This window comes from Pimephales promelas, chromosome 6, assembly GCF_988280905.1.
Source record: "Pimephales promelas chromosome 6, fPimPro1.hap1.1, whole genome shotgun sequence".
Lineage (NCBI taxonomy): Eukaryota > Metazoa > Chordata > Actinopteri > Cypriniformes > Leuciscidae > Pimephales > Pimephales promelas.
In genome coordinates, this window is record NC_142774.1 from 5,290,902 (window position 1) to 5,358,848 (window position 67,947).

Below are 67,947 nucleotides of genomic sequence, written 5' to 3' on the forward strand. Positions count from 1 at the left end.
TATGGAGATTTTTACGAATGCCGAATTTTTCCTCAAGCTAGAAGACAATCACTTTTTATTTATAAAATTGGTGCAACACTCTCAGAAAGAAAAAAAAAGGTACAAAAGCTGTCACTGGGGCGGTACCTTTTCAAAAGCACCCTTTAGGTACAAAAGTGTACCTTTTGAAAAGGTACCGCCCCAGTGACAGCTTTTGTACCTTTTTTTTCTGAGAGTGAAGCCTCTGTCAATGCCTTTGTGATTTATAATTATAATTCAGATCATCATGAGCAATAACTTAATTACAACTGTGTGCCAGTTTTCTTAAACTGAGGAAATTGTTTTAAGAATGCTGGGTTGGGTAAAACATGGACAAACCCAAACGTGTGGTTAAAATGTAATTTCAAAAAAATTAACCCAAAGGCTTGGATTGTCCATATTTGACCCAAATTTGAGTTAAAACAACCAAGCATTTTTTAGAGTGTAAATTTAAAAAAAAAATACTATTAATAATACACTAGATTTAAAATGATTTAAAAACATTACTTGTTGCAATATAAACCTCTTAAATAAGACATTGAAATTACAACATGACTGATGTGTAAGCATTTAATGATTTATTTTTGCGAGAGATAGATGAAAACTGCCTCCTCTCTTCTTTTAATCTGGCTCTCTAAGTGCCGTTTTGAATTACAAAACATTCTCTCTCTTTTTTCCCCCCCGCCACTTTTTCTTTTCTTGGTATTCTGTAACGGTCTTCTGCTGTTCATTTTAAGGAGAAATGGAAGCCGGAGAGAGAGAAAAAAAAAACAACAAGAAAAACACAGTTACTCCCAAGCAACAAAGTGGTAAGAATGCGAGTCTTGGCTTCGACTGCTGCTCTTAACATTTTCTCATCTAAAAGAGGACAGTTTTCAGAAAGTGTGAATGGATTTAAGACACACATTGGATCATAATTCACTGCAGGACATATCCTGTAATAGGAGGTATTACGGGAAATGGAATTGACATCATTTTAAATTATGAACTCGATTCTGAGAGCGAAAGGAAAAAGAGCTTTCCCCACAGCTCAGGTGACCGACAGCAGTGTGTGTGGTGTTTTAGTGAGGGGTGTGTCGAGCAGTTCATTTATCTGTAGTTCACCACCACAGGCCTCGTGGTCTGATAGCTGTAGATTTGCCTGGCAGACCACAGCGAGGGCGCTTCGGTGCGGATAACCATATCTATGCAGAATTCTGGCCTACAACAATCTGAGTTGTTTCGGCGTACGTGACCTGAGCCTCAACAGGCGCGCATGACAAGGCCAATGTTGTTTGGTCAAACGTCAGCGTAGACCACAAAAAAGGGAAGTTTCTTCCAGTGTTATATGTCAAAGAAGGATTATAGTAATAAAATGTTCACTGCTGTGACTTAAACCTACACTCTAAAAAATGTTGGGTTGTTGTAGCCCTCAATCGGGTCATGGGGTCTATATGACCCCAATTGACTTTTACGTAGCCCTCAAACCGTATTCACTTTATAGCCCTTAATCCTGTAATTGTGGAATTTTTATTTATTATAAATGTTATATCACTGTCTTCGATAAAGTTTTGTCTATCCATTTATGGTATTCTTTGTTAATTTTGGGGGTATTTTTGAATTTATTTACTTCAAAAAGTATCATATTTTCTATGTAAATTATTTCTATGTAAATTAATTACTATGTAGTTTTATTTATTTATTTATTTATTTAAAGTTCTTAGAGCTAAAACCTAAAGATGAAGTGACTTTTCTGTCACCTGGTGTCTAATTTCGGCTTATTTTCGAATGCTCTAAATTATTATTTTTTTCTATTCATTTCTATGGGTGCCCATTTTTGACCCAAATACAAGATTAAGGATTTTTTTTCACCCACTTAACATTGTAGAATTGAGTAAAAATAAATTGTGTGTGTTCAGGAGGCAAACTTAGGAAAAGTAGCCAAGTCTTGTACCGCTCAGATCAAGGGAAGTATTTTTTAAAAATAAATCAAAACTATTTTTCCTACATTTGTCCAGAATACGGCTTTAGGGTTAATATAAAAAAAGGATTCCCTTCATCTCAGTGGAATAAGATTTTGTGACTTTTCATAAATTATCTATCTATACACACACACACACACAAACTGGGCTTGATTCAGTTGTTCTGAAGGTATGTAAAAAAATATTTACACTTCTGGTTTTCAGGGTCAATATGACCCCACATTGAAATGAATGGGAAATGTGAAAAAAACGAAATATATTTTCTTAATGTTTCAAAAAAAAAAAAAATTCGGCATAAATCTGAATTTTTACACACAGAAATGAAGGCCTAGTTCTTGAGCATAAATGCAATGTATCATAAAAATAATATTTCATATGCAAGCTAATGGTGTAGTTGAGGAATTGCGTGGTATATGGATACAAAAGTACTTTATATCTCCAAAAACACGGCATTAATGAATAGATGAGAAGTAAACAAACAAAAAAAATGATATGTTATTTGTATGATTAAAAATGTATATTTTTTGTACAATTACTCAATCAATTGTTGGGGTCGTATAGACCCTGAAGCCCAGAAGTGTAAACAGGAAACTAAGACCATTTGAAGGTTAACCCAATTTTGGGTCAAATACGGCCAATGGGTTACATTTTTAACCCAATGTTTGACTTTGTCCATATTTGACCCAAAATAACCCAGCATTTTTTAGAGTTGGCTTAATTTCATCCTCTAAACTTCTATGTACAAAGAATCCCAAAATATATGAATGCTCTTGTTGGTCCAATGACCGAAATTTGTATCCAAATCTCTTCCTCTTTCTTACTTAGCAAAGCCACAAAGACATGTAACTTTTTTTCCACTCACATCCCTTCATTTAATAATCTCTGCTTTAACACGTCTGTTTCCCACACAGCCTGCATTAACCACAAGGCAAATTTTCCGAGGGGGAAAACCGCCTCTACACGGGCCTCAGAAGAACCCTCCGAAATTAATGTTTCAATTTGTGTCATTTTGAAATTTCAAGTCATACTTTCCATTGCAGTGTTCATGTTCCTGTGCAATAACGTAAGCAAATAGTGTAATAATCCTCCCGCGAACAAGGAGGACATTGTTATTGTTGCACAGTTTTCACTACTAAATGTTCAAATATAACACGGTCACTGTAGTACACTCAGCTTTTGCATTCATTTAACTTTTAATAACTGAGCATCTGGTGTCAAAAAGTTGCCATGTAAAGCTAGAGTTAAAGCTGCATCTGAAATCTCACACTTCCCTACTGTATAATAGGCGATGTGACAAAAGTAGTTTGTCAGAATTCACAATACTCATAAAAAGAGTAGGCTAACATTACCTGGATGACCGACTTCAATGGGAACCAAACGGTTCAAGGTCCAAAAGAACAAATTAACAAAACAAAATGAACAAATCTTTTTTCGTGTCATTTGGTTCATTCAATGAATGAAATGAACGAGTTGACTCAGGAAAAGATTTGTTCATTTTGATGAACGAGTTTGAACAGGAGAGTCACGAACGTGCATCACAGAACAGAGCAAGGCGAGCATTTGTTATTTATTTATTAAATGAGCGATCGTTTCGCTTGATAAGACCCTTATTTATCGTCTGGAATGATTTAAAGCCCTTTGAACAGTTTGCACTGAAACTCTTTTGGACCTTGAACCATTTTGGACCTTGGTTTTGGACCTTGGTTCCCATTGAAGTCCATTATATGGAGAAAAATCCTGGAATGTTTTCATCAAAAACCTTAATTTCTTTTCGACTGAAGAAAGAAAGACATGGATATCTTGGATGACATGGGGGTGAGTAAATTATCAGCAAAAGTTTTTCTGAAAGTGAACTACTCCTTTAAGTACCAACTGGAGAGAGTATGTGATTCGGGACGCAGATGTATTTTTGTAGCATTTTAGCACTTCTGGTTCCAACATCCTGAAGTCAATGGGTTTTTGGTTAAATGCCTGAAATAAGGTCTGTGGTGAAAAACAAGCTCAAGAATTTTTCATGTTTTGTTTAACGGCATAACATACTTCAATAATACTCGTGGTATTATTAAATCTTTTACTTGTCTTGAGAAAGGCAGTCGATTAAAAAGTTAGTTTGGCGAGTACATTAAACCGGTAAACTCACCATGTCCGCTTTCACTATTCTATTCTAACTCACACTTTCAGGGAAAATGTGTTTAAATAAAGTCAGAAAAGCCTACGTTCAGCTTTGTATTTAGGCTTCAAAATCCATAAAAAATCATCTCAAAATGTTTAAGAATCAAACTTTTGTTGGTCACTGAGCTTATGCAGTAATCCAAAAGCCAATGGAAAAAAAGTCCTACTTGATTTTTGTCGAGGGAACCAGGGTGACGTAAACTTCTGCGTTGGCCTAATAATACCCCACTGCAATGATGGACTCTTCAACCAGCTGAAGACCAGGTGCATCTCACACAACTCTGACTGCAATCAGGGTAAAGTTCAATCTTAACCCGAGGCCTGTCTGTGATGAGCTAAGCCTGGACCACCAGCAACTCCACACAAACGATGTTCCTTAAAAGCCAAATCATGTTCTGTTGTACTGGATCACCGCAAAGTGACCTTATCAGCTGAGCACACTGCCCGTGGCGTTTAGCCTGGGATCCGCCTAGGGTCACTGGCTGCTCTTCAACTCGTGTCCTTCACTTACAGCTAAAGCCCACCAGACAAACACTCAAATATGCCACTTTGGACTATTTCGTTCATTTAGTTTGAGATTTTTCTAAAAAGTTGTCCCATTGCCTATGAATTTTCCTGCCTTTTACTAGTCAAATGCATGAGGTTGACCAAGAAACCAATGGTTTGATGACAACATGGTCTCCGTTGGCCCTTGTTACCTCATTTCTGGAAGCCCCTGCGGTGCAAGAGGTCAGACTCCTGGGTGGACGCCACCAATCCAGCCGCTGTTGAAGAGTCGAGGGCGTTGACTTTGGCTCTTTGGGGTCTTTCAGAGCCGAGGGCTTTCGGGCAGATGCTATAGGGGGTCATTGGCGTGTGAAACAGGATTGCTGGATGCATTGCGTTTCTGTATTCTGAGCTCAGATTTATGTAGATTGCAAGGACTGTAGAAAGACTCAGTTATAATATAAATAACAATGTCCAATTACAAACAAGTTTGGTTTTGTGTACAAAAAACTTTTGCTGATGATTTACTCATGTCCACGTCTTTCTTTCTTCAGTCGAAAAGAAATTAAGGTTTTTGACGAAAACATTCCAGGATTTTCTCCATATAATGGACTTCATTGGGAACCAAACGGTTCAAAGTCCAAATGAGAGTTTCAGTGCAGCTTCAAAGGGCTTTAAACGACACCAGACGATGAATCTAGGACTCAAAAAAAGATTTGTTCATTTTGATGAACAAGTTCGAACAGGAGATTAATGAACGCGCGTCACAGAACAGAGCAAGGTGAGCATTTGTGCTTATAAAACTTAAACGTTTATTTTTTTAAATGAGCGATCGTTTCGCTAGATAAGACCCTTATTCATCGTCTGGTGTCGTTTAAAGCTGCATTGAAACTGTTTTTTGGACCTTAAACCGTTTGGTTCCCATTGAAGTCCATTATATGGAGAAAATTATGGAATGTTTTTATACTCCTTAAACACCAGAGCTACTTTTAAATGGCAAAAACCAGGTAAAAATGGCACATGATGTGAAAAGATTAAAACCTTTCTGATTTTGTTGGAAAGTCTCAGGCGAATAAAACAATTTCAAACCAACAAAAAGACGTTGACATGAAGATGTGGTGGTTGTTGTTTTTTTACAATGTGTCCTTCTGTTTTACCTTTTCAACATTATTCATGAAGCATTATTGAGATTTGACTCAAGGGCATACAGTGTTAACACGGCTGTTTTACTCTTGGCTGGCTGTAGCTTTGAAGCACACTTGGTGTGCAACAAGGCAAGAATTAGTTTAATAAAGCCATTTTATAGCTAAAGTTTTGTTGAGTTTGCGACTCCTGACTGGGAGGCTTTTGTTCTTAACGCTTTTCTTTCTTCAGTTTTTGGATGATGTCCTGTTTAACTCAAGCCTGATGAATTCTGCTTATGTTTTTATTTTTCACTCTTATTCTACCCGTCTCTCTTCCCTTACAATACCTGGCCTTTACATCTTTCATTTTGTTTTCTGTCTTTTAAAGTTTACATTTCTCATCTCTGTATTGTGAGCTTCAGCCGTTTTCTTTCCAGTTCTCCATCTGGCCCTGATTACAAGTGACTGATTCGCATCAATCAGAATTTATGAAGGAGTCATACCTGTATAGATCTGCTGTTGTTATTTCAGTTCTCATGAATTCCTGACAGCAAGAGTCAGAGGAAAATAAATCTTCCAAGAGGCCAGAACGATCAAAAACGTTGAGAAATTACAACTTCTTCTGGACTTTAAAAAAGCAGTACTGAATAAACTTAACAGAACGTTAACAATATATGATCATAAAGTAGAATATAACACATAAATTTGATATATTTAACTGTATAAAATATGCATTTAAAACATTTTTTATATTAAAACGGCACCTCATTATGTGCTCAAGCCACAAGAAAAAAAAATTGACTTCCAAAGCTTCTGTACTTTCCTTTTTTTATTTTGCACTTTTATTTTGTTGCTCTTTTTTTGTATAATTTAAGGTATCAACAAATACTGATATATGCAATTAATTTGAATGGTCAGGAATGTGTGTATGTATAATATATATATTTGTGTGTGTGTATTTAGTTACATTTTATAGTCATGCATAAAAAGCTTTGTTATAATAGAAATACAGAAAAGAGCTACAGAGAAGAGCATGAGGACAAAACCAACGGATAGTTAATTCTTTGGCATTAGTGAGAATCATTTGGCAATAAAATTTCAATGAGACAATGAATATTTATGATGACTTGCTGAAACCACACACACACACACACCCTCCAACACTTGGTCGCAGCACATGGAGAGCCAGCTGTTGCCGGATGACCTGGGCATCTGCCCTCTCAGATAGGAAGAGATTACAAATATCAGTCGAACTGTGACAAAAAATGATTGGTGGTGTTTAATTACTGTCCCTAAACCCAACAATCAATTACTCCACCTTCTTCTGTCTAACTCGACGTCTCTGTCTTGTCCCAGTCATGAACATTTATGAACAATGCTTTAGTATGTCTATGCTATGTATAGTATACTGTATATACCCATCTTGTTTCTTTCCTCGCCACTTCTCTTAATTTCATTAGTATACTAAGACACACACACACACACCACACCCAGCTTTCTCTCAGTCTCATGAGTGCCAGTGCCCAGGCTGTGATGCCAACAGTGCAAAACTCATGCCCAGACCTTCTGCTGCCCCAGATAGCACACTGTGTGTGTGTGTGTGTGTGTGTGTGCAGATGCAGAGGGCAGTGGGGATTAGTGAATAGATCTCTACATGCAGCATGCTTCACTCACACACACTCACACACACACGCAAGAATATTACTTAGTAAGTTAAATGCTCCTTTATATTGTCTTATTCATTATTAAATAATATTTATTTTGAAAAATATGATTTAAATGCAAAATATGTCGCTTTGCAGAAGCATAAAAATGTACATGGGGTCACATGACCAACAATGATGATAACGACTGATAATAGTAAAAATATATAAACAGTATAGAGCTTTTTGTCAATGCTCAAGATTATTATCATTAAACATTTGAGCAGCAAAGTAAGCAAACAGAAATAAACATTTATTCATTTGGCAGGTGCTACATCACCCAAAGCGAGTTGCAATGCCTTCAAGGTGTGCATGTTATCGGGTTGTGTTTTCTGGGAATTCATCCAACCCATGACTTTGGAAGAGCAATGCTCCACCAGCGGAGCAATGGGAACTATATCAATATATACAACAACAAAATATGACACCACACCCAGCAGAAAGACTGAAGGACAGGTTACAGGTTACACACCTGCATGAACCTCCAACAACACATGAAAGTTGAGCTCGAGACTCGAGAGGCAGAGCTTGAAACCCATGCATCCACACCAACAGATGTCAGTAATCAGTGTAAAGACAAAGAAACATATCAAAACTTCCTGATGAACAACAGATAAAACAGACAGATATACCAGATACAATGATGCACAGACTGATAGACAGACAGATATTGATGTCTTCACTATACTATGTGTTACAAGCGTTGGCAATATTGTAATATGTACAGTCATGCCAATAAAGCTATTTGAATTGAATTGAATTGACAGATAAAGAGACAGACAGAAAGATAGACAGAACGGCAGACAAAGAGACAGAGATAGACAGACAGACATAGATAGACAGAATGACAGACAGACAGATAAAGAGACAGACAGAGAGATAGATAGACAGAATGATAGATAGATAAAGAGGCAGAAAGAAAGATAGATAGACAGACAGAATGACAGATAAGAGACAGACAGACAGAAAGATAGATAGACAGACAGATAGATAGATAAAGAGAGAGAGGTAGACAGATGGATACAGAAAGATAGGGAGAAAGACAGATAGATAGATAGATAGATAGATAGATAGATAGATAGATAGATAGATAGATAGATAGATAGATAGATAGATAGATAGATAGATAGATAGATAGATAGATAGATAGATAGATAGACAAATACAGACAGGACGACAGATAAAGAGACAGACAGTCAGATAGATAGACAGACAAATAAAGAGATAGACAGACAGAAAGATAAATAGATAGAACGACAGACAGACAGAATGACAGATAAAGAGACAGACAGACAGACAGATAAAGAGACAGACAGACAGACAGATAAAGAGACAGACAGACAGATGAATAAAGAGACAGACAGACAGATAAAGAGACAGACAGAAAGGTAGATAGACAGACAGATAAAGAGACAGACAGAAAGGTAGATAGACAGAATGACAGACATAGATAGATAGAACGACAGACAGACAAAGGGACAAACAGATATATAGATAGATAGATAGATAGATAGATAGATAGATAGATAGATAGATAGATAGATAGATAGATAGATAGATAGATAGATAGATAGATAGATAGATAGATAGATAGATAGATAGATAGATAGATAGATAGATAGATAGCTGCGGGACAAACTGTATTTTATCAACAACACAACACAATGTCCGAGTTAAAGGGATTCGAGACGTTGGTTGGTTGTGTCTTCAGAGGTATTGTGTTAGTTCAGCGCTGGTAAGTGAATTAAAGGGCATTAGAGCGTCCGGCGCTATGAGCTTCACATTAGCTGCTAACCGAGAGCTGCGTCTCACAGGAGGGACAAACCTCAGACGACGCCAAGACTTCGAGAAAACGTGTGAGAGGGTCTGTCTGTCTGCCTGTACGAGCGAGGAAAGTGTGAGAGAAAGACTATTAGTCGACGCTGTGATTATCAAGGCAGTTAAAAGCATGGCACTGCCTCAGTGAGTGTGTGTGTGTGTGTGTGTGTGTGTGTGCGAGTGTGTAAAGTGCCTGGCGCGAGGTGCTAATTTAGAGGAATTAAAGAGCACTAGACAGGGCGCTTTTGTGGCAGCAATTCCTGGTCTAATCTGCCTGCGCCTCAACGGACACACACACACACACAGAGAGAGAGAGAGAGAGAGAGAGCTGAGATCGGGCACCAGGCCCATATCACTCCAGGCTATATGGAAAGCTACAACCACAGAGAGAGAGAGCGAGCGAGAGAGACACACAAACATATAGTTTTCGAAATGCACACTGTCTAATCCTACCAAGAAAACATTACAGTTCCTTTATTGTGCCGCTCTAAAGTCTTGTTGGAATTACATTCTTATTAGCATGCTGTGGTTTTGTCTTACTGCTCAAATTGGTCCCCCAGCGATCAGCTCGAGCAATCATCGTCACACCACAACAAATGCACTTTCTTCACCGTGGCTTTGGTAAGAAAGTGTCTGCCAAGCACATAAATGTAAACACACACCGAATTTAACAGAGTAATGAGGTTGATTTCATACCGGGCGTCAGCGGCAGAGCCACAGCGGACTACAGGGAATGCTAAAATGTGTTTTAACAGTAAAAAATAAGAATAAATCTATTTTTATTGATTTACTTTTTCATTTCATTCATGTTTTTGACTCTGCTCACCAAATGATCAAAAACACAGTAAAAACTGCAATACAGTCAAATATTATAACAACTTAAATGAAATGCTTTCTATGTTAATATATATCAAAATGTAATATGATCATTACTCCAGTCACATGATCCTTCAGAAATCACTCAAATATGATGATTTGATGCTCAGGAAACATTTATGATGATTATCAGTGTTGAAAACAGTCATATTTTTGTGTTGATTAATACAAATGTATTAGTAAAATAGAAATATTTTGTAACATTATAAATACTGTTAATCGATTTAATGCATCGTTGCTAAATAAAAGTATTAATTTCTTTCAAAATAAAAATCTTACTGACTCTAACTTGAAATCTAACTTTAAATCTTTTTTAAAAATTAAAAAAAAAATCTAACTTGTGAGACGTAATGTATGCTTCAGTGTTTCTTTCTGATCTTTCCTGCAAAATTTATTGTGATAAGCTCTATAAAAATGTATTTCTATACAACTAGAAAAAAATGTCTAATGTAACTGTAGAAATACTGTTAATTAGTGTGCAAAATTATGCATAATAAAATATTTTGTTCACCTTATTTGTATATTTTTTAAAGACACCTTTTCCTTGACAACATAATAAAAATAATAATTTAAAAGGCTTAATTAGGGGAAAAAAATATCATTTTAAAATAGAAACAAATAAATATTCAAATGGTAGGCATCTTTATTTTTAAACTTCTTTAATAACATCTTTGATTTCTTATGATGATCTGAAATTTGTCTTTTTATAATATCACACTTAGTTTTATTTAGGGTTTTTAAACGATTAATCGCATCCAAAATAAAAGTTTGTGTTTACATACTATATGTGGGTGCACTGTGTATAATTATTTCAAATATATAAATAAATACACACACATGCATGTATATATTTAAGAAATATTTTCATGTATATACTGTATCTAGATTTATATAATATATAAATATTTTATATATAAATAATATTTATTTCTTACATATACAAGCATGTGTGTGTATTTATTTATATATACAAAATAATTATACACAGTGCAACCACATATATTATGTAAACACAAACTTTTATTTTGGATGCGATTAATCGCGATTAATCGTTTGACAGCCCAACTATTTATTTTATGTAGAGTATATGAATCTCTGAGAATGATAATATATAAGCCTAGCTGATGTTACAACAGCACATTTCAAACCTCCTGGTTTCACATGCATACACACACAGCGGTGTGTAGACCTATGGGAGCCTCTACTAAACTCAAACAAAATGTATATCCATATACAATAACTTTGCTGATCACCACAAATGAGTAATTGTGTCCACACACATTTAATCATGGTTTGATTTTAATTCGCCCCCCGAAAGAAAAAAAAAAAGGATACACACTCTTCCCCCTCCCCCGTTTCTTTTTAACACCCTATCAATTTCTCTGTACCCACTTATTTCCCGTAATAACTTTCAAAGGTTGCCGGGCAACATGTTGTTCTTTTTTAAGTTACCATGGCATTTATTTGGCATACGGTATCCTTTCTCACTGAGAACATGGGGGTTGCCATGGTATCAGTGGGCACCTTATAAAGCAAACTATTGTGTGTGTGTGTGTGTGTGTGTGTGTGTGTGTGTGTGTGTGTGTGTTGTAAAAACCGATGCCAGGTTCCTTTAAGTCTCAGGCACTCTAGATGCCCAGAATGTTGAGAAATACTAGACTGCATCATTATAACTACCACACACACAACTGCACTTTAAAACGTCAAAAGGCCCCCACATTTACGCTTGTTTAACTTTTACAGGGTCATATTAAGATTTCTTCAACTTTCATGAATATTTTCACCTAAAACGCACTGCTCATATTCCGTCAACATGCTTAACAACCCAAACATTAGGTTATTTTTCATTATTTATCAATATTCACTAGGTTGTTTTTCAGCCCATGTTTGGGTCAAACATGGACAAACCTAACCGTTGGGTTTAAATTTTTTAAATAAGATTTTTTAACCGGTTGGGTTTGTCAATATTTGACCCAAACCTGAGTTGAAACAACCCAGCAATTTTACTTATTGCACTTTTCTACAATTTTTTAATTATTTTTATGCAGAGGTCAAAATGACTGCAAACAGAATTGTCAAGCTATATACAGCAAAGGTTTAAATCCTTAATAATATCTACCTGCGGTGTCTTAACAATATAGGAACATTGTAAAAATTTTAAATGTAATGTAAATTGTAAAATATAGTTCAAATGTATTTTCTTTTAATGCATACAGTACTGGGTCTCTTCCAAACTTAGTCTCATTTAAAAGTGAATTCGGATGTTTCACTATATTTTAGGGAAGACATTACACATTTTAGAGAGGAGGGTGATTCCACATTTAATAAAAAATAAAAAATAAATACTAAATATAAAAAGGAGGGTGATTGCATTTGCTAAAGCGCATCTCTAAACCCAAGCCTTCACACAAACCTGTTGACATCAAAAGCAAAACTCTATAGTGAAATATAGATATATAGATATAATAATAACGGTCCAATACAAGTAGTATCTGTTCACACAATAAGCATAAGCACAAACACACTTGTCAGAGTATCATTAAATTGAGACGGGTGACGTTTTAGCTTTTTTTTGTAGATTTATATTAAGGTATAGGAAATTAAAGTCATTTTCAAAATAACCTCTGGCGCCCTCTAGTGTATTCAATGGTTTGGTACAACACTCGATTTAATAATAGGCCTACGTGGAATAACTTCTGTTTGTTTTGAACAAAACGTTAATTACAGGTTATAAAAGTAGCGAAGTCGAATTAATCTTTAAAACGTCTTCATGATAGCATACACAAGTTCTTCTGATCAATTAAAAATGTCGTCAATATGGTTATGCCTAAATGAAACCAGCCGTTTATTTCGTGGTAGATCTCATTTTGAGCTTTCTCAACAACAGCAGAATTAAAGCGACAAAGGTAAACCTCAAAGGTCAGGTATGAGTCTGCACAGATCTCAGACAGGATTCACCGTGTCATAAAGGAGCACTTGAACTAATAAAGCTTAACAGTACTTACCGATGAACCTGCTGACTGACTCCAGAGGCCGCAAGAGTCCGGGCGAGCAAACACAGTCACGTGACACTTTTCCAGAATCGGCGCCAAAAACACTTTAAACTCTAAAATATAAAATAAAAGGAAGTCATATGTTGTTATTTTCCTTTACATCGTGTAATGGGCTTAACCTTCAGAAAGTCAAACTGTTAGTAGTAGCCTATGTGCTGATTTGATACATATTTAGGCATATTTAGGCCTGTGGACATAATATTTTTACACTAGGCCTATTTTTACAATTTAGTGCAGTTTGACTCGAAATTATGCACTATACAATATTTTGTTCACCAGTGGTATTTACCTTATAGTCTATTTGTTTTTGTTTCCTTCACACATCATAACTTTTCCATTCAGATTTTTTTCCTTGATAACCAGGAGCATTAAAAAATAATAACAATAACAAAATAAAAATAATAATTAAAAACAATTAGGAAAACCAAATTCCTTGTGGTGGAAAGTAAGAGACAAATATAGTCATTTTAAAATCACTTTAAAAATAATCAAATACATATTGAAATGTTTTTTTATTCATAAAGCCTAGTTTTATACATTTAAAATTAATTTCATAATAGATTTTCATAGCTTCGATTGAAAGTCTTGGTGTAGGATAACAAATAGTTGGCCTAATACTATCATACTAATCTATAGACTAAAGGTATTTAAAAGTAGGGGTAAACATTAAAGAAGAGATGCATAATGCGACCTTATATATATATATATATATATATATATATATATATATATATATATAATTGCCATTATATATTTGCTTGTACTTAGACTGATTTAGGGTCAGGCCAGGTTTTGGCATGCAGGGTCACAGATGGAACACAACACTGAATATATTTCAGAAACTGGCATAGCTACCCAGCCATGCCATCTGCCTCACACACTTTCATATGTACACATATATAAAAAATATAAAAAAAAACATGTAAACACTTAATCAGGAGGAGCACATATGAGTGGATGTATTCAAGCTTAAAACCCCCTGTCTCACGCATGGTTCTAGTGATCACTCAACCTTAAGCAGAATAAAAGCCCCCTCTCCTCTGTTTTTCTTGTCTCCGAAGTGTTATAGAGTCCATGCCAAGACAGGAGAGGCGTTAAAGACAGATAAACTCAGCCATCTTGCAGGTGTTTCTATCAAAAGACTCATACAGAGCCAAACTCAGCCTGGCAGAGTCTTAATGCCCCTGACTACTGTCATTCTCAGGAGACGTATGTCATTGATAACTTGTGTGTGTGTGTGTGTGTGTGTGTGTGTGTGTGTTTGTTCTGCACCTGTCAGATGATGGGAGGCAGTGTGTGTGAGATAGAGAGATGAAAAAGAAACCATCTGTGTTTCTAAAGAATCAAACAAAAAGGAACAGAAAAAAATAATCTATAAAAGAACCTTCAAGAAGAATTAAAGAACAAACTATAGGCTACGTCTAAAAGAAAGCGTGATTTTAGTTGTTTTGTTGGGAAGAAGCTATTCTATATTAAACAAAACATAGGCCTAATTAATTCGTTTTGTAATTAATTTATGTTTTACTCATTTCATTTCTATATATGAATTGCTCAACGCTATGATTGGCCCTCTGGCGGTTAAAGCATTAAATTACGTGGGATAAATAGTTTGGTTATTATTAGGCTACATAGGCTTCCCAGATAGCAAACTGACATTGAATCAACGTGGAAATATGACATAGAAACAACGTTGATCTGACATTGTTTTGCTCATCGAATTAACGTTGAACCAACGTCAGACGCGTCATTCTTTCAAAACTAACGGAAAATCAACTTGAAATAAACGCGTTGTTTCAACGTTATGACAGCAAACCAATTTCGATTTTCATTTAGCTTTGAAGAATGCCGCGTCTGACGTTGGTTGGTTCAACGTTAATTCGATGAGCAAAATCAACGTTGTTTCAATGTCATGAGAGACGTCGTTTCCACGTTGATTCAATGTCAGTTTGCTGTCTTGGTTTGCTTTGCTGTTCTGCGCGCTTAATCTGACTTGAGGCTTGTATAGGCTAGTCTACATATGTTATAAGTGAACTTATCGCCCTCCTGAAAAATAATAAAAGAAAGAAAAAGAGACAGATATCCTATAATATCTATTAAAACAACTAGGCCTACCACACGATACTCCTCCTCACCATACACGCGCAGACGGGGCCTTTATTTACAATCATGACGTACACACGAACGGACGGAAGTAGCCTATGAAGTTTCCCGGGAAATCCGCCCCGACAGCTCTCAATTAATCGGGGTTATCCACTATTAATTTTAGCATATATTTTCAAATCCTTCATGTCGTTCAAAACATGACATGCAGATTGAATCGCTCATTTATTAGGCTATACTTTTTTCTCAAGCAATAAACATTAAATAAACATATCAGTGGAAGCTTTGTAAACATTTCTATCTATAGAAGCTACCAAGTATAGGCTATGGGCACAATATTGGCCTATTGATTTGTTTGAATTTCATTGAAAAAAATACAGTTAATCATAATTTAGGGCATAACTTATCGCCGGCGTCGAGTCGTCTCTTCACAATGACTGTCTGGACAAATTGTAATTCCCCAAAACATGATGCAGGTTTATTTCAGCTGAGTTGCATTTTGGTTGATCCTAATAAGATCTGTAGTTGTGTTTTATCTCTCCCTCTCGTTACTTTAACTATGGGTGACAAGGGCACCTTGAGCTGCAGATGTTCTCACCGATGACAGATGGTATTGGCATCATCAGTGTATGTGTGTGTATGTGTGCAAGTACGCTGGCATCACGCGGGGACAGCGGGCAGAGCCCATACCGGCTTAGCGCCACCTGCACCCCCTAAATTGTAGCCCGAGACCCCTCTCCCACTTCTGTATACGCTCTCTGTGTGCATATGTGTGTGGGAGTTTGAATTCTAGGCAATCACAGAAGCAAAAATCACAAGATCCCGAAACATCCGAAATTGGCCTTGAATGTACAATAACAACGTCCAAAAAAACAATCTACCTAAAACTGGCATTCTCAGTTTAGATTGGTGCCCGATGGGAGTCTGAACAAAAGAATCTGGATTCGCAGTGAATCGCAATTGCAGTGTTTGATGTAAAACAGCCATCCTGGATGTGTAATTGATAACAGAGAAGCTCTAATTGTCTCATTTATCTTCATGCAGACAGTGCAAGGCTGGTGGAGCGATTACTCTAGCCTGGCCAGCAGAGTTAGGCACAGCGGGCGGATGAAATCCAGCAAAAGCCCAGCCAACATTGCATTTTCAAACATTTAGACCTTTTCAGTTTCTTTCTCTCTGGTCATCCAGTTCTATCACTTCAGAGTGACTTTTCCTTTGATTTTAAGTGAAATATTATGTTATATAATGGAAACGGAAGGTCCAATTCAGTCTGTAAAATACAGCATAATGTATGTTAAATATTTATTGATATATAGTTTCACAGGGGTTTGATCCATGCGATTTGCATTGTGTTGTGTTCTCGGGCTGAAAGAACTTAACAGAAAAGGTCAATTTCTGTCAGAATATTACCCATTTTTATTCATATTTTCTTCTTACAGTGTGCACGTTTTCATTCTTCAAAAGAAAGGTTCCACCTCTAAGCCATAGAAGAACCAAAACTTCTCTTAAAAGAACCCATTTTTCTTAACATTTTAATAAAGACCCTTTTCCCCCACTATAGAACCTTCTATCTAATTGAAAGCTATTCTATCATCATTGAACCATAGATGCCAAAAAAGAACCTTTCTTTTAAGGTGACTGAAATAGTGTACATATGCAAACAGCTCTTTTTAAAAAGTTTTGCTCGGCATCTGTGTCATGTTTAACAGAAGACATTTAAAAGCTTGAGGGAGTGTCTCTCCGAGCGTTGTGATCCCAGAATAAGCGAAGAATCAAAGTCCCAAATCAATTAGAGACTCTCTGGAGTCGGAGTGACATTCAGAATTCACGCTCATCCGTGCCCAGATTCTCTCTCTTCGCTGCACTCCGCTCTGCACAATGCGAGAAACAAAATGGCTCCCGCGGGCACTTCCTGCATCTCTGAGAGTGATGAATTCTTAAAGAGAATTCCATTTCCTCTTCCTCTTTCCCCTTGTGCACTTGAAAGCCATGTGTCGAAAGCTGAGGAGAAGACAAATGATGAGCTTCTCCCCATTAAAACCTGGCATTCATTCCTGGAAGAAATCCATCATTTCTCCACTTTCTTTCTCGCCATTTACTGCCTACATTATCACAACTGATTTTGCATTTTACGTTTGTATGTGCAAGTATACAAATACAACACACAAATATTTCATTAATAAGTTATACTCTACATTTTGGATGCTCATCGCAATGCAAATATATATTTAAAATTGGCATGAAATGGAAGTTGCGATAGGCTTGTCTTCCCTATTGTGACGAACTGTGTATCCGAGTGAAACGGCCTCTCGAACAAGAACAAATGTAGGCCGGGGCTTGATTTTGTCCATTGGGAATTGATTGGATGGTTGTGGTTTGCTATTGGTGGATCTCATGTGAGTGACAGGAGCCCCACGCCAGTAAACGTATCATCAGAGAGGAGATGTCGGGTTATTTTGATGAAAGATTATGGGGGCACAGTGATGCGTTAAACGAAACTAGACGATGAATAAGAGTCTTATCTAGCGAAACAATCGGACATTTAAAAAATACGTTTTATACTACGCCAATTCGTATGAATTCGACGCATGATTAAAAAGTGTCTAATTCGTACGACCTCACTCCTACGAATTTGTACGATTTGTATAAACCCACGTGATGGTTAGGTTTAGGGGTGGGGTAAGAGGTAGGTAATTCGTATGAATTCATACGAATTGGCCAATTCGTAAAATATAAACGATTTAGCAAAATCGTACTAATTCCTACGAGTGAGGTCGTACGAATTAGTAGGAATTAGACACTTTTTAGTCATGCGTCGATTTCGCACGATTTGGTCGTGAGATCGGGTTGGTTTTATAAACATGAATGCTCGCCTTGCTCTGTTCTCGTTTGTGACTCGCCTGTTTGAACTCGTTCATCAAAATGAACGAATCTTTTTTCGAGGCATTTGGTTCATTCAACAAACGAAATGAACAAAATGACTCGAAAAAAGATTCATTTGTGCCTATAAAACGTAAACCTTTTTATTTATTTTTTAAATGACCGATCGTTTCGCTTGATAAGGCCCTTATTCATCGTCTGGAGTCGTTTAAAGCCCTTTGAACAGTTTGCACTGAAACTGTCTTTTGGACCTTGAACCGTTTGGTTCCCATTGAAGTCCATTATATGGAGAAAAATGCTGGAATGTTTATCAAAAACCTTAATTTCTTTTCGACTAAGAAAGAAAGACATGGACATCTTGAATGACATGGGGGTGAGTAAATTATCAGCAAAAGTGAACTACTCCTTTAAAATAATAGTGTAATTTTCCATAAAAAAAAACAAGAATTGTCCATTTTGTTTCATTGTGACTTTAAGAAGCCAGCATAATTACACTGCCTACCTTTTGGAACAGCTTTCGTGTCGGGAACACACATATGATGCCTTAAAACGTAGGCAGCTCACTAGGCGCTGGAACAGAGCTTATGTCTCCTGTTCTCTCAGGGTAAATGAACACAGTTATGCTGATGCCAGCAGACACCGCCACACATGGACGCTGAGCTCTGAAACATGGCACGACAGGAAAATATGACATCAGGCAGGGCTACACAAGATGCTTTTGCCAAATGTCTAGCCTTAATTACCCCAATTAATGCAATTAGAGTTGTTATGTGACATCACCTGCATCTCACAGGCTTTAATCTATAACGTCTAATTAATATGTTTGCACATCCCACAGGTCAAAAAGCAGGACCGGAAATCACATGCATTTGTACATCCACATGAGAGCGACAGAGAAATGCATTAAAGTGCAACAGTGAAAAAACACTAATTGCAGTAGGCTAATGTGCTTTCATGTATGCATATTCATTTGGATTTAAAATCAAGCATCGTATACTGTATGTGTTTGTATGTCATTTTTATATTCCTAAATGAACTTGACTGTTCTTTAATAAGCTTTTAAGTACTTGAATTAAAACAGTAATCTTGAGTACTGGCTTCAGAAAGTCACATGCTATAGCTTTATGATACTTTTATAATGTTTTATGTATTTCATGAGCTTGACAAGATGCATAAAAAACAGAAGATTTTCCATTTTTTTTCCTTTTATGTTCCATTGAAAGAACTCCAATAACATTGGCATTGGAACAACACGGGGGAAGTAAATAATCATCGTAGTTCTCATGGGTTTTCTTCTAAAACCAGGAGCAGTTTGCTATAAAAACATGCTTTAATGTACCATGAATGAACACTGAACAATCCTGGGTGCTTTGCATCACTTCATTTAGAAATAAAGACAAAAAGAAAACAAAGTACTCCATAATATGTAAAAAGCTTGGGGTTTTAAAAGCAATGATTTCCATTTGCAATGATTAAATTTTTTGCTTTTTAATAAGACACACATTGGCTGGCGGTGTCCTTTTACATGTACAGCTGCTCTGGGTTTTGTAGATATTGTGGGTTGGATGTGAAGTGAAGGCAACTTAATGTACAATTGTAATGGAGAATTGTGGGATCCGACTGAAGCACTGGAAGCCGGCGATGCCCTGCGGCACAAACTCCCAATGGCAATCATGTGCCAACCTTGCCCAGCTGCTCCCGGGCACCCGAGCCACATCCATGTCATTGCAATCGAACCATCTCTAAGTTTACCCTGGCATTTCACACTAAAGACCCCGAGGCATGCAGGAACGCAGCCCCGATCACCATGCTTAGAGCTGTCAGGTCCAACCAATCCACCATCCACCCATGGACCCGCTTCAGACCCATGCCTGCATTTCAAAGGCCTCAATCAGTGCCACATTATTAGGAAGGTTCAATATGCAAAGGTCCAACTGGTCCACTCTCAGGAGAGATGCGGTGCTGGGCATGTGTGGGGCGATTGCAAATTAAACTAGGCTTAAAAAATGTAATAAGATGGGCTGAGTGACAAGTTAGATACTAGTTTTTTCACTGTCGTTCATGCAAATATATATACATACAAATAATGAGGTTTAAACATAAAAGGATGTTTTCGCTGTAATGCTTTAATAATATTTCCCTATAGTTGCTTTTAAACTGATCCCGCTGTTCCTGCAGTCTTACGATCGCACTGACCAAGGGGATAGGAAATTAATTTTTGATATGTTTTAGCTTACCTCAAGGGCATCCAAGATGTAGGTGTCTTTGTTTCCACAGTATTTTCAATTTTGATATTTTTAGGTCAAACCGTTCTTGTCTGTCAGTCATATAATGGAGGTCTATGGTCACCACCTCAAAGAGCATGCACAGAGAAGTCCAGATTAAACATGATTTAATGACTCGTTAAGATCTAAACATATTTAGTTATATACAGGAAATCGCAATGGAAGACGATTTCGATATATCAACAGACATGTGGTTACAAGAGGTAAAAACGATATAAATACTGTTCGTTTTCTCACACAAACCGCTCGTTTTGTGTCTTAGGCCATCAATGTGTACTTACATTTACGAGTCATTAAATCATGTTTAATTTGGACTTCTCTGTGCATGCTCTTTGAGGTGGTGACCATAGACCTCCATTATATGACTGATAGACAAGAACGGTTTGACCTAAAAATATCAAAATTGAAAATACTTTGGAAACAAGGACACCTCCATCTTGGATGCCCTTGAGGTAAGCTAAAACATATCAAAAATTAATTTCAAAGTGAACTATTCCTTTAAGTTCCCTCTAATGCAGTTTTAATGTCGCGTTTCTCTTGCGTTATTCCCCATTCTTTGCTTGCTCAACCTTACACATATAGGCTTACTTAGCAGCTCGCGTTGTTGTCATTGTCTACCTTTAACGAGCTTACTCACGGTGGTTATATTTCCCATAGCCCTGGTTCTTGGCACAAGTGAAGCGCGAGCTTAAATAAGAAAAAAAACCCGCCTCGTGCTATTCATGCCGTGGCAACGCCGCTAAAGTGTTTCGCGGTTTATAAAAACGCTCAACATCTGTTGCGCGACCCGAGGAACCACTTTGCTTTAAAATAAATTATTAATTGACTTCTTTCACCAAATTAACCACTATACAGATAAGAACTGTAAAACCCACAACAGGGTTGCGGATGACTCGCGCGCAATGCAAATTGAAGATGCCGTTTTGACAGACTGCCAAAGGCGATGTAAAGAATAACCCCCTTGTTCTCCCTCGGGCGATTTTTCCTATAGGATGAGTAAACTCGACCTATTTTTCAGTCTGGTGCCAGAAAATCGATGAATAGCCTACAACTTTTATTTTTCTCTGACACATTCAGGACTGAATTGCAGCTGTCCTGATGGGGATTCCCACAGTTTTGAAAAGAGTGATTAACGGCAGCAAAAGGGTCTAACAACACATAAAATGCATTTTGATGTTAAACGATAGTCTATAATTAATGCAGCAAATTAGGGTCTTTTTTGCTTAAGGTCGCATTGTTTACTTAAGGTAAATGAGGATCAATGTTCTCTATAGCCTAGGCCTATCCCCTTTAATTAGTCTAATTAGTTTCCATATGAAAGAAGCAATAGAATAATTAAGATTTTTTTAAAAAAAAATGTTTTTGAAAGGAATCTCACCTGGCCTGCATGTAATTGACCAATAACGCAGTAAAAGCTGTAATATTGTGAAATATTATTACAATTTCTAATAGCCTATAAAACAACACATTTTCAGCAGCCATTACTGCAGTCTTAAAGGGATAGTTCACACAAAAATGAAAACGTTGTCATCATTTAATCACCTTTATGTTGTTCCAATTCCAAACACGTATGAGTTTCTTTCTTCTGTTGAACACAAATGAAGATAATTTGATTTCTATAGGCTAGTATATTTATTTCCTATGGAGGTCAATGGCTGCCATCCAATGTTTTAATAACACAATTCTTTAAAATATCTTTGTGTTCAACAGAAGAAAGAAACTCATTCAGGTTTGGAACAAAGGGTGAGAATTTTTTGGTGAATAGCCTATCCCTTTAAGTGTCACATGATCCTTCAAAAATAAATAGGCTATTCATCGGTAAGACATCTTTGTACATTGGTTGATGTTGATGGTGATGGTAAAGCATTAGCAGACATTTAAAAAGAAAGACATGCTGATGTGGGCTTTTTTCCGTTGTTTTATTGATTTCACATAGCTTTTTATTGGCTACTGCAACACTGTGAAATTTTCGTTGCATTGTACAGTTTTTTTCTTTTCTTGAACTAGCTTTAAATATCTCATATTGCCACTCAAATACATCTCCACAAAATGCAGGTGTGCCTGATTATTGTTGTTGTGACTACTGAGGAGACACACCTGGATTAATCGGTTTGTCCAATAATGGCAGACAGGAAACAAGGAGCTGGCTTAAGTTCAGGAAGTAGTGCAGCTGTGCATAAAGCCAATTTACCCCATTCCACATTATTCGTTATGCAGGGTGAACTAAAGTAAAATGCATTGCTGAAATAATTTTCATGCAACCGCGACACTTACTGGTGAAACTATGAAATGACACGTGTCCATGTAGCCTTCATTAAACTGATGAAAAGCATCGTCATTACAGTTAACACAAAGATCCCGCTGAATATCAGACGGTAGTTTACAGAGACGCTTTCCCTGTTGTTCACAGGGACTCGTGGTAAATACATCCCGACACTTTTAACAACACAAATATTTCACATTTATGTGGCTATATATAGGCCTAGTCCTCAAACAGAACCCACACAGAGACACACACACACACACACACACACACACACACACACACACACACACACACAGAGAGAGAGACACACCATTGGTGAACTTAAATATTAGAATAAATGTATAAAGTGAAACCTTCTCAGTTATAAATGATGCATTTCTGTGTTCTGCACTGTGACCTCTTCACTGCTGGTTTCGCACTTGCACTCCTCGACGACCATTACGCGCCTCTCGCGCACCTCAGTCCCGCAGCGCAGAGGCACGCGCACGGAGCGCGATTTAGAGGGGCCGCAGCGCGTGCACGGAGCTCCTGGTGCACGAACCTCTCCACTGGACGGGACGAACATGGAGCTGCACTGACCGAAGCAGAGATGATTGTGAACGGTCACCGTCTCACAGCCGTCCTCTGTTATACGCTGGGAACGGTGAACACAAACGAACATGTAATAGGCTAGCAACACATTTCTCAAACAGGGGTCCTCAAGATGAATTAAAATGATTTAAAACAAGCATTAAAAAAAGCTAAAACAACTAAAAATCAAAAGATTGACTAAAGTCAAAAAGGTTGAGATCAACTGATTTAAAGGCAAACTGTTTCATAACAATAACGCCGATGATTAGGATTTGTAGGCTATCACTGAAAATTAAGACATTATAATTTACCCACTGTCATGTCACTATGATAGAATCATTCTTTCCATACAACGCATTGTGTTGTCAAGATCAATTGCATTTTAGATATATACAGGCCTAGAATGTTCATTAGGCTATATATAGCCTAAACAATAGGCTATCACATGGATGTGTCCATATATTTATATCGTATGTTATCCAAGACGACAAATTCCTACGACAAATAATTAGGCTAATAATGGTCAAACATGTGCATGTTGTCGCTTTGACACTAGACTACTTTTATTTTACTTAAATCATACTATTCTAAAAAATCCGTAAAAATAGGGCACAAACAATGTAGATAGCTTTCATTAAACGGAATTTTTCCCTATTTATTTTTACAGGTGTTTTACCTGTATTTTTAATTTTTGAAACACTTCATGCGACGTGTTTTGGGGTTAGCGGAAATGTCCGTAAATTCACTAGATGATGTAGGCTAAGAGTAATATTAAGCTGCCATAGGCTAACTTTTCTGTTATTTTAAAAATTATTTTTTTATGTGCGGTGGCCTACGATAGGCCTGACAAAGCACACTTCCATCACATGGACGTCTATCTGATGTGTGTGTTTACATCTGGAAGATGTATTTTTTTTAGAGTGTTTGCTCATCTATGCGTCTATTTCCTGTCAGATGTCAAATAGACATTTAGAAGATGTCTTTAAGATGTAATGATTTAGAAGAAGATGAAGTGATCTTGACTTTAACAGACATCTTGCAGACCTACTTGTGCTATCTGGGTATATGACGTCACAAAATAGGCAACTTCAAGTTTCACGCAGGCCTATTACATATAGAATGTGTCTAACATTGTTGACAAAAACATTTCCATCGTACAGTTATGAATTCTTACCTGTGTGAAGGGCACCGCGGCACAGCTCTGTTTGGACATGTCTTTGGGCTTGATGGGCAGCGCCACGGCCTCTTTGCTTCGCTCGCTTTTGTGCATGACTTTCTGCCACATCTCGAGACCCTGTTTCCTCCTCGCGTCTGCGCCGGTGCCGCTCGCGCTCACCGGAGAGAGCAGGCCCGAAGGTTTGGTACGGGTCAGGGCCGACGGACCAGCACGTCCGAGGGCCAAGAACGCGGGAAACGCGCCTCGACTAGGGGAGTTTTTGGACGGCACATGACTACTGGTTGCCCGTCGCATAAAATGATGAGGGTTTAGTTTGACAACTCTCACAGATCCCCGAATAGGTTCGTCTGGTCCATTCCCGGAGGATTCCAAATCTTTCGCCATGTGTCGGTGAAAGTCGCGTTGAAAGGCGCTGCGAGGGAAAGCGCCAGCCAAAGTGACCACTGACAACAGGATAAAAAAGCTGGTCATTTTTGCGAAATTATCGAATATTGCTTCAAGGTTTATCTCGAATCGATTTAGCTGAAGAAAACCTCTCTGAAGGATGTCGCTTGTTGAATAATCTCGCGGTTCAAGGTTCCGTATAGGGTAACCTTGCTGTCGTTGTGGACACGAAGCCGGAGCTGACCATTTATATACTCTCAGCGGGTTCTTTCATGACTGCTCATCATTGCTTTATTATAAGTGTGAACATAGCGATTGTACTCAGATTATGGCTGTGAGTGACAGGTGAGTTTTCGTGAGGCTGTGACAAGTGCAGCTTTCATCTCTTCATATCACACCTGTGGGAACTGAGGAACATGTGCTTTTCACATTTAACCTTTTTAAAATTACATATCAGTTCATTTTTATTTCACTCTTTAAATTAGGCTTTACTTTCAGCTGCATCAACAGATGATGTTTTTTTAACCAAAGTGAAAATCTTAATTTCGTCTTTCGTTTTACAAGAAAAAAAATTACAAAAATAGGCCACACGCTATATATATATATTAAAAAATATTGTTGGTTTAACTTAAAAAATGAAGTAACCTGGCTGCCTTAAAATTTTAAGTTAATTGAAATGAAAAAAATGTGTTAATCCAATGAAATTGATTCAATCTTCAGAAACTCAAAATATTATGTTATCTGAGCTACATAAATTATTTAAGTTGATTTGACAAAATAAAAAATGTTGTGATTACAAATCATGAAAATATTTTTTTGCAGTGATAAAAAGTGGCCAACATTATTTTAAATAATGTTCTAGTCAGTGGATTCATTGAGAGACTCAAACGTTACTGTACAACAAGAACACTTATATTATTAATATGGTTACGAGAAGGTTATTAATTTCACAATTATGCACAATAATAACTGTCTTATGTGTTTATGGCTACACAGGTTTCTTTCTCACAGGTTCTGAAGGCTTTGCTCACCTGAAGTTCAAACAGTCAGATGTTGAGCTCGGGTGCTAAGTGTTTCCTACCTTACGTTAACACTGCGTGACAAGTATAGTCTGAATCATATAATCATAACTTTCCCAAGGGAACAAGTGCAGGAGCAGGGAAGCAAAGTGACATTCAGTTTTAGATGATATGCGTCTCAAAGAGGATCTGCCACACCTGATGAAGCTAAATCTTCTTCAAATCACTCCAGATCTGAACATGCATTGACTTCCATTTATTTGCAGCTTTGATTTTGTACTAAACCACACAATGTTTAACAATGTCAATTTAAACCTTATAGCATTTCACGAGGACCAATCAAAATGTAATTCAAAGTAGTGTACGAACAACGACCACCCATGCTAACTTCAGGCTATTGGTGCTCGATTGACAAAACTATCAAAACTATACTGAAATGTGATGAATTAATTATGTTGATAAATTAATATCAGAGAACAATACACTATATCTGGCAAAACCCATAGTTTGGTTGAAGAGTGGAGCCTTCTTTCAGTGTTTAGGCCAGACAGCAACATAGAGTCGGCCCAGATCCGGGCCACATCTGGTACATGTTCCACGTTGAGTGTCTGGGTAACTCAATTTAGGCTATTTAAAATAAAATTTCATAAGTCCATTATTAACCTATAACACATTTGTGTTTATATTTTACAATATTATATTATATTATTATATTATATTATATTTATATATATATATATATATATATATATATATATATATTATATTTTTATATCAATACATAAAAATAACAGCATTGTCAGCTTTTTTAAGAACGACTACAGCATAATTGCGCATGTGAATGCATTCAGTGTCCAGCAGGTGGAGCCAGTGACTGTGTGTCTGTCCTATTCCCTGAATGCCTGCTCTTAGACCAGAAGTTCATTGCTTAGCTTGGTTTGTCCTTGCAGAGACGGATCCTCTTGAGTGCCGCAGATATTCTCTGTTGAGCCAGGAAAGACTGGGGATGGTTGGGATCTCGAGAAGCGTCATTCTCGGATATCTGATGGAACGCTGCGGTCTGAAAATGACAAGGTCAACTGGTTGATACAGAGTACACACACACACAAACAGGTTTTTGGAGATTTTGTCAGGGTTTGGTAACATTTGGGTACGAATTTGTCCCCAAAATATAGTTAATGGGCACACACACACACACTGACCATACTATGCCATGCATTTGTTTTATAATTTTCATCCGTGTGATGTCTGACATCCGACTTTGGGCTCTGAGAACTGGAAAAAGAGAGGTGTGCTCTTTCATTCTTGTCTGAATTTATTATAACAAACATGTTTTATCTATCATGCAACTCACTCAAATTCCCTTAAACTCAGTTTGGATGCCATACTACTTTTCTATTGCAGTTACAGATGATGCCTCAAGGTAGAGCCAGTGACCTAAAACAGAAAGCAGTCACACCAATACCAAACCGAACTGAGGTCATGGTCTTTAATTCAGAACAAGCGCTCAATGTCCGTAAATGGACTGTAAATACAGAAAATATAAAAGCAATATCACACACAGACCTGTCAATAATTATAGATTTTTCTCTTCACTCACCACACTGTTCTCTGTTGTCTGTTCTGAGCACATTGTCCCGTATGTGCTCAGTAAAAACCTTTTTATGTGTCTGTGACCCAGCAGGGTAACTGGTGCTGGTATTGTGCTGGAGAGAGCGAAACACAGAGGAGGATTTAGAGAACAGAAGAGAAGAGATGCTGACCAGAGCACATGCACACACCACAACACAAACACTACAAACACATGCACTCATATAAATAAAGGTCCTGTACTGGCATGGCCTACGATTCCATGAAGAACCTTCAACATCCACCAAACCTTTCCTTTGGAGAAAAGGTTCTTTATAGTGGGAAAAAAAAATGTTCTTTGGATTAGTCAAATGTTCTTTACACTAAGAAACAATGGTTCTTTTAACTAATGTCCAGGTCACCAAAAGTGTAAAAGAGCAGACGTCAGACATTTTCAGATGTTAAATAGACATTTAGAAAACATCTTTAAGATGTTTGTGATTTAGAATGTAAGTAACATTTTTTTAATATGTTTATCAGATTTTTGTAGATGTTTTCCAGATTAAGCGCTCTTTAGCAGACATCTTAGAGATGGATACCTGTGCTGTATAAAAAAACAAAAACTAAATATAGCTGCAAGCAGCGATGATGGGCCCAGGCTCCGGCTCCACCGCCACCTCGGTGACTTCAGGGTGACTGTGTACAACGGGCAATATCCATCTAACGCCGGAAAATGTAAAAAAGACTGTCAAAAGTCATTTGTACGCTACATTTACTGCAGCAGCTGGTGCCACTATGACCATGAACCACAACAGCCACATCCATGAACTGCATGTGACAGGATGTCGTATGTCAGTTTCAAGTGATTATAAATCTATATTTGTATCTCAAATTTTTGTACTTCGAGAAGTATTTCTTAAGGTCATTTTATATTTTTATTAACCTAATATATAAACTAATTATATAATCTATATTGTCAGGCCACTACAAATAAAATAGTTAAATGCCTTTGTTTTGTTATTCAAATCTTATATAGAAATACATTCTTACATTCATATATACATTCTTATATAGTTTCATGAATTAATCTCAAAATACAACATTTTGAAGAAAACAAATATGTTGATCTGAAATATAGTACATTAATTTTAATTTTTTTCAGGTTCAATTAGCAACCATATAGTCTTAATTTAGTTTAAATCAAACATTTTTTTTTTTACAAGATATGAGACCCTTCCTGTTTCCCTTTTTTTTTACCTTACTTTAATCCCTCGCCATATCTCAAACAACACAGTTTGTATTGTATATCTCAAACACAGTTTGAGATATACAATATCCGTTTGCAATTTAGCATCTTCAATATATTGGCATCATGTTGAGAAAGTTTGGTGTGCATCGTATGACAGCCTTTGGCGCAGTAGTTAAAAATTCAGAGCTTGATTAAAAAAAATTCATATTCAAACTGAAATAGCCGACTTCCTGTTGGTCGGAGACAATGACTGTAAATTAAAACGTTTTCCAGCTCGATGAGAACAATATATGTACCAAGTTTGGTGACTGTAGGTAAAACTAACCCCCAACTTTAGTTAAAAGGTTGCCCATTTCTAAGGTTTTGCCTATGTCGTCTGGCTGACAACTCTGATGTGTGTGTCACGTTTCATGCAATTTGAAGTATGCTAATACTACTCAAAAGAAGTTTTGACGCATTGCCATGACAACAGTATTCTAGATATCAATAATCCTTCCACAAGTGTACATCTGCGGTGTCTTCACATTATTCTGATGAAGACTGAAACCAATCTGGTAAAAATAAGAGGGTGATTTTAAAACATTTTGAAAGTGACACTTCTTGCTGCCAGTTGGTGGCGCCAATCCATGGGATTGGCCTCCTACAATGAACACACCTGAAGTTTCATAAAAAACAGTCAATGTATGCAGAAGTTATAACACCCTTCCTCTTTCCCTTATTTTGCTATAAATGTGTTGCCTTGGCCAATGTCTTGGCTTTATGTTGACCGAGTTTACACGTCGAGGAGTATATCAAATTCCAAGGCAGGCATTTTTCAAACAACCCATAATAGCTGACTTTGTGTTGGGCTGGTGTATGATTTAAAGTGTGAAAGTTGTTCAGCTTGATGAAATCTATAAGTGTATGCATTTCAGAGTGAGCAAGAAAAAGGGTTTCTGAGGTCACATGTTGTTTATTAGAGGTGTTGGTGTGAAAGTTGTAGGCCTGTTTGCGGCTGGTTCTGGCAATTCTAAGAACTTCGCCGGAAAGATGAGAACAAAAACTGGGTGTTCTTAGGAATGTGTTTTCCGTGTCAATACAGTATCGTGTTAAGCGTGTACACTCTCCCCTGCTCAACTAAAGCTATTTATCAACTGACCACAAACCACACAGTGCACAACATGTTTGAGTGTTTGTGTATGTACATAGCTTTATCATCACATGAGGGGGGAAATGAGGTGAGGTTTACAGACACAATTCTTGGAACTCTTCGAATCTGGGACATTTGAAGAGACTTCATTCAGTCTCATCTGTGATAATGATCATTCAAATATTTGCATAAAACAATCATTAGTGAAAATTAATAATAGGCCTACTCAAATCTCCAGCCCCGTTTGTCAACAAACAAACACAGAAATCCACCGTCTTTTTCTGTGGTAAGATCAAGATTTCACATTATAGGTTACATTATAACATAGGTTAGGCAACTGGCAGTTACCATACAAGAACACCTTAACCAGAAGAACTGAATAAACATAGGCCTGCCAATACTGAATGAGTCAAAGTGAGTGTTTTCAAATGAGTAAAAAAGCTTTTGGAGATGAGTAGATTAAGTAGCTTTCTCGACCAACATTTGTGGTATGAAAATATTCTTACTGTGAATTAGATTAAATTTCACTGAGAGCTATATTAATAAATATCTGTTGACGATGTTTTTAGTCGATTTTAAAATCTGAGGCGAATATCAGCACGAGCACTTCCTGAGAGTCACCACAAGAGTGCGCTGCTAAGCCAAGAAGATGCGTTTCACTCAAATGCCTGGTCTGGTTCAAATTGGATCGAAAGTAACATATCCTTTTATCCCAATAAATGCTAGTCAGATATTTTTCTGACATCTTAAGTGTTTTGCAGGCAAAAAGCTCTTTTTTGTTTTGTTTCATCAGTCCATAGACGGTTTGAAAAGTAACGGACACTGTAATGGAATTTCAGGCGGGACGGGTTCAATGGTCGGATGAAAAAAAAAAAAAACTTTTTGGCAGATGTAAATACTTTGCTGTATCTTTAATGCTGTGCTTCTAATGTTCTGCCTAAGGTCCCGGACATTTTGTTTAGATCATGGATTCAATGAAATACCAACAGATAAAAAAAAAAATCAAAACCTGACAGCCTGAGCTAGAAATCTTATAACGGGCCATGTTTGAATCTTCCAACCGGACAGTGATCCAAAACCAAGCATCTGCCATGACCGTCCCAGCCCCTGACCTGAAACCTATAGTAAATGAGTGTGCTGAACTGAAGAGAAGCACCAACATGGATCTGGGAATCTGCAGGATCTGGACTGGAGAGATTGGTGTCTGATCTCCAAACTCATCCGGCATTATAAAGACTCAGAGCGGTTATCTTGGAAAATTGAGGTAAAGAGTAGTTAATAAAAGGGGGCAAATAATTGTTCCCAATGATGTTTTGGAGAAAAACATTAATTTCATAACGTGATTTCCCCCCACTCTCAATTCTTTTACTTCAATAAAAGGTTAGATTTTTTGCGATTTTTTTTTTTTTTTACATTTCAAAAGGATAAACATAGCGGATTAATTTTTTTTCAGCCAACTTTGATCATATTTACCAAGGGGACAAATAGTTCTGACCAGCATAGACCTTTTAGAGTTTAAATTAAGAAAATAAACACGTTTAGTCTAAGACACAAGACAAAAAGGAAGTTTTGAACGTTCTTTTCACATCGAATCTCACCATTTTCCTCACACTAAGGGATTTGTCAAATGTTTATCATTGTCATTACTTCTTAAAGTTCAGCAGTATACCTTTGCTTGGTCATATCGATGAAAACAACACATGTTTTGTTACATGTGATGTTGTTTTCTTCTGGATAAAAAACAAAAATAGAAATGAATACTGAGCCCTAGACGAAAATCAATGGAAAATGACTAAATTACTAAATTTGCTCACCACAGAGATGCATTGGTTCAGTCACACCAAACAGTTACATACCTGATGGGTTACACAGCGTATGTGAGCAATGTGAGAATTACCCCAGTGTGTGGTTTTACTGTTTCAGAAAACATTAGTTTCATTAGCGAGGAAGGACCCCGAGTGGAGGTCTCTCGACTAACCTGTGTTTCGACAGAAATCTGAGGGGTTTTTTCCCACTGTTGTCTTTAATCTGTGTGGTGTTGCTAGCCAAGCTAGCCATTAAAGCAGCAACTCGCATAATCATACATAAACACCACCCTACATCATTGTTTCCACACAGTGATTTAAAAGTGGTTTTCGTGCAAGTAAACATCATACCCGTATCTCCTTTTCACACAGAAACACGGACACTTCTCCATTTCTATTATTGTGCTGTTTACATGCAGTTACCCATGTGTTTGCCTGTGTGTAATTAAGTGTATAATGGGTGTCTCTTTGGATGTGCGTGTGTGTCTGTATGTGGGTGTGTCTCTGTATGTGGACTTGAGCATTACACTTTCTCTCCACTGTCGTGTTAAACTGTCAGCCTGCCCCGCCAGACTAGACGGCCTGCAAGGTGTCTAGTCAAAACTACACCTGTTTGTCTGCAAACAACCTCGAACAACGCTGACTCTTTGTGTACCTGTCAGTCAGTCAGCAATTACTTCAGAAAACTCACAGCTTCCATTTCAGCCAAATATTTGCTTTCACACACCCTTCAACTTTCCTGTCTCAGTCTCTCTCTCTTATCAATGCGCTGTTAAGTACAGTCTCGTTTTGGCCGTCTGTGTGCTGGACGTCTCTTATCAGTGCTCTCGAGTTAACAGACTGTAACTGTCTATCGAATGGACTCAGACACAACAAGCCATTAGACGTCTGACTCTTAACACGCAGTCGAGGGGAATTCTGTGGTGGCGTGTGTGTCCTGGTTCTCTACGCTGTTGTGCGGCTCACTTTGATGTTGTGATTCAACAAAGAAAATCTATGAGGCACTGTGAGGTCTGGCATGATCGCATCAATTAAAAAACTGTTTTGATTTGTGTGTGTACCTCGGTTGTAACGAGTGGTTATTTCAGTCAAAGTTGCTCTTCTATCGGCTTGAATCAGTCGGCCCATTCTCCTCTGACCTCTAGCATCAACAAGGCATTTTGGCCCACAGGACTGCCGCATACTGGATGTTTTTCTCTTTTCACACCATTCTTTGTTAAATCTAGAAATGGTTGTGCGTGAAAATCCCAGTAGCTGAGCAGATTGTGAAATAATCAGACCGGCCCGTCTGGCACCAACAACCATGCCACGCTCAAAATTGCGTTTGTTTCCCATTCTGACATTCAGTTTGGAGTTCAGGAGATTGTCTTGACCAGGACCACACCCCTAAATGCATTGAAGCAACTGCCATGTGATTGGTTGATTAGATAAATGCATTAATGAGAAATTAAACAGGTGTTCCTACACTCTCAGAAAAAAAGGTATAAAAGCTGTCACTGGGGCTGTACCTTTTCAGAAGGTACACTTTTGTACCCAAAGGCTGCATATTGGTACTTTAGTGGTACATATTAGCACCTAAAATGTACATATTGGCATCTAAAATGTACATATTAGCACCTAAAATGGACATATTAGCTCGTGGAATGGACATATTAGTACCTAAGTGTACATATTAGTACCTAAAATGTACATATTAGTACCTAAGTGTAAATATTAGCACCTAAAATGTACATATTAGCACCTAAAATGGACATATTAGCTCCTGGAATGGACATATTGGCACCTAAAATGTACATATTAGTACCTAAGTGTACATATTAGCACCTGAAATGTACATATTAGCTCCTGAAATGGACATATTATCACCTAAAATGTACTTAGCACCTAAAAATGACATATTAGTACCTAAATGTACATATTAACACCTAAAATGTACATATGAGGAGCTAAAATGTACATATTAACACTTAAAATGTACATATTAGCACCTAAAATTGACATATTAGCTCCTGGAATGCACATATTAGCACCTAAAATGTACATATTAGTACCTAAGTGTACATATTAGCTCCTGAAATGGACATATTATCACCTAAAATTTACTTAGCACCTACAATGTACATATTAGTACCTAAAAATGTACATATTAGCACCTAAAATGTACATATTAGCTCCTGAAATGGACATATTATCACCTAAAATTTACTTAGCACCTACAATGTACATATTAGTACCTAAAAATGTACATATTAGCACCTAAAATGTACATATTAGGACCTAAAATGTACATATTAGCTCCTGAAATGGACATATTAGCACTTAAAATGTACATATTAGCTCCTGAAATGTACATATTAGCATCTAAAATGGGCAAAAGCTTACCTTTTGAAAAGGTACGGCCCCAGTGACAGCTTTTGTACCTTTTTTTCTGAGACTGTTATAATCCTTTAGGTGAGTGTATTTGACCAATAATATAGTAAAACAGTAATATTGTCAAATCATTACAGTTTAAAAGAACTGTTTAATTATTGACTGTTTATTTTCTGTTTGAATGTTAAAGTGTAAATTATTCCTGTGATCAAAGCTGTATTTTTAGCATCCTTACTCCAGTCTTCAGTATCATGTTCAAGAATAATTTCTTATTATTATCAATGTTTAAAACAGTTTTTTGAGAAAACGGTGATTCTTTAATAAATAGAAAGTTCAAAAGAAAAGCATTTAGTTAAAATAGACTCTTTTGTAACATTATTAATGTCTTTACTCTCACTTTGGATCAATTTGACACATCCTTGCTGAATAAAAGCATTAGTTTGTATATGTCATTCACATACACAATTCTTAATGAGACGAGATGTTGCATAATATCAATATTTGTTTAGTGATTCCCCTCAGGACTGGTTGGTTTACTTAATGCTTTAGTTTTAAAATCCAGAGTGAAAAAAAACACAGTTCTCTCTATTTGCATTCACACTTGCTGGCCTTGAAAGTGGACTCAGTTCGCTTTTCACTCCACTTTAATTGTGCTTGATTGTCTCTCAGTCCACTTTTTTTTTTTGCACGACCCACTTGAAAATGATTGTAACACTGATGATGATGATGATGATTATGAATTATGACTTAAAAGAGCTCATTATATTCAACTGTCTGAGGTCTTGTACCCTGATGTAATCACAGTAGTTGTTGAAGTGTAATTTCTAGGAGACTGATGCTTTGAAGATGCGGAGACGTGGGCGTATGCGCGTGTGTTGGGAACGAAGGGCATCTATATTTAAGTGTTCCTGACAGATTCCGCTTTTCTGTCTCTGTTACAGTTCCACAGATGTGTTTCCTTCCTGAAAATAAAAGTGGCACTTCTCCTCTCTCTGTCTCTCTTACAGACAATACAGGGAGGAGGCAGAATTGTGTAAAACGATCAGTGAGGGCCACTGTGGTTTTTGAGGTGGAGTGTCTCTCACTCCCTCAAAATGCCTGACCTTTGACCTCTCCACCATGTTTCTGCTTTCCCACACAACGACTGCGGGAAAACTGACCGAGAATCCCGGAATCTCAAGTTGTTTGGGTTGGGAATGTTGAAAAAGATAATTGAGCAACGCCATAACAATACTGCAATACTGTAAACTGTTGTTCTCAACCAGACTGAGACACCACCACAACCCTTATTGAGCCAAAAAGAAAACATTTTAACGGGCGCAACAAGACAAAAATGAAAGTAAACAGTCTCGGTTTTTGATTTAAAGTAGACTTCATCATCTGACAAGTCTCAGAGCTGGCAGGTCTAGCATCTAGCATTGTGTTTTCTGTGTTGTTGTTTATTACTCATACTCACACTTTTACACAGTCTGCTATGTAATTCCTAATGACGCTCAAAAGGTTTCATTGTCGAACAAATCACTTTCTGTTTACTGACAGCTTACGGTCAACACTCAAAACAGAAACAAAGAGTAGGTGTCGCTCACATCGATGTGCACAGTCATATAAACATATATGTCAAAATTTGGACACCATTGACTGATTTGTTTTTTTAGTCTCACAATTGTTTGAGATGCTGTTTGCGGTCGGGGGGGGGGGGGTGTACTTTTATTCAGCAAGGATGCATTAAATCGATCAAAAGTGTTTTTCTATTTCTATTTCAAATACATATGTTCTTTTGAAGTTTATATTCATCAAAAATATGAAGCAGCGCAACTGTTTTCATCATTGATTATAATGGTAAATGTTTTTTGATCATTAAAATAATCATATTAGAGTGATTTCTGAAGGATCATGTGACACTAAAGGCTGGAGGAATGATCGTTAAAATTTCAGCTTTGATCACAGGAATAAATAACAATTCAAAATAGATTTATCTAGAAAAAATATTGTAATAATATTTCACAACTTTACTGTGTTTCTGATTAAATAAATGCGACTGCTTGCCTTGGTGAGCAGAAAAGACTTTGTTAAAAAAAAACATACTGACCCCAAACTTTTGAATGGTAGTGTACATATGATTGTATTAATCATAATTTAAACAAAACTATATTTCTCTACTGTCTTTTTTATTTTGCAAAGAATTTTCATTTGTGCTTTCATTTTTGACCACTAAATAACTGAAATCTACCATTTATAGCCTACTAGTCCATGAAAATGTGAGAAAAAAAAAGGGGTTGTGTCGAAATGTTTGACTGGTAGTGTTCATAAACATAAAACAAGCAGTCTGGAAGTCTGGCAACGTGCCCACGTATTACCGTACATGACAACATGATTAGATCTATGTGTGTGTGTGTGTGTGTGCGAGAGAGAGAGAACCAGACAGCAGAAAACAACCCTTTCCTAGACATGAGGTCACAAGAGCACTGAAACTAGATTGGCGAGAGCAATAAATTGGAAATGAACCCCTCCTCCCCACATTGATTCATATATGTGTGTGTGTGTGCGCTGCGAGATGTTCGTATCTCCACCCGAACACTTTCGCCCTCCGGCAGCTGTAGCACACACTGTAAAGCACGTTAACCACTCATCTTCATCATCCCAGTGTCGACAGCGCTGTGTGTGTGTGTGTGTGTGTGTGCGACCAGCATGCTAAAACATCATTGTTACACTATTTGAGAATGACAAAACAGATTATTTAGAGATCGCATTAATTAGAGAATGTTCACATCACCACGCGTCGCTTTCCTTTGGCTTTCGGATTATTGTAGCAAATAAGCTCTGTGACCAACAAAAGCGTATGATTTTTAGATGTTTTATTCATCATCATAATCTTCACAAGTTTACACCTGTAAAAGCGAACTTGTGAGTGGTTTACCTGTTCGGCATCTTTTTTTTCTCATCTTTTTATTAATGCAGTGATTTTGGTTTTCTTTTTGTATTTCTTAATGTATTACAGATTTGACTCAAATAACACAGTCTCATCCCAAGAAGTCATATAACTGACGTCTTGGGACTAGGGTTGGGTATCGTTTGAATTTGAACGATTCTGATTCCGATTCCGATTCCTTGTTTCGATTCCAGTTCTTAACGATTCTCGATTCCGATTCTTTTAAGAGGCAGAGTCAAAAAAGTTTAGCTAACCTTGCTTACCAACGGCTTTTCTGAAGGAAATAATCCTTTCTGAAGGAAATACTCCCTTCTGTAAAAATACTCCTTCTGTCACAAACTTTGCATTTTGCCGAGATTTCGTTATTTTTAGAAAAGTGAAGCCACACTTTGGATCGCCGACGTAAGGTACTCATGTTCGACTCGCGTGGTTATGCCAACACTTCCGGTAGACGCTTCTTCGTTGGTGTTGTTCAGCGGTTTCTTCTTCCGCTCGGCGGACTGTGTGTGAATATCGAAACTAGGAATCGAAATTTTAACTTTTGAACGATTCCGGGAAAAACGAAAAGTTAGTCTCGGTTCCAATCGATACTCGATTCTCGATACCCAACCCTAATTGGGACGTCTTTTGACCATACGTCAACATCCGCCTTTTTAGGGTACCCTTAAACGTCGGTTACATGACGATCCCGGGCCGTCATACAACTGACGATACCTTTAACGTCGATTAGGTGACGGGGTAGGGTTAGGATCCGATAACGTCATGTAACCGACGTTTAAGGATACCCTAAAAAGGCAGATGTTGACGTATGGTCACAAGACGTCACAAAACATCAGTTATATGACGTCTTGGGATGAGACTGCGCTGTCAGCCAAAAAACGTACTATGTTGTAATCAGGCTATAAAAATAATGGATAAAACATCAAATCGATGGCATCACTGTCATTTTTTTTAATTTAAGTTTTCGTATGTTAAAACCCTTCAGGGCGATGGAACCAGAAGTGTTAAAAATGCTTGTTTGTAGGTTTTAGCCTTCAAAAGGACATCCTCTCTACAACACTCTATAGGCTTTAGTTTACATCACAACCATTAACCAGGATTTTCCAGTTGTTGTTGTTAGTTAAACAGTTTTCCAGCTCAAACATATTGTAGCTCAAACAGTGCAAGTACCAAGGTCATGGGTTTGCATAAGCGGATTAAAAATGTATACTTTTAAAACAATGCAAGTCACTTTTGATGAAAGTGTAAACATTAAATGCAGAAAGCATTTTATTCGACATGATGAATATTCGTGACGCATGCTTAAGTCTCAGTGTGTGGTCGGGAGGCCAAAACTGAGAGGAAAAGATGCGTTTTCAGACAAAAATGTATTAGTGTGAACAAGGCCTAAGGAACACAGGCACAACGGGAGCAGGGAAGACAAAAACTAAACAGACATAGACATATAACCTTGACAGTAGGATTAGTCAGCAATATTTGTGGTTGGTTTTTCTGGAAGAGAAAGGCTGAAGTGTCAGTTAAAATATGGTTTTGACAACTTTTATGGGTACATAGGCTATAGTTGACCTCAAAGCTAATCGACATGGACTAAAAGCCAAATATCCCATTCATGGGGTTGATGATTATATAGTGTTGTGATTGGCAGGATTAAATAAACGTGTTTTATTGCATGTGAACCCAGACCTTGCTTCATGAATCTGGATCATTTTCGCAGAAATATAATGTGTTAATAAGTTTTGTAACTTCAGCCGGCTGAAGCTGGATTGTGCTTGTGTGCAGATGAGACTAAGGTAATGGCATTCAGTTGTGACTTGTGTAAGCAAGTCTTTAAATCATACTATCAGTTTTGAGTGTTTTCCTTTTATTCGTTCAGTTGATGCTGTCTGGACCAAATCTGTGACAGGCAAGGTCTAAACCTTTCTTTCTTATATATATATATATATATATATATATATATATATATTGTCTTGAAAATATCTGTTCATAAAAATGTGTCAACACAGTAATTATTTATTGTATTATTACCTCTTTGCAATTTAGAATATAATATTAACATTGCATTAATGTTATGCTAAATTTTGTGCATTTGTAATTTTAATATATTTGCTTCTTTTCTACCAAATATCTGTCCGTAAAGCTACAACAAAACACAAATTATTATTTAATATTTTGCTAATCTCACCTACACTACAATAAAAAAAATTGACTTGTGTCCCAGAAAATTATTAAAACAATAGAAAGTTGTTTAAGAAACAACATTAAGATATTAAGACCGGTCATAGATTGTAAAAAAAGAAAAGAATATTGTAGTGGTAATTTTCTGCCAGTACATTTTCCATTAAAATACCTGAAAAATCAATAGGCCTAATACAGCAAATGCACAAGTTTTTAATATCTAATAAACTGTTGCTTCAAGTAATCTTATTTCAAGGATTTTGAGATATTTTAACTAAAAAAAAAAAAAAATAGGACAAAATACTCAGAAAGAATATATTTTTGCTGTGTGGGGAACCAAGGCAGAACATTGGGCAATGATATAAAAGTTTTCCTAGTATTGCAGTGTGAAAATGTCAGTACACAGCACTCTTTTCACCACTGACGAAGAATCAAGATTCAAAGAAACCTAGTCATCGGCCCGAGGCTCCCAGAGGGGGACACGAGCCGCTCTGAGCCCCAGAGGCCCCTCACTGCAGCCGGGGAACCGCAGGGTCAGCGTCCCCCTGTCCCGTGTGTCCAGAGAGGTGTGGTGATGTGAACTGACATCATCCTCGGGCGTCCCCGGAGCACGGTCACATGACCTCGCCTATAAAAGGCCCAGGGAGGACACCACATCCCACCTTGGCATCCGAGAGAACAGTCCTTATTAACACGGAAAAGATTTTTTTTTTCCTATATTAATGAACACTCTAAAAATGCTGGGTTGTTTCAACCCAAATTTGGGTCAAATATGGACAAACCCAAACCACAACTTCAACTTTCACATTGAACTGTACATTTTTTAAATTACATTTTTAACCCAACATTTGGGTTTGTCCATATTTGACCCAAATTTGGATTGAAACAACCCAGCATTTTTAAGAGTGTACATTTATAATACTTTGTATTTTATTACCTTGGCATCAAAGCCACCATGAAACCAAAATGGACAATACCTATTATACCTAATTCATGTGCCCTCAAAACCTTCACTCTAAAAATTGTTGGGTTGTTTTAACCCAAATTTGGGTCAGATACGGACAAATCAACTGTTGGGTTAAACATTTCAATTAAAAATATAACCCAATGGCTGGGTTTGTCCATATTTGACCCAAATTTGTCCTTTAATCAAAATAACTTCCCCTCCCTCGTGCAGCTCATCTCTTCTCTGATGATGTGTTTACTGGCGTGAGGGCGGGGCCACCTGTCACTCACATGAGATCCACCAATAGGAAACCACAACCATCCAATCAATTCCCAATGGACAAAATCAAGCCCCGTCCTACAGCCGTTTCATTCAGATATACGTCACGATAGGGAGGAAAAGACTATCGCAACTTATTCCAACTTTAAATTACAGAGAACTGGTTAATGCTGCTGTGTAAGAGTTTCTAATGCAACGGCTGAGGAAGTTATGGCAAACTAGACATTTTTCTCTCTTCTGACCAACTGTCGTGGGTGGTTGCTCATAATTAAAGGAGTAGTTCACTTTTAAAAAAACATTTGCTGATAATTTACTAACCCCCATGTCATCCAAGATGTCCACGTCTTTTGGACCTTGAACCGTTTGGTTCCCATTGAAGTCCATTATATGGAGAAAAATCCTGGAATGTTTTCATCAAAAACCTTTTTTTTTTTTTTTCGACTGAAGAAAGAAAGAAATGGACATCTTGGATGACATGAGGTTGAGTAAATGGTCCCACTTTATATTAAGTGGCTTTAAGTACTATGTACTTACATTGAAATTAATAATTTAATACAATGGACTTATTGTGTACATACATGTTTTTGCATTGTACTTATATTTTAAAAATACCAGCATGTAATTACAGCTGTAATTAATTTATGTAATTACATTTGTAATTACATAGTTGACCCATCCCTCACACCTTAACCTACCCTTAAACCGACCCATACCACCACACCTATCCCTAAACTTACCCTTATAATACCTCAATAGCAGCAAAAGTGTTTTACAGTACAACAGGACCACAATAATACATTGTACTTATTTTTCGATGCAAGTACATAGTACTTAAAGCCACTTAATATAAAGTGGGACCGAGTAAATTATCAGCAAAAGTTTTTTTGAAAGTGAACTACTCCTTTAAGCGCACAAAGCAGAAGAGCAAAACAAAATGACTTTAATCCAAAACTCACAGAACAGGCAGGGGGAAACCAGATTAACACACCTCAACACTGACGTAGACAAAGAACTGAACAGAACAGGGAGCATAAATAAGACCTAATGAGATAATTAATGGGACAACAGTTGACCGCAATAATAATCAAACAAGCTGAGACACTGGGTCAAACTAGCAGACCAAAACACAAAGAAACATGGGCTAAACAGAACACAACTCTGACACCAACCTAACCCATCGCTTGGTTTTTCATTGAAAAAGTCGTAGAAACACCATTGTTGATATTTTTATTTTGCTATTGGGGCAAATGGGAGCACAAAATGTATATTTGTTGTAGTTTCCGCTCAGCACTCGAAGTCTATGACTTTGAAGTCTATGTTTTTCAGATGCGAGCAAATCCCAGGAAAGACGGTTTATTTTGTGGAATCTGTGTTTTGTGAAAGCAAATGTTTGAAATTCCTTGAAAAGAAGTTATTTTAATAACACACTCCTGGTTCTTCAAACTGAACCAGTTATTTCAGGAATTAAACGATCACACCTACGCATGAAGGTTCAACCTGTCCAACTGGCCCAAACACCCACTGTTTCCTGCTGAGTACATTACTTATGCACTTGTTTTTAAGTTGCACAATATCCTGTGGGGATTCACCAATTAGACAAGTGGAAAGAGAGGGAATATTCGAATATGCAAAATATTAATGTATTTTAAACTTTACTATAAACTGAGACTATGAATCTAGAGAGCGTGTGTTTGTGTCCCTCTCTCTCCCTTGATCAAGTGACACTCTCCTGATTCAGCAGTTGTTTGTGCGAGCCGTCCGGCCTCATCACTGTCATTAACAGATACTTCTACTCTCTATTTCTGCTCACACACGACACTTCTCTGTCCTCCTACACGAATTAAAAACCGTTTCCATTGCTCAATTTTAAAATAACGTAGTCCTGCCAAATCGATTAATCGCAATTAATCGCATCTAACAGGAAAAGACACACATGCACACACATATTGTATAATATATATAAATATAATAATATATACAGTCATGTATTATACAAATAAAAACTTTTATGTTACATGCGATTAATTGCGATTAATTGATTTGACAGCAGTATTTTTTAATTATTTGATTGTGATAGAATAACACTGAATTACCAGCAGACTGAAGATCAATGAACAGAGGGTGTTTTTTTATTTTATTTTTTCCCTAATCAAAAAAAAAAAGTTGCAGCCTTAATTAAATTAAGTACAATCAACTTGGATGTTTAGGTAATTTCAACTTAAATTACATTAAACTGACTTTTAATGTAATTAGTTGAATCTTGTATAACTTAACTTGGCTTAACTTATGTTTATAAATTGCTTTAACTCATCAAAATATGTTGTCATAACTTATTGATCATTTAATTTTTTTACAGTGAGTCTTTTGGACACTTAGTTTCAGTTTTTAAATTATTATTATTTTACAACACAAACAGACTCACCTGCCTCGGTTTTTTCATCGAGACTAAATACTCAATCTGGGCAAAAAAATCAAATAAGCTTTACATTCATAATGACACACCATATTGAAGGACTCGACGAGTCAGGAACGAGTTCGCTGATATAATCTGCTTGCACTTATTTGCAGTGTGAATAATAATAATAATCATTCTTTATACTACTATTAACTTAAACCACCAATAGTAACTCAAAAACATATTTTGTTTGTAATTATTAGATATTTGTTTGCAATTAATCTCCATTACTTAGCAATCTGCAGGTGTGGCTTGAGCTAAAAATGAACAAAGCATGATATTTAATTTCCTCCATCAGAGATAAAGCATTTAATCGCTGAACCATTGTGTTGTTGTGATTGTTTCTGCAAAATGAACGTCACATATAGTGTGCGCTCGTTTCAACCCAACCCCATCAACCATGACTATGTGTTGACTTGTGTCTTTCTCATCAGATCAACTAGTGACTTGACTCGAGCCGCTTGAGTGTGACATGTGACTTGGTCGATCATGGCTCGCTCGCACCTCTTGTGTCAAACTGAGCTGTCCTTGGTGGAGAGAGCATCTGAGCATGTGACAGCCAAGTCACATGATGCAAGTTTAATGCACTAATGAAAACAGTGCCAACCAATCAAACAATGGCGTTAAAACGGAAGGAAAAAAAAAAATCAACGTTTGCAACACGGAAAAAGAAAAGTGTTAACGTTTTAGGTAAGCGTAAGTTTTAGGATTTGGTTCTGTGAAAATAATAAAATGCTGAATCAATGAAATGAAAGAAATGGCCAATTAGAACATGCACATTTTATAATGATAAATATATATTCGATTTTTGAATGACACATTCTAATGAGATCAATGGTTGGTTTTCAAATAAAATAAGTAAGTAAGTATAAGTAAAATATATTACTAAAATAAATAAACCAGTCTCTTGTCAGTATCTGAACTGAGGACAATTAAATTCTAATAATTCGAGTTATATATTCTAATAAAGACATTTTCTTTTTGTTCAGATCAAAACTAAACAAAATAAAAGAATAAAATAAAATATCATAAAAATAAGCTAGTATCTTGACCAATATCTGATACAAATAAAGTCAATTGAAGATTAAAAATTAAATAAAAATAAACAAAATAAAAAATATTCAAATGCAAACTTGATGAGAAATCATGATCTGGATGCAGTTTCAGGTCTGGTTTGAAGACTTCAGGCACAGTCTGATAAGGGCCTGAATGCCAATCAAACTGTGATGAGACTGTGATGTCGGGAAGTGTGTGTGTGTGTGTGTGAGATTAAAGGCTGAAGCATCATTGTCTTGTCAGTAATGGGGTGTGTCATTTTATAATTCCTGAGTCAGTAGTATGGTGACCTCGTTACTCTACCACACACACACACACACAATCACTGGCACTCATCTTAGGTACAAATAAACACACACACACTGGATTTAAAACATTTAAACATGTATGGGCTTTTTTACCCCTAAAACACACTGTATTGCCCATAAATACTATTGAATCAATATTAGCTCATTTAAATAAATTCTCAATCAAATTCAACCAAATAAAATAAAATCTAATAAACTTAAACACAAAAGGTGCTGTAAAAAATGAAATAAAGTCTATAAATGCTATTAAATAAATAAAATAAAATATTGGTCGATCTGACCCTGGTCAGAGTCAAGTTACATTTATTCATAGTGTTTTATTCAATACAGGGAAGCCTTACAGTAATACGATTTAATGTTATTTCTTAAGGTCTTAATGTTGCAGAATTCATCAATTATGAAATGAATTTATTTCAGATATTAGCAGAAGACAACCGTCTCATTATTCTCAATACCTTTCAGTTCAGTGTTACTGTCATGCAATAATGTGTCAGTGTAAATTATGAGCTTAAAATGTGTGTGTTATTGTGGATTTGCAGGCGTTTTTCTTGGCTGTGAAGCTCAAGCATACAGTACAGACAGTGCTGTCCAGTGGTGCAAAACAGAAAACCACCCACTATCACACACACCCACACTCGAAGCGTCCGAAGTGCAGCATTGTCCTTCAGGAGCGTGCAAGACACACCGAGTCAGACAAATAGCTGGTAAATTACACTGATAAACCATGACACATAGATAATGATCATCACACGCAGGGATAAAACCATAATCCTATGTGTAAACACCTCTAAAGAAGGTTAACTCAATTAAAAAGTTACACTGAGATTTGTTTAGCTACGTAAATGTTAGGTTCTTATGTTGAAACACAATTGCCATTTAATTACCACTTAAATTGACTTGTTAAAAACACCACATAACTCAAATGAACACATTTTGGTTTCATCAACTTAGTCTAGTGGCCTAAGGAAAATATTTAAGAAATGTTTAAAAAATGTCGGCTAATTAAAAAGTTAACTTTAGTCCCCGTGTAGTCAATAACTGTATCTCATCTAAAACTCCTCTTTGATCACAAAAATTCCATATTTAAACTTTTTTTTCCTGTATAATAAAATTTGCCTTAAAATGCAACTCTACACCCTTGCCTCATTTGGTATAGGCAGATTCATGAATATGCTAATTGGCCCCGCCTCTACTCACACCAGCTCACAGATTCACTCGGCCAACCTAATGAGGTGAACGCTGCACAATGGTATCGCTCTTTACAATGTCAGACACATAACTGTAATTACAACATGACTTTTGCGTAAACATACACGCCACTTTCCAGTCAAGTGGCGTGTTATCTCTACGCATTATGAGCTATCCGCGTGTATCCGCGTGTATGCATGTCTACGCCATTAATGTCCGAGTGATTCCGCGTGTCTGTACACGCCGTCAAATGTCCGCAAATGTCTTTTTTTTTTCCTAGGATGGTAAGGGAACAGTCATAAATGCCATTAACCCCAGTGACGGTTAGGTTTAGGGACGGGGTTGAGGTAAGCCTATATTTATATATACAGTATTAACGTTAAGTCAACGGCGTTCATAAACACACTGAAAAGCAATTATGCGTGTTGATAGCACGCCAAAAATGGAAATACGAATTGGCGTGTCATACACCTTAATCACGGCAGCGCCATCTTTGATTTTTAATGAGAATGAAAGCGAGGCTGTGAGGGATAGACTTGCATCTCTTCAATGGGCTGTACTGTTATTTAATGTGTTTTCGGATTGTTCTGCTCATGAAACACTGGAAAAATATCTTTCAAAGAAATGTCAGTTTACAAAAAACTCCCGACAATGTAAGCTGTGGAAAATTATAAGTAATCTAGCCGCTTTATTCAGCTTTTTAGAGCTGATGCCATTGGAAACACAGTAAGTATATCCCTCACAGCCTCACTTTCATAACTGTCATGGCGCTGCTCTGAATAAGGTCTATACACGCGCTACTTCATGAGATCAGTCTGGTAATTAATCTGAGTTGCCTTTGCTTGACTATGTTATCAAACAGCTAATGTTGCTAAAGTTGCACAAACTATGTTCTCGTTCGCCATCTCAGTCTGCCTGCTAACAATCATCAGAAACGCTTTGAACAACTCAGAATTTCAGTGGAGAAAGGCATATAACGTTATGCTGCGTTCAAGTCATCTCGTATGGATTGTAATTACGAGTTGAACGCACTTGAACGCCACCACAATGTCGTAAATACCAGTGGGGAGCTCGGGATTTTCTTTAAGCCCCGATCTGTACGAGTTGGGGGCGTGTCAGTGAGAAACATGGGGGAATCAATCAATGGTTGCAGCGTATTTGACGGTAAATTTTAGTTGAATTTCAATGTTTACTCATTGACATCGTAAGGCTTTTTAATTTATAAAGCAAGCTCCCTGTATGATCAAAATATGATATCATTGTAATATAAAAATTATACCTAATGATAGATTTTACATTGGCTTCAAGCTAATAAAAACATAAAAAGAAAAACACACCTGTGTGAAAATAATTGCACACCCTTAGAACGTTCTCAATCAGAATTGTAGTAGCCTATAACTCTTGTTAATAACTGCAGGGCTTGACATTAACTTTTTGAGGCACTTGTCGTTCGGACAAGTAAATTTATGTTTATGTTTCACTTGTCCATGTACAAAAGTCACTTGTCCGGGTAAAGATTTATAATTTTATCTAGGGCTGCACGATTTGGGGAAAATGTCATACTGCGATTATTGAGGTCAATATTGTGGTTGTGATGCGATTGCGATATAATGAACAAATGGTTTCATGAGTCAACTTGTTTGTTCTAAACCAAATGCACACACAGATTAGTGATAATTCTGAAATTAGCAATAACAACCAAATGATAGATAACACCTATAATGATGATCAATAAGCCATTGATGTCTGGATAAAAATTAACTGTCTAACAGATAGGACAGAAATTGAATAAAGTTATCAAACAGTCTGCGCTGTATAAATTATAAATTATATATAGACTAATCCTTATTAAATCTACACAAGTTCTTTAGTCAAGAGCAGAAAGTAATTTTCTCTGTTCCCTTTGTTCTTTCATTAACTTTACTGACAGAACGCTTTAATGGTAGCTGGCCCTTTAAGAGCAGCTGTTGTGGAGAGAGACGCGGATCTCACACTCGCCTCAGGCCCCGTCCTCACTACTGCGTTTTCGTTTAAAAACGGAGAATTAAAACGAAAACGATCTCCGTCCACACTAGCGTTTTACCTGCGTATTAGAATTTATTTCCGTCCACACTAAAACGACTGAAAACGTGGATCACGTGATCATTCACCAACACTGGGCATGCGCGCGCCGGTGTAAACAGTGGTTGGCGAATCAGGGAAAGATATGTCATGACTGATGACACCCAATCATAGAGCCGAGCGTGAGCCTCTGCGTCATCGTTTGTAAACTCCTCCGTTTTGTCTCGTCCACACTAAAACGCCCTCCGGAGATTCAAAACGCAAAACGCAGCTGCAGCATTTCTAAACTTCTCCGTTTTAGGTCTTCGTTTTTCCCGTTTTAGTGTGGACGGGAGGTGCAAACGTAGCAAAAGGTCTCCGTTTTTAAACGAAAACGCAGTAGTGTGGACGGGGCCTCATTCTCTCACGAGTCACAACTCTTTATGTCCATCAAAAGACTGCTCTTATGTTATGAAGATACTCGACAAATGACATTTTGGCTTAATTGTGTGTGTTGTTGATGTTCGTTCAGGCGCGAAAGAGAACTTCTGGCGCGATCTGTGCATGCGCATTATACTAGCGCGCGTCTTTCTGTGAGTCACATTCAGGACATTCACAGGCAGCGCGAAAAATGTGTTCGTTTCAAATCGGTAAAATTAAATCTGTAAAATAAACGTAACGAGTGGCACATAACGTCAAGTAACATGGCATTTTATTTTGCTTGAAATTTAACTTGTCCGGTCAGACAACTCATTTTCTCTTCTACTTGTCCTACAAAAAATCCACTTGTCCCGGACAAGCCTTAATGTCGAGCCCTGAACTGTTAATAACGCTCTGTCGATCTGTCTGAGGGTGGGGACACAAAAATGCGGAAGTATAATCTGTAGGCCTAGTTTTCACGAAAGCCCTGGAGCTGTCAAATAAACGTGACTTTCTTGGTCCAGGTAACATCGAGAACGTATAAACATTGTTAATTTACATACGGGCCTACCACCAACATTGTAACAATACAAAGCGTCTATTTTAGCATATAGCTGTGTGACAAAGTAAAGTGGGTATTAACCTGTCTGAGTTTCTTATTATCCTCCCATTCTCTGCTGTATTGTTTCATCTGGTGGTGTCCTTGGAGAATCTATCCGGTAATTTCCGCCCTGAGGGCACCTTGAGGTGGAATGGAAACGTGTCTATTTTTGCACATTCTGTAATGTCTCACCCATGTTGGTTCATGTCCTGAAGTTTTTCCCTCACCTCCCCAGGCCTAGCACGTGGGTGCTACTCTCCAGCGATCCCACCCACACCTCACTGTTTGTCTGACCGAAATAGCCCTTTGAGACTGGAAAAACCCCATGCAAGACACAACATAAACATTTCCTTGGGAGGAGGGAAGAGATCTCGGCACTGAAAACGCCACCGTCTGGCCCGACAGGAGGTGAGATTTAAGAAATACCAACATTAGGAAAGTCAACGAGGGGTCACAGACACATCCAGGAGATGATCCAGAGGTCAGAGAAACCATTGAGACCAGTTCTGACTGGAAATGTAATGATTAATGGTGTTTGCTAAGGCAAGCTTCACTTCTGCTATTGCTCACACTTGGGATTAAAGATTTAAACAATCCCCAAAGGCTTATTAAAGTGCCCCTATTATGCTATTTTAAAGTTTCAGGTTTACATTCATCAAAGGTCATAAAACTGTTTCAGTTCCTCATAATATACATTTGCACATCACCACATTTTCAATGATTCTCAAACGACTCGTCAGATGAATCAATCTGTAAATCCCTGCTTTCCGCGAGCTACTCTGCTCTGATTGGCCAGCTCAGTCTGTTTTGATTGGTCTACCGCGTACGTCGAAAACAAAAACGTCCATTGCCAACGTCAGCTATGCGCATACTGAGGCTTCCTACACTGCAAACTAAACAGACTAGCGAACAATGACGTTGATTATTGTACCATATCAATGCGAGTGCGAGCTGGAAGAACTATTCATTAAACCCGAACCTCCATCGCAAGGACGACTCGAGCAGGGCGTTTCTCAGAGATACGCTAGTCAGTTTGAGGTACATTGTAAGATGTTGCAACTGTTATTCCTCACCATGAGCATTAACAAGTGCATGTCCATCAACAAACCGATTATTTTATTAATGTACTGAGTATTTTTCTATATATTGCGGTGAACACGTGGAAACTGTATCAGTAAAAGTGAATGTAGGCTATGCTATGTGTACATTAGCCGTGCTCTAGCATGAATGGCTGATGTAACATAAACAAAACGTTGGTTAAACAAATCTTGCTCCATGTTTAATCTTTCCTCAAAGTAGTGAGAACGACAGACAATCTGCATTAATAGACAAAGGTTTAGGTAATAGTGGCCCACAGCTGATCAGCAGACGTAAGACAGTTTTAACGTGAGTTAGCCAGTTAGCAGGAGAGCTACACAATATATCAAACTCAAAACTAAGTATTTTGAACACCATCTTTCAGGAGCTAGCGGTTTGCGAATCCTGCATTTAACTCCAAGATTTGAGAAGCAGTGGTCAGTAAAAAAATACTTATATATTTTATATTATAAATACTTACTTTATATTATAAAATTGAGCCTAAAGGGAGCAAATACAACGAAAACAACAGCGGTCCCAAAATAGACCCCTGAGGTACACCAGGTGCACTTTCAGATTTAAAACTTTGCAGGATGTCTTCATTCACTTAGGGCTATGTTACACACCACATGAAAGGTCATCAAAAATCCATAATGTGTTGTGTGCATGTGTCTTGTGTGCATGAATTAAATCATAATTGTTGTTGAAGAGAGTTGTGATATTACAAAGCAATCAACGTACAATTTAGCAGATGATAAAACAAGTGGAAAAAGTAAAATTCATCTCTGCATCTGCTCTGAGTTTGGGTTTCTATTAACATGCATAAAAGCTTGTTGAATTAATATTACTTGTATTACTAAAAATTACTGTTATTTTTAAGTACTGTTCAATTATTATTATTTGCTTAAATATTATATATTTGTTTGCACAGTGTAATAGTGATATTTCTTGTTTTGTTTAAGATTTTATTCTGTAATAATAATAATAAAAAATTGTATAATTTTTTTCAGCACAATTGTTAATGAACATACAGAACCATCTAAGCGACATGAATCATGGTAAGCATAAGAGAAAATTACTGTCTATAATTAATAAACCTCATCATAATCACCACACTGCCCCAGAAATGACGTCATTGCTGGGATAAAAAGTTGCCATATACATAATCCCTTCAATTTTCACAAACACATCAAGCAAACAAACACCAATTTTGTCCAATTCAGTGTGAATAGAAAAGTGCCTCTGTCACGATATCAAAACTTCAGTAGTCTGACTCTGTACAAATACCCGTTAAATCACCAATTCTGGTACCAGAGGGTCCTTAAAAATGTTGTGTCCCATTTTGTCTCATCCATTGGTTATCCTGTCATTCATCACAATACGGTTGTAAATCCAGAAACTTTGCAGTGCACTTAGCAGCATGAAAAACAACTTTATGCATAAATTGTAAACTGTATAAACTGTGAATGAGTAAGAAGCAGAAAGCAAGAAAAGAGCCCTCCGTCCATTTATAATCACCAAGGCTGTCAATCTCTAAAGCACAAGCTCTCTGAATTCTGCACTCATGAAAAATCCCATTTTAATTTTAAAAAGTTGTTTCTCTCTCTCTCTCTCTCTAAACTGCTGATCACTGCTGATCAAAAACACAGTTTTAGGGCAAACTGCAAAATGCGTGGTCAAGAGAGAAAACGGTCACGTTGTATACAATACAACAGGTGTCCATGTGAGTCAAACGTGCAGTAGGCTATTTAATCACGAGCTTATGACATCGCTTAGATATCTCAGTTTAATTTGGCATGTCGACCATTTTTCAAAATTGGATAGTCATAGGTGCTGATAAAGTGAATAAATGCCAATTTTGTGACCGCAGTAGTTTAGGCTAGACTAACGTTAGTCCCTTATCTGACCTGACGATCATAGAAAACTTCGATGAGATGACAAAGTAACTTATTGCGGATGTAAATAACGTAACAATGTGGTTGTTGCAGGGTTAACTGTCTGCTTATGGCCTTTTTCGACTTGGTGTCAAACTTACCTCTAAATTCACTGCTAACTGGTTATCAGCCTTTCTTCTCCGAGATACAGCGTCCCGAAAGACACACTCGGCGACGGCGTTACCGGTGAAATTTCGCGGGGGTCGCTGACGTGCTGATGATGGGTGAAACCATTGTGAGGGGGAGGGGATTCTAAATCGGCGATTTCTGTTTGAGAGTAGTTTGGTGCGGGTCTCCTTGGCCTTTAACATGTAGGCAATGAACATAAAATATGCTTTAAATGGGGTCTGAAAAGACTGTAACCCTATCGCCACCCTGTAGATCCATATTTGACCCAAAGTTGGGTTAAAACAACCCAGCATTTTTAGAGAGGGCCCCAAGGAAAAAAACCATCGACACTCAGAAACATGAAAGAGAGAGAAACACGAACAAACACGAAAGAGAGCATTTGAAAGCGGTGTTAGCATAGCAGTTAGTCACGAACACAACATAGCTATGCTAGATTTGTACGTTTGACTTTTACATATGAAGTTTCATACTTGTTACCCTAGAGCAATAATAACTATGATGCTTACCATGGGCGAACCCCACTAATAAGTTATTTATTAAACATTAAATGTGAATCACAGCAGCTGAATGGCAATGAATAATATTCAAGTAAAAACCAAAAACGTTGATCTAGTCTAGAATGTTCTTATTTTTCCATCTTGACAAAATACTACTTTACACGAAAATCCCGAAAGACACTGAGGAACAAAGGGACACTTTGTGCGCACCCAGCCCAACTCTCTCCAGGCCAGCGGTGAAAATTAGACACGGATGCAGAGCCGTCTTAACACATTCATACGGAAAAACATCTACTAAACTGGCTAACCCAGCTCTGCTCTTATAGCCAAAAACAGGCAAATAAAAACACGCCCGTTTCCCGTCAAAACCTTTGAGGCAAGGGTGATGGGGTTTGTGCGAATGATTGAGTCACAACATCGCCGAACTAACATTACATGCTGTAAATTACTGCTCAAGTCAAAGGAGTCGAGCCTTCATGGATCTAATCAGGGAGATTGCCATTAATTTAAGCAAATGAAAATGAGGTTGTGAGGAACAGACGTTTAAAATGCAAAAATATGACATTTAAAAAAACATGTATTTTACATGTGTGAAACATGCTGGTTTGCTACTCAATGTTAAAAATGTTGAAAAGCTTCATGTTTTTGTGGAAACTCGTATTATTTTCCGGATTCTCTGATACTCTGAAATCTTGTCACGTTATAAAATCATTAGTCATTACTATCACTTTTTTTTTATCAATGTAATGCGTCCTTGCTGAATAAATGTGCGAGTTGAAGAACAAGTTTGGAAAAAAAAAATAAGATCTACTTCAGTTTTCCAACACAGGCTTCCCAGAGACTAAAATTACAAGCCCTGACAAGACAATAGTATCCAACTGGTTAGAAGTAATTACAAGGGTTAACAAAACGGTGGAAGAAATGACCATTTGAAAGGTTGTAAACATCACCCAGCAGGCTGTCAGAAGTGCTCTGCACCCTTCATTAAGGAGGTGGTGGTGACACGCAGACTGACGTAGTGAAGAGTCAGAGGTTTTCTGTGCCGTCTGTCAGTCTCTATAAGGCGTGTTGCCAGCGCTTGTCAGATGCTGTAGGCATGTTGTTGGTCACAAACATAGCACGACTGTGCTCAAAACAATTGCTCACTGTCACTGTCGGTTTGTCTTCCAGTCTCAAGGATAAATTATGTAGGGATGAGTCTTACGTCGACTTTACCATGTCTGTGGAAGAAGCACGCAGAGGTTTGTTAACTCAAATCCGACAATAATCTCAGTTTTCCCTAACGAAATATAGGCCTGCAAACACAGCAGTGATAAACTTCATATTCAGACCCCAAAGCACTTGTAATATCTCCAAAAATACACATAAAACTCATGTGATTTAAAAATTAAAACCTACTGGATGTCTCTATAGCCGAAACATATGAGAGAGGACCTATTTTCTTTTCCTGATATTGTTTATATGGTGCTTGGATGTTCAAAAAAACATCACTTTTCACATATCTCCATTGTTGCAGCACCTCTCTTTCCAGTCTGTCAGTAACGCTCTGTTTAGTTCCCGTCTCTATGAAGCTCCTCCTTCTCAAAAGCACACTGTGATTTGATTGGTCGGCTGGATCAGTGTGTTGTGATTGGTCAACCACTTCAAACGTGTTTGGGAAATGTCACGCTCCTTACCATAACTGCGAGTTTCAACACGCTACTAACTAACTCAGCCAGGCCTCGCCCCTTTTTTGGCATTATTTAAATGAGGAATATTGGGACACGTTTTTCCCAGACGGAAACTCAAGACTACAATCGAGATGTTTAAATTTATTCACTTAGCTGACACTTTTATCCAAAACGACTTACAATTGCAATATATATCAGAGGTCACACGCCTCTGGAGTAACTGTCTTGCTCAGGGACACAATGGGGTCTCACAGTGGATTCGAACCCAGGTCTCTCACACCAAAGGCATGTGTCTTCTCCACTCCGCCAGTGGTTCCCTATCCCCTATTTAGTGCACTATGTGGCATTCACTATGTAGAAAATAGTAAATGTGTGAACAAGTGACCGATTTCATAATGTAGGGGGCGGAGCTTCAGATTCTATCATTTGATTGGACAGAAAATGTAGAAAGTGCAGAGTGATGTCATCAAAATCCATATTGGCGACAGAGAGACAGTAGATTTGAATGCTTTTAACTTTTAAATGCAATTTTGTCTAACATATTCATAATAAAAGCCAAAAAACGTCAATTTTGATTTCATGGGGACTTTAAGGATCTCAAATATAAAGAGAGTAAAGTCAGTCTCAAAACATTTCAGATGCTAAAAACACAAAAAAAGCTTTCAAAAACCCACGTTTGACCTTTCCAGAGGTCATCAGATGTTCCGTTCTGTTTCCCAAAACCCGTCGATCGTGCTGGACAGTGTCTTCTTGTGTAAACACACGTTTGTTTGCTGCTATTACTCCCAACACTGTATTTTTGCCAGGCATCTCAAATGGTTTGATTGGATTGGAAACTATTTGCACCTCAGGATGCAATCTGACTTTTTTTTTTCTCCACACATTTTTCCAACGCCAACACATTCCTGAGTCACTCACACATATGGCTTTATTTTGCAAAATCTGACACCCTGATGTTCTCAGACTCTGCAACTTGATGAAGAGAGTCATAGTCAAAATCTTCTCAGGGTTAAAAGATCTACAGCTGCGATTAGTCACTAAATTGGCCACATATGATTGCATTTTGGATTGAACATTTGAGTGCCTCTTCATAAAGAGACTAGTGTGTTAGTTAAGACATATTTTAATAAGAACATCACTATCACACCGATCTTTTTTTTATTTCAGATCAGTGAGACAAAAAAATGGAGATACCAAACAAAGGGATATTGATTTCATTACATTAGTATAAGTAAAATGTACATATAAAAACAAAACATTAAAAAAACATATGTTAGTTATTTTATATGATAATATACAGTACACTCATCTAAAGGATTATTAGGAACTCCTTCAATTTCTCATTAATGCAGTTATCTAATCAACCAATCACATGGCAGTTGCTTCAATGCATTTAGGGGTGTGGTCCTGGTCAAGACAATCTCCTGAACTCCAAACTGAATGTCAGAATGGGAAAGAAAGGGGATTTAAGCAATTTTGAGCGTGGCATGGTTGTTGTTGGTGACTGAGTGTGTCACAATCTGCTCAGTTACTGGGATTTTCACGCACAACTATTTCTGGGGTTTACAAAGAATGGTGTGAAAAGGGAAAAACATCTAGTATGCGGCAGTCCTGTGGGCCAAAATGCCTTGTTGATGCTAGAGGTCAGAGGAGAATGGGCCGACTGATTCAAGCTGATAGAGGAGCAACTTTGACTGAAATAACCACTCGTTACAACCGAGGTATGCAGCAAAGCATTTGTGAAGCCACAACACACACAACCTTGAGTTGGATGGGCTACAACAGCAGAAAACCCGACCGGGTACCACTCATCTCCACTACAAATAGGAAAAAGAGGCGACAATTTGCAAGAGCTCACCAAAATTGGACAGTTGAAGACTGGAAAAATGTTGCCTGGTCTGATGAGTCTCGATTTCTGTTGAGACATTCAGATGGTAGAGTCAGAATTTGAACGTGGATCCATCATGCCTTGTTACCACTGTGCAGGCTGGTGTTGGTGGTGTAATGGGATGTTTTCTTAGCACACTTTCTATATATATATATATATATATATATATATTCTGGCATGATGAAGTTAGTTACCAACAAACACAACAATAAACTGTTGGTGCTCTTCCTCTAAAAAAAAAAAACCTAACAAAATACCAAAGACTCAAAGAGTACTGCATTTGTGGAACATGCCACTTACTCTTTCAGTTTCTCATGCGGTCACACACAAAAACAACACAGAACACAGGCCTTTAGCCCTCATATATATACCCAGGGCAGTGCGAGTGCAAATGCATGGCCTCGGCAGTCCAGCCCTGGGGAAGGCCAGTGACTCAGTGCGACTCACATACATTTGCAGACTGAAACATGAGAGTGATTCTTTTATATGCTCAAATATTCAGACAGTCTTTGAACTGATGAAAGACGCACAGACAGCGTAAACAAAAACACACATTAAAAAAATAAAATAATTCTCTGACTCCGCTGGGAAAGCCCAAGGCTAAAAGCTTCACAGGCCGAATCCTGCGACGCCGTCCTGAGAATACCAAGTTTTAAAGATGAGCTCATTGCTACAAAGGGAAACTTTGAGGGGGGGAATCCAGCTCATCCCCCCACCCACGTCCTCACCTGGGGGGGATGAAGGGAATTTGGGGAGGTTTGTGGTCTGGGACTTCCAGGCCTGAACACTTATGCAGACCAGAGCACTGTAGCTCTCCCCCGACACTTTACTGGTACACTAGATAAGCTTGGTTAACCATGCAGATAGTTGCTCTTTTAATGCCGTTCTAAGATCAGATTAACCAGCTCATGTTGCTTTTATTTTACTATAACCCAAATAAACACTTTTCTCAGTCGTTTTTTTAACGAATCACGATCGGGATGATGTCATTGCATGTGTTTGATTTCACTTTTACTGGTGTTAAATCAGAAAGCTCGTAAAGGTCTGTTTCCAGTGGCAATAATGCAAAACAAACAATGCCAAGGGAAACGTTTACAACATGCAGCCTCTCGCTCACATTTTGTGGTTGTAATTTGCAATGATTTCTTTCTTCCTTGGGGTAAGATTGGTTAGGAATAATGGAAAACTGAACATGGGGGCGGATATGGAGCAGGAAAACATAAAAAGCAGAGTACTTATCATTTCTAAACCCCATAAAAGTGAAGGGTTGATGATTAAGCTGTGCATTGACTTTTGACCAATGGCATAAATGTCTCGTCCAGACTGAAGCCTTTTCCGGTGAAGAACCGTTCACAGTTACAGGAATAAAACACACTTAGTTTTGTTGAGGGGCCAAAAAAAAACAAAAAAACAGAAAGACTGAATTGTCAAAGGCAATTAGGTTTTGAATGTCACGTTCTAATATAGTCAAAATAAAATAAAATATATTGAATGCAATACATTACTTTGACAAAAAAAAAGTGTCTGTCAAATGTATAAAATAAAAATAAAATAAAATAAAATAAATACATTGCTTCAGGAAAAGTGTTTGCCAAATCAATAAAATAAAATAATACACTGAATGCAATACATTACTTCAGGAAAAGTGTCTACAAAATAAAATAAAATAAAATAAATACATTGAATGCCATACATTCCTTTTGGAAAAGTGTCTGCCAAATGAAAAATTAAATTAAATTAAATTAAATTAATATATTGAATGCCATACATTGCTTTTGGAAAAGTGTCTGCCAAATGAAAAAATAAATAAAATTAAATTAAATTAATATATTGAATGCCATACATTGCTTTTGGAAAAGTGTATGCCAAATGAAAAATAAAATAAAATAAAATTAAATTAATATATTGAATGCCATGCATTGCTTTTGGAAAAGTGTCTGCCAAATGAAAAATAAAATTAAATTAAATTAATATATTGAATGCCATACATTGCTTTTGGAAAAGTGTCAGCCAAATGAATAAAAAAATAAATAAAATAAAATGAATACATTGAATGCAATACATTACTTTGGGAAAAGTGTCTGCCAAATGAATAAAATAAAATGAAAAAAATGACAATAAATTAAAATTATAATAAATAATAATAATATGATTTAAAAAACAAACAAACTTACAGCCGCAAAGTACGTCAAACAAAACCTGACATGACCTGGCAAACTTTGACAATTAAATAATGTAATTATTTCTTCCTCATTAGTTCAAGCATTCAATCATTTTCTGATTAATAATTCCCAAAACAGTGTGTGCTATAAAAATTCACAGCAATTGCAGTATCTTTGTATTTGTTTGGCTTAATCGGCTTACAGCTCTCCTTCAGACAGTTGCATCCTCTGAATGAGAGGCTGAGAAAAAAATAAATAAATGAATGCACTAAAAAAGAATAAATTGATTTACCCCATAAATCAAGCGAAGCCCGTGAAGGAAGGGATCTGGAGAGCGGCGTCACGTTGCCAAGGCTCTACAGCTGGTGTTCTGGAGCCAGTGCGTCACAGAGCCTATTCCCAGACACGCATACGCACTCGCTTCACACACTTCTGATCTGCCAGGAGTTAGGAGGGGGATTGTCTGTACACCTCAAAGTGACAGCAGGAAATCTTGTGCCACTCAGATGTCCGTCTTAAATCGTTTTTTCCCCTCCTTATTACATCACAATCCCTAATTTCATCTTCGCAGGCCTTCTGCCGGTAACCAAGGCAACATGGAGACACAGGCTGCGTTCGAGTAAGATAACTAGCATATTACTTACCGAATACTGCACTAAAATATATATTTAAAGTCAGCTTTGTTGCATGGAACCAAGTCCCGACTTGTTTCTTTTTTCAATAGTCCGTTTAACTCGGACGCATGTCACACTTCAGAAGAAAAGATCTTCGCAACTTTGAATAACAGTGCATTATATTAATATTATGAATGCAGTCTTGCATGTCAACTCTTAACCAGATAATTCAGGAAAATACCTCTTGATATTATTTCCTGTTCATCCTATTGGAAATGAAAGTTCAAGTCAAGTTCGTCGCTTCTCTATCTGGTAATCCGATGAGTCTGAGTTTGGCGGTATCAAGGAAAACTTGTGTAAAAAGTGTTAGGTGGAGGGGGGATTATGGTGTGCGGGTTGTTTTTCAGGGGTTGGGCTCGCCCCCTTAGTTCCTGCGAAATGAACTCTGACAATGCAACTGTATATGAAGAGTTCAGATGCAAAAGCCTCTAAGTGCCATTTGAAATTTTCTTCTAAAATGATCATTTTTATCAAGCTTGTATATTTAAGTTCAGTAATTTCACTTAAATGGCAATGAAGATTACCTATTAATTGTCATTTAAGTGAAATTACTGAACTTAAATACACAAGCTTGATAAAAATGGTCATTCTAGAACAAAATTTCAAATGGCACTTAGAGGCTTTTGCATCTGAACTCTTCATATTTTGGCAAATGCAGGGTATTCAAGGCAGAAAAATAGCAAATACTATAATATACACACAGCTAGTATGCTATTCTGAACATATCCATGCTTTCTAAATTTTAGTCAGTTAGTTATTCCTTCCCTTTTCTCATACATAAATTTCAAGAGCCTCTTTTGAGTGCTGATTCAGGAAGTGTTTCTGAGGAATGCAAAAGGCATTTTCTCTCTCTCTCTCTCTTCTGGCCTTCGCCACAAAGAAAGCGGAAGTGAAACACAGTAGCCTCTGTACACAAAGGAAACAGTTAGAGCCATTTCTGCACAGTCCACAGAGCGTTTCTCTTCCACAAATGACACAAGACCCAATATCAGGCTTGAAACGCAATATGCAGACTGGGATTATGTACACATTCACCTGTTGAACCGATATGAAGAAATAAAGAGTATTTCTTTGACTTGATTGAGCAGAGTAACTCAGTGGCAGGATACATCTGGGAAGCCAAAAGCAAATTCCCAGAAGCCTTATGGAAATATAATGGAGAGCAGCAGAATCATCATGAGGAGCCACTTCTTTACAGGATGTTTTATTGTTCCCAATTATATGAGGCTCAGAAGAATTCCACATAAAAGCCTGTTGTTTTAATTAAGAGTCTTTCCCCCCCTCCTTTAAACGCAAACCGTAAAAAGTAAATGGCTGTGTACTAAAGCACAAAACCACCTCTGGTTTCTCTAGTGCAAACAGTGTCGATCTGCGGAAAATGTGCCGACAGAAGCTCTGGAGAAGGAAGCTCTGATTCATGGATTGCTTCACACATCTTTTGTCTTCTATTGACGTCAATAACCGTAATGAAAAAACTCTCACCAGTTGAAACATTGAGCCGAATGTGCAAAAGTTCACACATCAGCAGAGAATATACTGAAGAAATCATTGTTTCCGTGACTGATGGACCGGCGTGAAAAAAAAATCATATATGCATTTATTCACCTTTGATAAGTTTAATAATAAGACGAGATGTGCGTCAGCATCCTCGCAAATACTGCATGAGGAAAACACTGACAAAGATTTATCTGAAATGTCAAGTTCAGTCTGCACGTCACTTTCATTATCTGATTAATGATGCATTTGCTTTTGATCAGTGCAAGAATCTACAAACATACACACACACATAAGCCACATAACTAAATCAGTGCACTGTGAATTAAACAGAACAAATAAAATAATCACGTTTTAGTCGTACTATTTTATAATAAGAAACAAATATATAAATAAATAAAATTAAATAAAAAGAAATAAAATAATCACGTTTTAGTCGTATTATTTTATAATAAGAAACAAATATATAAATAAATAAAATTAAATAAAAAGAATATCAAATTAAACATAATTTAGTATTTATTGATAATAACCATTAGTAATATAGAAACTACTGTAGGCTGATCAGAGTTGCCATGCAACTCCATAATATAACATGTAACACATATAATATAACATAACATAAAACATATACATAACATAACAAACAATTCGAGTTAGATAAAAATATTACAAATTCAGTAAAGTTCAATGTTATAATGAGGGGCCGTTTACACAACACCTTTTTCAACTAAAAACAGAAAACCTTTGTGTTTTTGTCATTCATTTACATGAGAGCTGCATTTTGGTGGCCTAAATTTTGAAAACGGGGTTCAAAGTGCAAGTTATTAAAAACGATACCGTTATTGTCTCTGTGTAAACTACAAAAACATGAATTTGTGAAAACGGTGACATTATGCACTTGTGTCTTAAACTCGTTTTTAATAGCTACATCGCTGCTAGCGTGTCAGGCGGTTCACAGCATTAAAGGAGTAGTTCACTTTAAAAAAAACCTTTTGCTGATAATTTACTCACCCCCATGTCATCCGAGATGTCCATGTCTTTCTTTCTTCAGTTGAAAAGAAATTAAGGTTTTTGTTGAAAGTATTCCAGGATTTTCCTCCATATAATGGACTTTAATGGGGTCCAAACGGTTCAAGGTCCAAAAGACAATCGGCCCTTTCAAAAAATGTTTTATAAGCTCAAATGCTCGTGACTCTCCTCCTGTTCGAACTTGTAAATCAAAATGAACTAATCTTTTTTCAAAATGAAAAAATCTTTTTTCGAGTCATTTCATTGTTTATTGTTCATTGAATCAACCAAATGACGCGAAAAAAGATTTTTTCATTTTGATAATCGAGTTCGAGCAGGAGAGTCACAAATGTGCACACAGAACAGAGCAATGCAACCATTTTTGTTTATAAAACTTAAACTTTTTTTTTTTATTTTTGAAATGGCCGATCGTTTCACTAGATAAGACCCTTATTCATCGTCTGGTGTCGTTTAAAGCCCTTTGAAGCTGCACTGAAACTCTCATTTGGACCTTGAACCGTTTGGTTCCCATTGAAGTCCATTATATGGAGAAAATCCTGGAATGTTTTCATCAAAAAGCTTAATTTCTTTTCGACTGAAGAAAGAAAGACATGGACATCTTGGATGACCTGGGTGGTGAGTAAATTATCAGCAAAAGTTTTTTTTTTTAAAGTGAACTACTCGTTTAAGTGGAGGTAACGAACGATACCTCGTTTCGCTGACGAGGGCCAAATACCTTGTTGCCATGGCAACGATGACCACCGCACAGAGGCGGCCTGATTAAAATTGGGCAATTACGCAGGTGCTCGTTACAGCTTGTTAAGGCTAGCCCCTCTGATGCAGATTAACGAGATGTTTGGCCGGTTTAATTAGGACTGGAATTGAGGGCGAATTCCGTTTGAAAGTGGCGTCGCTGTATCCCGCTCGCTCCGAGAGACAGAGCGCTTCAAGTGAGGGCCCTGAAGGGTGCATTGATGTCTCATATGCGCATTTGATACACACATCCTCTGTCACTGCCACTTCTCTTTGAATTGGTATTACATTGACAATGTTGTGGTCTTATTATGAACATCTCATCTGCGAATGCTAGTCTGAATAAAACAAGGTTGTCTTATTCCCTCAAAATATGACAGCCTGCATATTCTTTATGACTTATTTCACAAAACCCTCTTACTTTTAAACTCCTAGCCCTCCTTCCCCCTTCTTTTACTTCAAGTTTGTTTTATTAAGTACACTTAAGGATATTCAAGGACATTTTTAAGTATACTTCATGTTTGAAGTATGCACATATCAATGGACTAGTAGTATATGTACTGTTTCAATACTAATTAGGACTAAATTGGCCCACTTTTTATTATATAAAAGTATACAGTAAACATTGAGCACTGTACTGCAACTATACTGCAAGTTAAATAGCCTACGTGTAGCACATTTTTTAGTTCATGAAAGGACATTTTGAAATATATAATCTCATTAAACTACTTTATTTTATACTGCAAGTACACTTGAGAGAGTGCTTAAGGTAAAGGTATTCATTTTTATACTTGACAGTTGACATATACCTTTAACTGTACTTACAGTTTGAATTAAAGTTTAATGTATTTATTCCTATGAACACTACCAGTGGACCACACAAAAATCCACATATCTGTTTTTATGTCTATAGGTAAATATCTTTAGAAATCAAATCAATACTTTCAAACACTGTAAGTTTATTAGACAGTATGTAAAACTATGTGAAAAAAAGCATTTAAAAAGCTAATCAATCATAAGAGTAAACACAACTATAAGCCAAGTACAGCATACTTAGAATACTTAATTATACATTTAAGTACTTTAAGATTGAGTACAAGTATAGGCCAAATATACTTTTCTGTCAGTGTAAGTCAAGTATACTTAAGTGTTTAAGTATTTTTAACAATTTTAAGTATATTTTTGAGAAGTGCATAAAAAGACTGAAAGTATACTTTTTAATTTTTAGTTTAAATGAAGTATACAAAAGCACACTTGAATAAACGTATTTTTTGTAAGGGTTGGTTTCATTCATTGACATAAATCTGCAATTAAATAAAATGTAAATATTAGATGAAAAACAACCTTAAAAATAGAATTAGAACTCAAATAACATACTAAAATTCCTAGAGATGAAATAAAAAGAAAATGCTAAATAGAAATATTTAAAATAAATAAATAAATAATAATAATAATAATAATAATAATAAGTGAATAATGCCAAAATTACTTTTAATTGGAAAATTAAATATTATATAAGAAATATTAATAGTATAAATACTACTAAAATAACACTGGCAAAAAAAGTTTGAAAGCAATAACTACTTCTGCAATTCCATTTGCTGATGGTAATAATGCAAAAATTCAATGTTTCATATCCAAACTTGCCCTTTTGTGGACTTCTTGACTAGAAAACACACTGGATTTGAGAAACTAAAGCAATCACACTGTAAAAACACACACTAAACCTATGACATTTTCTCACCTTCAGCCTAAACCAACAACAATTCCAGTATATACAAGACAAGAGCACACATTGGGGTGTCTTTCTTATTCTTACTGTAAAAGCAAACACGTTTCCTTATAAGGTGAATGAACTGACTGTACAAAGTGAACAGGGAGAGCTGTTTAACCGTTTGAGCGCCGGACAGTTTTGAGTGTCCTGTGGTCTGATTGACTAAAAGCTCACCGTGTTTTTCTTTCTCTGTCTCAGTCTGAGAATTGCCACCTCTCTCACGAGACCACCAAACATCACACGCCCTGACGCGCCACACCTGCTTTCTGCAGCTCCTCAGACAAATGTGCATGAGAGATTGACATATTTAGTCATCGTTTTGGCGTGAAAAGAGACACAGCACTTTTGGCTTTTATATAACTCTCTTACGGTTATACGAGTTTAGAAAACACTATTAACCACAAAGCAAATGTCTTATAAAATAAAAGTATCCTTTATGTCTGAGATGTTTCCTTGCCTTTCTCACATATATCTCCCATTGAGTAAAAAATAATGATAATCTCTCACGTGTCTCTTCAGGAGTTTCAAAAGAGATCGCAATAATGTCTCAAACTGTGTTAAGACTCGATGGTCTGCAGCCAAAATTAGAGATCTCAGTTTCGACATCAAGATCAAAATAATCGGAGCTGTTCACCTTAATCTTACAGCTCTTTTAACTTAATTTTTCATAAGACATTTTAGACCAAGGTGAATGAAATGTTTCACCTTCATATGTTGTTCTACGACTGAAATTTCTACAATGGGACAAAAAAAAAAGAAAGAAGATATTTTGAAAACTGTGTTTTTTGGCCATACAGTGAAAGTCAATGGGGTCCAACAATCTGATTCGTACAAAAACGTATGATTATTACAAAAAAGTAAGCATGAAGCTCCACGACGAATTTATACTACGCACAAGCGAGAATTGCGATCTCCTTCAACTACTTCAGTTCAGTTCTCGCGCATGCGTCGCATCTCTTGAACTCTCATAGGCCTAATGAAAGGAAGAAATGGAGTAGTCAAATAAAGTCGTTATTTTTGTTAATTTTTTCCCATCTTTTGGGTGAGTAATTAATGATTTAATTTTCATTTTTGGGTGAACTATCCCTTTAAACGATCCAAAAACACAGTGAACAAAGTTCTCAAAAAGCTTGGAAAGAAATCACGTCTATATAGAGTGCCGAAGTGATGACGTCACTTTTGTAGGACAACTCGGAAGCTAGCGGCGCGTGGGTTCTCTCGGTCGAAAAGCAATGCATTTTCCCAATAGACTTATGGAAAATCTTAAAAAATAAAATCTGTGTTCAACAAAGAGTTGTGACCCTTACACGTTTTGTCTAGCAAGATAATCTTTACAAGTTATTTCAACATTTATACATTTTGAAGCCTATATAAAGATTTTAAAAAACACAATCAGACACAATAAAGTTTAAAAAACCACAAGCAGGTTATAACTGTGTGTTCTATGTCATAGAACAAAACGTGAAAATACTTAGAGGCTTTGTTCACCATAGACCTTATTTCAGACGATTTAGCAAGAACCCATTCAAAAATCCACTTCGGCACAGATCTCTCTGTGTATTAAAATGACCGCAGCGTAATATACAGTACCCACTACTGTTGACATATATGAACCAAAAAACAAAAGGAGAACAGAAAATCACTAATAACTTTAGTAGCTTTAATAAGAATATATTTCTTACCTGAATGCTGCTGTTAAATGCGCGGGAGAGGAGATAAACATGGCGGGCTGAGCTCACTGAGGGGAGGAGCTAAGCTAATACGGCAGGTTGGGGGCGGAGCCACTTTGGATCACATTCCTGAATGGCTCAAATTGAGACATTCATAATTATGGAGAAAATAGTGGCTCGATTTGAACACAATAGGGTGGTTGTGTACACACACTGCAGACACATATGTGAAAAACGATTTAAAAGTGCATTTTGCGTAATAAGTCCTCCAAATTGCTTCTCTGGGAGAATATTATGTTAATTTGAGATTCGATAACAGTTGCCATCAATTTATCGTAAACTGCAGCATTTGATGTGCACTTGAGATGAGGCCGTTCATTTCATGAGTAAGGTCTAGTACTGAGAGAGCATTACTGAGAAATCAATATTTATAAGTAGCTAGTAAAATGATGCTCTAGATGTTCACACCCTGTTTATCAAAGCTTCAGACATCAGCCGCGGAAGAGCAGCAGTTCACACAGTGCTTTCAGTTTCTCGACAAAACCCACACACACACACTCATACACACGCAGTAACATAACCACAGGTGACACGGCATTTTTTTTTTTTTTTGTTCACACTCACAAACAGACTGAGAGTACAAGTGTGTTTGTGTGAATATCTGGAAATTCACAGGGTGAGTAAAAGAGACGGATCTGATTACATGGTAGGCTACGTGCAATCTCACAAAACGAGTGAATCTCACAAAAACAGTCAAGAAAATGCTAAGGTCATATTTAACCACGAATAAAAGCCCCGATAGAAAGAAATTATACAGTATTTAGCCTGAAGAAAATGAATCATATTTTTAATACATTGAATCCCCAGCCCCGTGTTCTTATTAAGGAGGCTAATGCAAGATGAAAAAAAAAATATTTGTAAAGTATTTTGTAATGAAATATTAAATAACGGAATAAAAAAAAAAGGTTTTATTTTCTTTGTGCATTTTTTATTTTTGATCTTACCAGGTTTTCGTGAGAATCGCCCACATGTAGGACGGGTTATGGGAAGATGCATTGCTGGAACACAAACTGGGCGATCAGACCACACTGAGATGACTCGAACATCTGCAAGTACACCGCTGGGTCACACCATTATTACCACAGATCTTCTCTCATGGGAACGCATGCGAACAGGCGAAGGCTGCTTTATTAGCGGATAACTCTGACACTCGCTGATGAGTAACACTGGCTACTGATCACCTAAATGCTATTCATGTCACATTACCTTCTCAGTGAAATCATACCCCCTCGAAAGGTGAATATGTTCTGTTATGCACGTTTTGCTTTTTCATTAGGAAACATGACTCAAGAATCAAATGAAAATAGAAGCATGTAATAATAATAATAATAATACCTGAGCCGCTATTTCACCAACAGTGTGTTGCAAATACTGAGCTATATGTGCAAAGTTCGCTATTTTACTATGCTAATATTATTTTCTAAACAGTTACTGTGTTTTTGGGTCATGCAGATCACATTTACTCTCCACCATCTAATTTATGAATGCTCTATTGTTTGCGTTATGCATATATATTTAGCCCATGTATGCGTGCGCTTGTATTTTTCACATGCATCACTTAAGTGCAATGCATGAACGCTGGCCAACCACACTTCCTCCAGACTTCACTCTCTCTACATCAATCTCTCGCACATACACACTCACACTTCTTTGAAACCCATGTGCAGGGAAGTGAGTTGACACTAGTTTCTGGAAATGGCTTTCACTGCTTTATAATATTGACTGATGAGTCTGGGCCAGAAATCCATACAGCTCAATCAAGCGGGGCATCTGAGCGTCATGTAACACTTCCAGAACATGAAGAAGATTAGTGATAACATGAGATGTGACAGAGGGCGGCTTGTTTTTGATGTGTTTTCTGGTTCATCAGGACAGAAGAAATTCAACTAAAACAACCGTATTAACTTCTACACTGACAGTTCCTGCTCTTGTATTTTGTCATTACCGTGCTGAAATATCCAGCCTAGTTAGTTTCTCTAAGATGGTCTCCCAACATGGACTACACGACGAGAGTTTTTGGGGCCTGCAAATTAAAAATGGGGTTAAAAGTGCATGATTTTGAAGACAAAACGACTGTTATCGTCTCCGTGTAAACTAAAAAAGTGCCATTGCCATTTACTGGCCTGGTATGAATAATGCAGCGTTATTAGTCGTTTTCCGTTAGATCCGTCTAGTCTATAAGTCTCAAGGCGTCAAATAGGTGACGCTTTTGAAATTGCGTCTACATCCGATGCACATGGCACCTTTTTAGCGTCAATATGAAACGCAGATATATATGGGCCAGAAGGCGCCTCCTAGTGGTCTAACCCTAACACTACACCAGACCTAAACCCACCCATAACCGAAACGCCTTATACTGCAGCCCGTTCTCATCCCAAGGCGTCATATACTGACGCTTTTGCCAATGCGTAGACATCCAACGCACATGGCACCAATATGAGACGCAGATATATATGGGGCAGAAGGCGCCTCCTAGTGGTCTAACCCTACACCATACCTAAACCTACCCATACTCTGTGCATGTTATATTGATGCTAAAGGGTGCCATGTGCGTTGGATGTCTACGCATTAGCAAAAGCGTCGTATATGACGCCTTGGGATGAGAATGCGTTGTATATTGATGCTAAAGGGTGCCATGTGCGTCAGATTTAGACGCAATTTTAAAAGCCTCACCTATATGACGCCCTAGGATGAGAATGCGTTGGAACTGTCGTTTTCACAATGTCGTTGTCTGAAAAACGTT

At 37.2% G+C, this 67,947-nt stretch overlaps 2 protein-coding genes and 2 long non-coding RNA genes across 6 annotated transcripts in view; 1 reads left to right on the forward strand and 3 right to left on the reverse strand.

The window, feature by feature from the left end:
• LOC148978481 (uncharacterized) overlaps positions 1-8,692 on the forward strand; it is a 13,885-nt gene extending 5,193 nt beyond the window's left edge. Inside the window, exons 2-3 of one of the 2 annotated variants that reach the window (XR_016168802.1) lie at positions 756-827; positions 2,891-8,692. This is a non-coding gene — a long non-coding RNA (uncharacterized LOC148978481). Of the gene's footprint in view, positions 1-755; positions 2,124-2,890 lie in introns of those variants that run through there. The other variant, XR_016168801.1, reaches the window with a different exon arrangement.
• The window catches only part of nfixa (nuclear factor I/Xa), a 127,516-nt gene extending 114,259 nt beyond the window's left edge, over positions 1-13,257 (reverse strand). Inside the window, exon 1 of the mRNA XM_089131988.1 lies at positions 13,164-13,257. The gene's annotated coding sequence lies outside the window, so the exon portion shown is untranslated. The remainder of the gene's footprint in view (positions 1-13,163) is intronic.
• A 9,795-nt stretch (positions 13,258-23,052) lies between these two features.
• Positions 23,053-25,118, reverse strand: dand5 (DAN domain BMP antagonist family member 5). The gene is made up of 2 exons (XM_039647087.2): positions 24,487-25,118; positions 23,053-23,376 (listed from the first exon to the last, which is right to left on the reverse strand). The coding sequence occupies exons 1-2, from the start codon at positions 24,958-24,960 to the stop codon at positions 23,104-23,106; spliced, it is 747 nt and encodes a 248-aa protein (XP_039503021.2). The 5' UTR covers positions 24,961-25,118; the 3' UTR covers positions 23,053-23,103.
• A 1,541-nt stretch (positions 25,119-26,659) lies between these two features.
• Positions 26,660-58,442, reverse strand: LOC120493254 (uncharacterized). Of its 2 annotated transcripts, none has more exons than XR_016169009.1 (3): positions 58,061-58,442; positions 27,493-27,598; positions 26,660-26,952 (listed from the first exon to the last, which is right to left on the reverse strand). It is a non-coding gene; the product is annotated as an uncharacterized LOC120493254 (long non-coding RNA). The 2 variants fall into 2 exon arrangements; XR_016169010.1 differs by lacking the exons at positions 27,493-27,598; positions 58,061-58,442 and adding exons at positions 27,095-27,167; positions 27,247-27,331.
• Between the last annotated feature and the right edge of the window lie 9,505 nt (positions 58,443-67,947).

What these genes read in the sequence shown, in the direction of transcription:
- dand5 (XM_039647087.2), bottom strand. Translation starts at nt 24,960, where the DNA reads ATGACCAGCTTTTTTATCCTGTTGTCAGTGGTCACTTTGGCTGGCGCT. An exon ending in CCGCGGTGCCCTTCACACAG is followed by an intron (nt 23,377 to 24,486) that starts GTAAGAATTCAT and finishes CACCGTTCCCAG; the next exon opens with CGTATAACAGAGGACGGCTG.